This window comes from Chanos chanos, chromosome 1 (assembly GCF_902362185.1).
Source record: "Chanos chanos chromosome 1, fChaCha1.1, whole genome shotgun sequence".
Classification (NCBI taxonomy): Eukaryota; Metazoa; Chordata; class Actinopteri; order Gonorynchiformes; family Chanidae; genus Chanos; species Chanos chanos.
The window spans coordinates 42301075-42373163 of NC_044495.1; the positions used below are offsets into that span (position 1 = coordinate 42301075).

Genomic DNA, 72089 nt, shown 5'->3' on the forward strand with positions numbered 1-72089 from the left:
TCTGTGTAGATCGTTACCGCTTAAGAGTGAAAGAGTGTTCATCGGCCAGGTCATCTTTAGCAAGTGTGCACAGTGAGTATGATAATAAGAAGTGAAGAAAAGTAACCAGTTACAGTTGAGTTATTAAGGTGAAAATGAACGTTGGGTTTGTTTTGTTGTTTTGTTTTTGTTTGTTAGCATAAATCCACTACCGTGTTTTATTTGGGTTATCGATAAATAAATAAGTAATTAAATAGATCCTATTACCTATAAAAATACAGAAACTGCCTTTCTCCTTTCGACCACTGGGCTCAACCAGTAGACCCAGTAATCAGAATAAAGAACTTTAAACAAATATATGCATGTTGGTGTCCGGCTGTTCTGATTAAGAGGTGGAAAGGGTGTTGCGTGCTAGGGATCAAACCCCAGAGGACCATTTAGATTTTGTTATCTCTCTGTTAAAGGGTGCGGCTTTGGAAGAGGTGAGATTGAGGATGGGGGAAGAAACAAAGCATCCAAATGACCTCTTTGATTACTTGAGAGAGGCTTTCAGAGAAAAGCGCAGTACTGCCCAGTTACTACACTCATTCTATGGTCGTAGACAGGCTGAAGGTGAAGACTTTCGAGCTTACTTCCATGCACTGTCCCAGATACTGAGTTCAATCTTGAAACAGTCACCAGACACAATATCGAATGAGAAGGTAGCCATTCGAGGTTAGTTCATAGAGGGGGTTAGGGATGCAGCTCTTAGGAGGGAACTGCGTAAGTTTGTGAGAGAGAAGCCCCATTCCACTCTTATTGAGGTACGTGATGAAGCCATCACTTGGTCAGTAGAGGATCCGAGGCCCAGTGGATCAGTTGCAGCTAAAAATAGGAATGTTGTGTCGGAGACAGGAGAAGCACAGTGTTGTGCTATGTCCAGACCAGAGAAGCACAGTGTCACTTTAGAGTATGTACTCAAAGTTGTGGCCGCGCAGGGAAAGGCAATTAGTGAGCTTACTAAGGCCGTTAAAGATCGTACGTTGCACCAGACCCAGCCAGGAGGCACAGTGGCAACCAAACCTAGACCGCAACCTAGGTTTACAGATGAGGGTCAACCAATTTGCTTCAAGTGTAACAGTGTGGGTCACATTTCTAAGAACTGTGCCCAGAGGCGTAAAGCCCAAGCTAATGAGTCCTCGAACCACTCTGAGGTTCAGGGAAACTCAAACCCTCGGTCGCTGTGAGCCAGGCGATGCGAGGGCAGACAGATGGCTCCAACTCTGATAGTGGTCGCAGCAGAATGCTCGAGAGGGCAATAGGAAAATGTCCTGTCGTAGAACTTAAAATCGGAGGTGTCAGTGCTACTTGCTTACTTGATACGGGTAGTCAAGTCAGTACCATCACTCAGAGTTTCTTTAGGGAACATCTGTCAGGTGCAGATGACGATATGCTTTCTACCTCAGGTTGGCTCAAGATCACTGCCGCAAATGGCCTAGATATTCCATACCTCGGGTATCTTGAGCTGGAGGTTGAAACTATGGGTATGACTCTGCCTGAATGTGGTTTCCTGGTAGTGAAAGAGCCGCCAAGTACTATGAATCAACAATGCCTCATTGGTATGAATATCATTAGCAGATGCCCACAGTTGGTGCATGTGAAGTTTGATACCACCTTAGGGGGTGTACTTCAGTCAGACTGGAGAGAGGCATTCCAGCAAATGCAAAGTGCTACCCAGGTTGAGAGGCCAGCTGTGGCTAGAGTGGCTGGAAAGGACATGGTTCACATACCTGCTTCATCAGTTGCTAATGTCATGGCTAATGGTTTAAAAGGGGTCTCGACCACTGAGTCCCGCTGCATACAGTTAGAGCCCAGTAAGATGCCTTTACCAGGTGGTGTGATTGTGATTCCCTCTCTTGTGTCATCTCAGAGTCATCTGTTCCTAGTCCAGGTGGTGAACTTCTCAACACAGGTTGTCTGGCTGGGGCCCCGAACTAGACTGGGTAGTCTTTCTCCGGTTGAGTGTGTACAAGCCAGTGAGTCTTGTGAGATTAAGTTTCAGAGAATCTCGGCAAGCATTGAGGATAGGTCAAAGCAGATTTTGGGCAAGCTACGTTTAGGTGGCACACCTGAACAGCAAGCTCAGTTGAATGTCCTGTTATCCCGTTACGCTGGTGTGTTTGCTTTTGATGAGGATGACTTGGGATAGACAGATAAAGTCAAGCATGAGATTCACCTGGTAGATGATGCTCCTGTGAATCTGCCATATAGACGCCTTCCTCTGGCACAGTACAGGGAGGTTAGGGAGCACATCACGAGACTTCTGAAGAAAGGTGTGATTCAGGAAAGCACTAGTGCTTTTGCCTACCCAATCGTTTTAGTGAGGAAGACTGATGGTAGCTTAAGACTTTGTGTGGACTATAGGCGACTTAACGCCAAGAAAAAACGCGACGCTTTCCCTCTTCCCAGAATAGATGAGAGCTTTGACGCCCTTCAAGGAGCCAAGTTCTTTTCCACTATTGACTTGGCCTCAGGGTATCACCAGGTAGCAGTACATGAAAGGGACAGACACAAGACTGCCTTTACTACTCCTTTTGGTATTTATGAGTACTCCCGATTCCCATTTGGGCTCTGTAATGGGCCTTCAACCTTTCAGCGTCTAATGCAGACTACTATGAGTGACCTAGTGTTCCAGATTATGTTGGTTTACTTAGATGATATACTGGTATTCTCACAGACCTTTTCAGCACATTTACAGAGGCTCGAGATGGTTCTGAGACGGCTGAAAGAGACTGGATTGAAAGTGAGACTTGATAGGTGTCACTTCTTACAAGAGGTGGTCAGTTTCCTGGGTCATCAGGTCTCTGCCGAAGGAATTGGTACGGATCCAAAGAAAGTAGAGGCTGTTAAGACCTGGAAAGTTCCTTGCACAGTAAAGGAACTGCGCTCATTCCTTGGCTTTTGTAGCTATTATAGGAGATTTATTGAGGGGTTCTCAAGGATCGCTGGTCCACTTCACGATCTGGTGAACCTTTGTCTCCGTGATGGTAGTCCTGCAAAGGCAAATCGTGAATTTCAGTCATTGTGGTCAAATGAGTGCCAATCAGCATTCGAACTGCTGAAGGAGAAACTCACCTCTGCCCCTGTTCTGGGCTATGCTGATTTTTCTCAGCCTTTCATTGTTGAGACTGATGCGAGTAATGAGGGACTAGGCGCAATCCTATACCAACAGCAGGAGTGTGGAAAGAGGGTTATCGCATATGCTAGTAGACGGCTGCGTAATGCAGAGAGAAATGACAAAAATTACAGCAGCACGAAACTTGAGCTACTGGCGCTTAAATGGGCCATAGCCGAAAAGTTTCGGGGCTATCTGCTGGGATCTAACTTGGTGGTTCTCACAGACAATAATCCTCTTTGTCATCTGAAGACTGCTAAACTTGGTGCTGTTGAGCAGCGGTGGATAGGTCAGCTATCTGTCTTTAACTTTGATGTAAAGTACCGCCCCGGGCAATGTAACGTCGCCACTGATGCCCTCTCTAGACAGCCGTTTGCAGGGGAGCCTGCTAACCCTGAAGACGTGGAATTTGATGGCTGTGTAGCCATTTGCAGCCTCATATACAAAGGCACTTCACTTGATCCAAGACTAGTTACCGCAGGTTTGGAGCGATGTCAGGTCAGACAGATTCGTGCTGTAGGAGCAGGAGTAGTTGACAGGACAAATGAGCCACAAGGTAACACGCCGACACTTCCAGGTTACACTAAAACCGAACTCATAGTCTTTCAGGCTAATGACCCTACACTTAGTGCCTTCAGAAAGTTCTGGGACCAGAAGAGACTGCCTAGCGGCTGGGAGAGATGTAGTTTGCCTAAACCCATGCTGTCCTTGTTCAAACACTGGAAACATGTCCAGGAAAGGGATGGGCTGCTGTATCGTGTAGTTTCTGATCCCAGACATGGTGAGTGTCAACAGTTGCTCTTACCTGTTTCTCTGAAGGAACAAGTGCTGGAAAGTGTCCATGACAATATGGGCCATCAGGGTGTCGAACGCACACTTAATCTGTTGAGACAGAGATTTTTCTGGGTCAGAATGTACGAGGAAGTTGAACAGTGGGTTAAGAAGTGTGAGAGGTGTGTCTTGACTAAAATGCCTCAGCCGAGGATACATGCTCCAACGAAGTCCTTTCTCGCCTCTTGACCACTTGAGGTGGTAGCCGTAGATTTTACGGTTCTTGAGCCTGCGTCTGATGGGCGGGAGAATGTGCTTGTGGTGACTGATGTTTTTACAAAGTTTACACAGGCTTTTCCTACCAAGGACCAAAAGGCAGACACCACTGCGAAGGTCCTTCTAAAAGAGTGGTTCATGAAGTATGGTGTACCGGAAAGATTGCATTCTGACCAGGGAAGGAAGTTCGAGAGCGAGGTGATTTCAGAGTTCTGTAAGCTATATGGGGTCAAGAAAACACGCACCACACCTTACTGGCCCTAAGGGAATGCCCAGTGTGAACGTTTCAATAGAACATTGCATGATTTGTTACGTACACTGTCTACAGCAAAGAAGAAGCGGTGGCTGGAGCACCTTCCGGAGTTGCTGTATGCTTACAATGTCACCCCACATGCCATTACAGGTTATTCTCCCTACTACCTGCTGTTTGGTGTAAATCCACATCTTCCGGTGGATGCACTCCTTGGTCACGAGCCGGTATCTGAGAGAAGGCAAGATTGGTTGGCTGTTCACCAAGAGAGGTTGAGAGAGGCACATGACAGGGCCAGGGAATATGCAGAACGCAAGGCAGCTGAAAGAATTGCACTGCTGAATGACAGTGTATTGTATTGTCCCCCTATTGAGATAGGCCAGCATGTGTATTTGCGTCATAGACCACTAGGTAGGAACAAAATACAGTACGCCTGGAGTCCTGTGGTCTACAGAGTGGTGGATGTTGTGGGTACAACACACACTGTTGAGCCAGTTGAAGGTGGACCTGTAAAAAGGGTTCATAGGACGGAGGTGCGTCCTTGCATTAACTTGATGCCGGAAACGCAAACCCTGCAGCCCTGAGTTGGAAGCCATTCAATTTGCTGATGACTCTGTTTCTGAGCAGTTAGTTGATCCAGATGGTTTAGAGTCAGTGTTAGTGGAGGGAGTCACTTATCCTAGATTGGCAGCAGCTTTTGATGACCGTACAAATGGTGTCAAGTTAGTGGAGAGTGCTTCTACTAAAGGGCATTGGATCAGGAAGGTGCTGAAGACAGTTCACAACTGGGTTGTTCCGACTCAGTCAGTTCAGAGCCAGAGTTGGTGGGACCTGAATGTAGAGGTGATACTGGCTTACCAGCATCAGCTGGTACTCCACCCGTCCCAGCTGTTAGGAGAAGTCAGAGAGCGACTGCTGGTATCCACTCTAATCCTTACAGGGAGCCTAGATCAGTGGTTAATGCAGTGTCCATGGGTCTGAATTATGGTCGCAGGTCCTTCACCAGCTGAAGCACCGCATTCTCCAGAGAGGCTGTCAAGGAAGTTAGGAGGAGGTGTTAAGTCACCGAGGACGTTGTCCGTATGCACATATAGATGTTTGGAGATTGCGCTGGTCCAGGAGTTTGGGTATGTGTAATGAGTTTGCTTCTAATAGTGTTTAGCTGTGTTGTTTTAAACCGTTTCAGAAAAATGCGACGGGTTCTGTTATGTCGTTGTTCATAATGTCATACTGTTAATCTGTGTAGATCGTTACCGCTTAAGAGTGAAAGAGTGTTCATCGGCCAGGTCATCTTTAGCAAGTGTGCACAGTGAGTATGATAATAAGAAGTGAAGAAAAGTAACCAGTTACAGTTGAGTTATTAAGGTGAAAATGAACGTTGGGTTTGTTTTGTTGTTTTGTTTTTGTTTGTTAGCATAAATCCACTACCGTGTTTTATTTGGGTTATCGATAAATAAATAAGTAATTAAATAGATCCTATTACCTATAAAAATACAGAAACTGCCTTTCTCCTTTCGACCACTGGGCTCAACCAGTAGACCCAGTAATCAGAATAAAGAACTTTAAACAAATATATGCATGTTGGTGTCTGGCTGTTCTGATTAACACACCATAGCACATTAGTTAATGGCACTTTTAATTTAGCTATGCTAATATGAAAACTGCGTTACCATGGTAACGGAGGCATCGCCCTGTGTTGTGTTTCCACTCATGCGGGAGTTTACCAACCCCCGTACACGTCTATATGACAGAATGAATCCAAAACGGAAGCACAGAGACCACAGAGGTGAATCAATTTGCCCACAGAGAGCAATACAAAAGAAACGATTTCACAAAACGTATAATGTAACCATCGCTTACTTTTATTACGTTTTTGCTGCGGTGGTCACCTGATTAAGGTTAATTTACCTGACCAGTTTGTTGCTTTTCATTTTGTAGACACTTCAGCTCATGCACCACTGTCGGAACCAGCGACTGAATTGGATGTTAAGGCTAACCCCTTACCTTTGGCATTAGTAATTTTTTTATTTGTTTATTACAATTTACAATTTTACAATTTTGTTATTTGGCAGACGCTTTTAGCCAAAGTGACTTACAATCAGTGCATCAGTCGGATTTCTAATACCTCCTGAGCAGAGATCATAATAAAACTGAGCGTCTATTTGCCCCTTCGTATTGCGCCCCTGGAATACTTTGACAAACACAGATTCAGCATTTCAACTTCATAGACATCGTTTATGAACTGATCTATTTTGGCATGTTTGCGAGATCAAGACCACAGATTACCCCTGTAAGTCATGTGATGTGCCTCTGGACGATAGAATGTGTGCGTGTGTTTGTGTGAAACGTTCTCGTATTGGTGTTTTTTAAGCTCTTATGGCTGAACTAAGGCAAGTGGAGAGCAGAGCTACATAAATAAATGTTTTCACTTCCCTTCTTCTCTCAGAGACGCGGTGGTTTCTTGGATCACCTCATGAGGACCATCAACAGTTTTGTCTCTCCCGGAGGATGGCAGCCACGGGCACAGAGATATCTGCTGACCATGCAGGTAATAACTTTCACTATGTATGGTGACCTCCTGACCTCTTTCAGTCACCAAGCTATGTAGTGCTTATAGATCAATTAGTGCCAGGTTTCCCAAAGTGTGGTGTTGACTGCCCTTAGGGCATGCGGAAGAAAAAAAACTGCAATGGCAGAAATGAAAAATAATAACTTTTAAAAATCAAAAATAAGATACTAAGATGAAAAATAAAATCACAATTTCCTCTTTTTCTTAAAACAACATATCTGTTTCTGTATGGCACAAGTTTCCTCGCCATCCTCAAACATTCTCTTTGTTCCACGATATACATGACTTTTTGCAATTTGTTGAAACGTTGCAGGGATAAATGTCAATATAGCACATTTTGTTGCGTTCTCTCTTAATCGAATTTGTTAGCCTTCGAGTGTTCTAATGATTATAAATAACTAAAAATAATTAGTTTTTTAAACATTGTTGATCGGTTCCAAATGAATGCTGAGTGCGATGCAACTTCGTGCAAATATTTTAATGTCGCTGTAAATATTCACATGTATTCCCCCCTTTTGATAACACTATGTCTCAAAGCCTGCTCATGTTCCTCACCCTCACTCACTCTTTAAATGCTCCGACCGGTGCATAACTTTCCTGCAGTCTGTAAATGCATTTGAATGTTGATCTGTTTTCATTATATTGTTGATCTCCTCAACACTGTTATGGCTGTTCCAATTATTACTTCCGCCAAGGAGGTTATGTTTCCGGTGCCGTTTGTTGGTTTGTCAGCAGGATTACGGAAAAAGTACCGGGCCGATTCTCATGAAACTTGGTAGAAGGGTGTAGCGTGGGCCAAAGAAGAACCCATTAAATTTACGAACGGATCCGAGGTCTTATTTCCCACTTTCGTTAACATTGTGACATATGGCAAAAATGAACTGAACTTGTCGCGCATGCGCCGTCTTAATTACAGCGAATGGTGTGCCGCGACTGAACATACAACAAAACAAAACATAACAGCCACTTTAAACATCACTGTAGAAACAAATTCAGCAGGTTTCTTAGAAATAGGCCTAAATGTCTAAATTATCCTTACTCTTTTTTGAGTCAATATGACCAAAATAAGCTTATTCAGTAGTTATTGTGGGCGCGCGCATAATCGCTAGTCGTTTCGTGCAATGAATTAGCTTTCACAATCATACATTCTGATTTTTTTTGTTCTAGTAGTTTTGGAAATATATCCAGACATATGTAGTGATTGCGGTTGCAGATGTGAATATCATAGAAGAGTGGACTGTTGGCCTTGGCGGAGGTCTGTGCTCTCAGAGTGACCTTCAAGTTATCCATTCTTTTGCGCATGAACATTAAACTTCATACCTTTGTGCAGCTGAAAATGTCCTATGTAGTTGTTTTTTTTTGGGGGGGGGGGGGGCTCAACTTGGTCAGGATGTAGAAAGGGGTCAGGATGTAGAAGGGGGTGACCTAAAAAGTTCGGGAGCCGCTGTATTAATGGGTTAACATGGGTTCTGGGCCTGACCTCTGTGTCCCTGTGTTCTTGTGTGTTGTCAGGCGGAGATGCTGGCCTTCTTGGATGAGGTGTTCTCTTTGGAACTGAGTGTTTATGGACGTCCAGCCTCTCTGTCCACGGGCATCTTCAACTGTCTGGACCATCACATCCAGCAGTTTATGGACAGAGTGGACTCCCTGTGACACGACTTCAGTCAACCAGCCGTCCACCAGCTTTTTACCCTCTCTATTTCCATTTCACCTTGAAATTTACCTACATTAATATTGTAATTGTTAATGAACTTCTTGTGAAGTTTCTTTTTCTCCCTCTCTCTCTATCTGTCTCTCTCTGTATCTGCCTGTCTGTCTCTCTCTCTCCTCCAGTCTCTCTCTCTCTCTCTCTCTCTCTCTCTCTCTCTCTCTCTGTCTCTGTCTTTCTGTGCAGATGTCTCCTGTGCCCAGTATAAGTGTGATCCGGCTGAAGTCTCAGGCCACTTCATTATCTCCAGCAGGACCCATTTCCATCTCTGAGTGGAACCTGGAACATAAAGCTCATCGTCAGGACAGCGTCTCTCCGTCTCCTTCCTGGACTCCACACGTCTGAATTTCAGCATGACAGGACCATGGGATTATCTGGAGAAGTGAATTCTTACTTCTATAGCAGAGGGACTTAAAATGCAAGGATGCATCGGCACAAGGATGGACATTAAGGACTAAGATCATTTTGACTGGTTTATTTGGAGAAGTGAAACTCTACTTTTATAGCTGAAGTGAGGACATAAAATGCACAGTTGCCTGGAAACAAGGACGGACACCTGGATTAAGATCAATATGATCTGGTTGTCTTAAAAGTTTTGCAAAAAGCAACATTTTATCTGTAAGAGTTTAATTGTTAATTTATATTTCAGTATGAAACTCTTTTAATGTATTGCATTTTTCTTCAAATCTTCTGTATAGATTTATATAAAATTATTTTAAAAAATGTCAATAAACAGTTTTATTTTTTGCACAACACTGTCTTTGTTCTTTAAAAGGGCTTAATGTTTTATTATGGAGAACAAAGAGGACCAGTTGACTCTTTTACTTTATGCTCCATGTCAGAGTCAATAAATAGGAAGAGAAAAATGAGGGTATTTGAGCGAAATGTTCTCACTAGTGCACTCAAAATGAACAGGTCTATGGAAGTAATCTGTCTGAATACAAATGGTCATTTTCACCCAGAAGTGCTTTCATGATAAGAAACGGTTTGGTGCCAAACACACCTTTTTGCAAATCTGGATGATTTTCAGGGCCTGATAGGTTAGAGCTGTACTTTAGTGAAAGGAAACTAATGTCTGTGCAGTGTGTATAAGGGAAGAGTACAATTTCTCAACTGCTAGGAGTCTACAGCTGAGACCAGGCATGGAAGTTGCTGTGACTACCCTCTGGAATGGATGGATGGATAGTTGGATGGTTGAGTGGATGGATGGATGGACAGGACAATAGAAGAGGACAGATAGCACAGTTGCTTTGTGGGTTCTACATATGATGTTGGAGGTTAAGTGATAAAGAGAACTGCAGTAGTAGATTTATTTATGGATAACCGGTAAACAGAATGTCCTTTCATGTATTCATTTTATGGATGGATACATGAAAGGACAGAAAAAAGGGAGAGAGAGAAAGCTTTGGAGTGATACAATAGTAATTTCTAACTCTGTAGTAGTGATTGATTATAGTGTACCCTCTATGTACATTCACATTTCCATCAGCTAATTGCCTTCACGCAGTATCCACCCAATGCTTAAGGCATCAGGGCAGAGTTGGCTGAAGTTGGGGTATGTTAACATTCTGTGTAGTGTCATATAGTTTTACCTACAGCTTTACCTATTCACTGTTTAACCCACTGACACATATTGCAGCCCTCTTTTTGTATTTACTCATAACTTATACATTACTATCTTCATTTTTATGTTCACTCATATATAACTCCTTCAGGTATGTTTGGTCCTCTGGTCATGTATGAAGACTTGCTAGGTCTCACATTTTTTCTGTATTAGATTTACCATCTCAGCATCTTAGGCATTGTTATGTTATTAATGTGTGACTGAATGTATGTATGAGTGAATGTGTAGGCCTGTGTATTAATGCGTGGGATTTCTGTATGAATGAATGTGTGTTCATGTAAGTACAAATGCATGTGTGTTTGTATGACTGGATGTGTGTATGTGCACACATGTAAAAATGTTTAGAGCTATTTGTGCAAGTGAAAGTGAGTATGCAAGTAAAAATGTAGGCCACTAGGTATGAATGTGTGTGTGTATAAGTGAAAGTATGTGAATGTGTGTGTGTAAGGGAATCATAAGTATTTTCTTTGAGAGCACTCCATATATGATGTAATATGAGAATAAAAAGAAAATAACCTTCAGAACATATGCAATGTTTATTGAATACTGTACATTCAGCATTTTCATACATTCATATCTTAATTTGTGAATCAGTTCAATTGCTCAATATATATTAGAGGTGTAGGGCTTCAGCCTATGCATGGTTAGGTTTGTACCTCAGTTTCTGGGCCACATTTTAGTTTGTATTATGGTTTGGGTTGAAAGAAAATTGAACAAACTCAGAACCGAAGCTATTCTTTCTTTTTGACTTAAACAAAGCTCAGAGCTCTTCAAAAAGTGAGAGTGAAAGGAAACTAATCTATTGAAAGGTTGTTGTTGTTTTAGAAAACGAGGGGAAAGACAACTACACTTGAGCAATAGTTATTTCAAGGCTCTTATCCATGACAGTGAGTAAAAACCCAAACCTCAGTATCCTGTAGGGTTTTTCATCGAGAAAGACGGCAAGATATAAATGATGGCAAAACCTGACTTCTGCTGGGACGAAACACATGACAGCCACTCCGACGTTCCTCACGTGCAGCCACGTCAATATGAGAAAAACAAGTTCCTGCTTGCACAAGCCTAGAGATTAAATCTACTTTATGTGGTCTCCTATACTCTTATGTCACTTAAATTACTTATGGTCTGAGTAATGACATCATATGTTTTGTCATTATTTAAAATGGTTACTCAGTCAACGTCGTCATTAAACCTGTTGTAATCATCCACTCAGTTAAAGCATACGCACACAGAGCATGCCAAGTATGGTGCATATATTTTCTTATAATGAGATAGAACAAGAAAAGGCATACTGGCTAAATTATGATTAACATTATTCACAATGATCAAAGTACTAACAGTGTGCAATGTTCACATTTGAAAAAAGAAGAAAAAAATTACTTGAAAGATCTGGGGGAGGAAAAAAAATCCATGACTCGGTGCACATATACCATGAACCAAATCGAGGACTACAGAACCACAGTCTCCAGTCGCTTTCACTACAAACCCTTCACACCCCTAAATTATACATACATATTGCATACATTCAACGCTGATCCTGTGGTGAATTTCTGTTGTCAGAATTATTTAGGTGGCAGACCACTCTTAGCACAACACAGTGAAACTGACATGGTAGAGGCGTGGGGGTGTGTGTTGCACCGATATGAGTGTATCAGGCTCAGTGATGTTGCTAGGGTTTTTACACACATCAGTGTCACTGCTCTGAGAATGGTCTGTAACCCAAAAATATCTAGTTAACTGTGGTCCTGTGGTCAGAAACTGACCTCTGATGGACAGGGTGGAGGGTGGCTGACAAATTGTGCATTGAAACAGAGGGTTTACAGTCTGTAATTGTACACCTATATCTTGTATCTATTAGGTAGGTACATTTCATAAAGTGGCCAGTGAGTGTAGGTCCGAGGCAGTTATTTCTAATTAAGTGGACACTAAATTTTTAAAGCACAACCATGAAATGCGTAAACTAATTGAAATTACACTTGAATATAGATGGACTGACAGACCTAAAAAAAAAAGGCAATATAAGAAATGAAAATGAAAACTGTCACAGTAGAGGAAAAAAGAAGAAATTAAAAAAAAAATCAAAATTATAAACAAATTCATCAGCCAGTTATGATTAATTAAAATATTTTCCACTCAAAGCATTTCCATGAGTTAATTTTTATATAAATTTGGACAAAAATAAATCTCTGAAAATAAATGTTAAAAGTCTATTGAATGTAAGATCAAACAAGGGCTGGAATATTAAAGCCATGTATTAACACTGTATTAACACTGAACATTCATATTTCATATGAGGGAACTTGACGTCCATCTGCCCATCCTCATGTCATACTCCACTCTATCATCTTTATTCATATTTTACTGATGATGTCAGTCACACTGCTTTCTGTCACTCAGTCACCTCTGTCCTGTTGAAGTAAAAACACCAAAAAGTTGTGTTCGAAACACCAAAGTCAAGTAAACAGAACATTCAGAATTATTAACGGAAGTACAAAACTGTTATCTTGAATGTAAAGACACACATTCGCCCATTAAACTAGAAATGTTTATACACTGCGATACTACAATTCACTAGAATCTTTTAAGATTTGGACAAAAAGTACGGGAAAATGATTAAGTTTCCAATGTGCCTCTCTTTTTTTTTGAGAATCCCTCTCTCCACATCATCACATTCCACCTCCAATGGAGCAGGGAGAAATTAAAGTTTTTCATTTGTTATTCATAACATGTATAAATTTTCTTTTAATATCACTTTAAACTGTCCATAGTCTGGTATTTTATGAGAATAAAAATTCAAAGAGCCCATGTTTGTGTCTTAATTTTCATGATCATAAAAAGACAGAGACAACTGTTGGGTCACACTTACTAACCTAACTGCTTCTCTTGGTTTTTGTCCATAATCTCCACATCAGAATACTTGACTACTCCATTCATTGCAACACATCAAACATTAACAGTGTTCTAAAACTCAGTATCTTGTACTAGCTTCTCTAGACATGTAGAACATTAGAAGAGGTTACAAAAATACTTTGGTAAAACTCACCTGGGGCCTATAATACAAAGCAAGTTCAACATACCCAAGGCATCTTTTCGTTAGCTGCTTTGACAAACCCTAACAACCACAGTCACAAATAAGCAGTGTCACGACGATGGTTATGTATGAGGTGCCGTTTGTTGCACAAAATTTGTGCGTGTTTTTATTCGTTTTGATCTGTTATCTCGAACATAGCCTGCTCCGCTGCTACCATGGCGATGTACCTCGGTAAAAAGTCAACCACCATTGTGACGCTGGAAACCAAGGGCTGAACCTGAAGTTACCTTGCTAACTCCCCAATCCTGCTTTGTAGTACAGGCCCCTGGACTCCTCTGGTAGTTCCTTTATAACTGTCTCTGAAACAATAATCCACACCATCCTAACTAATAATCACATTTACATTAAATACAAGAATAACATGGTGGAGTTAGAATGTAACTTTACTCCGCTGACTTTATATTGGCAAATGTAATTTGAACTGACCAGAGAAAATATACTATGAAACCAATTTTTTAATAAATATAAAATTTCTGTGAGAAACTAATGTTGTGGATCTGGTCATCAGTGGATCGGTGTGGTGTCAGTGTCACTGACTGAAATGAGAATCAGACAAGTCATAACTCATTGCTCATCATTTCTCATCTCATCTCCTCATCTCTGACTGAAATGAGAATCAGACAAGTCATAACTCACCAATCAAATCACTTGGAACATGCCCTGAAGTGATGACATCATCATAGTCCTCCAATGACACCTCAGTACTGATTAGGTCTGACACAGTCACAAAAATAGATTAGCCAAATGTAGTAAGCATAATATATGAGTGTATTGCATTATGAGAATGCTGTGTGTAATATAGACATCCAGAATACTCACCCACAACATTCTCAGGATTTCTCCCTACAGTAATGACATCATCATAGTTCTCTGCTGGAATTTGCCACATTTTCCTCTACTTCAAAACACACACACACACACACACACACACACACACACACACATTCCATTATATTCACAACTGACATGAAAAAGTAGCTGAAACCTGAAATACAGGTGTGGATAAAACACACAGTCTAATGTGGAGTCCATAAGGCAGTAACATATAGAGTAAAATGGTATTTACTGACAGTTCATCAATCTCATGTGAAGGAGCAGCAATGGCACAGAACATGAACAAGACACAACTGCTTTTTTCACTGCTACAGAGCTAGAGATAACTCTCTGTCACTGATAAGAAAAGAAAAGAAAAGATGAATCTAAAGACTCACCTGTCACACTGTCTGGACTCTGTCCTCTACTGATGACATCATCATAGTTCTCTGGAGAGTCCAGTGTCACCATTTCCTCTGAAACACATAAAAGCAGAGAGACTTCAGAATAATCAACACCTTTACACAACATTTCCATACATACACAAAGCAGATGGGGACATGATGATCAACACACACACACACACGATGGGTTCTGATGCAAATGCCAGAACTTGGAAAAAGACCAGGGAGACGAAGTCAAGGACTTGAAGTTTATTTCAGCGTGTAACTTGCACAGGGAGCCACTTCAAGCGTATAATCAAGAAGTGACTGTCTGACAGTCAAAAAGGCATTGTATATATACCAGGCAGATAGTACAGTCAGCATAAATCAGTCAGTCATGATGTAAACAGAGATAAATAACTTCTAGACAAAATAATTACATTTACCCCTTTTCCACTGACGTGGTGGCCGCGCTTTTTCACTGAATAAATACTGGTGCCCGTGCCAAAAAGCTGGCACTGGCCTGGCACCACAGAATTGCTGGTCCTAAAAGTAGGAACCACTGACGTCAGGGGCTATGCAAATAAAAACCACGCGAGAACCAATCAGTTCAGTGTTTGATATGTGACATTCTCTAGACAGTCCTTCAGAGAGGAGGTGACCTGTTATAGGAGAACAGGACAATCATGACATATGAAAACATCAGAAAATACAAACATACTCTCTCTCTGTCATTTACTCTCTCTGGCATGCATTAAATTTTGCTGCAAAACAGTTCAAGTGTCATTCAAACATACTAAAGATGAAAAAGGACAGTGTACCTATGGAGGTTTGTGGTTGAGCAGATGGATCTGCGAAAATTTCAGAGAGTGCAGTTATTCATCAGTGTTGGAGCTGAACTGAGTGGATGTGATGTCCATACATAAATGCATTAGACAAGTTGAGAACGGCCACAGAAACCACTGGCCCACTCATACCTGTACAGGTGAGCCCAGCATCTTCCTCATGGGAGCAGTCAGTGTGGTTCTTCAGGGAGAGAGAGCAGTCCCACAGGTGGATCTCATTCCCTCTGCACTCCACCCTGCTCAACCACACAGCTCCCTCTCCACGACCAAAGGCGGCATTCCCATCAGCCCTCAGTGCCGGCCCACAGCCCAGCTGTCTGCACACCACCTGAGCATCTCTAATGTCCCAGAGATCATCACAGACTGAGCCCCAGTTACCGTTATGATAAATCTCCAGCCTCCCAGAGCACTGGTCCTCTCCTCCCTCCAGTCTGAGTGGTAGATGATCTACACAACAATGCATGACTTTAAGACTTTGTAAGACAGAACTCCCAAATGACTGCTGTACTAATGTAGTCATTGATGAATGTACTGAAATTATTTCAGAGTTAAATATTTTTACTTCACAGTTTATCATTTTATTTTATGATTAATCATTTCTGTTTAATTCATGTCAGTTGTCAGATTTTTGAAAATTCTGTGCAGGCTACATATTTTGAAAGGGAGTATGATTGAAATTAAAAAAAAAAGAAAAGTGAATGAACATAATGAAAAATAAATAGAGTAAATAACAGTATATTAATTTTTGGGGACCTAAAATATTCGTAAATCCAAAACAAAAATATGACAGAGATATCAGGCAGAAATACAGTGTGAATGAATGCACATGTTACTGAATGAAGGTCAGTTGTCCTGACCTGAACATGGTCTGTGGTTTGAGGGTGCTGAACATGTCTGATGACTTCGTGGGGTTCCCTTTTTTTCTGTTGTGAATACAGAGAAACATTGTTTTCATTTTACAAATCAGTAGCAGAGTTAATAATGAAATTTTCATGGTATTTGTATGGTCAGACAGTGATGTTGACTTTTACCTGAACAGGTAATTTGGGCCACTTCAAACACACTGCAGTCATTCTGACCCCAGGATGAAGATGGACAGTTCCGCAGAGTGACATCATCGACAGGTCACAGAGTCAAGCCAGTTCGGAGCTGAATCCAGTCTGGGTGTGGCTTGGGGACTGAGGCTGCCACTCTTTCCACAGTTCAGCTCTTGGCAGATTAAAGACACTGTGTCTGAGTCCATCTGGTTCATACAGACATTACCCCAGGTTCCATCGTAAAAAACCTCCAGGTTCCCAGAGCAGCCCTCAGTCAGTCTGATCTCTTTAAAGTCTGAGAATAAAGGAAGAAAGTAAATAATCATTTTTAGGTTTAAGTCACACTGTAATGTCATTTTTATTATTTATTATTTTATGTTTTAGAAAAGTGAACATGATGTAAATGTGACTTCCCTTGATTAATTTCCCATAATGTCAGTAGTCATGCTTGATCAGTCAATACTACAGAGTCTCATGTTGCTACATTTTGTTACAATAACTATTTTTTCTATCAAAATTAAGAAACAGTGTGACATTCTGAAAACTGGATAAGACTGATTTACATTTTCAGTAGGTTTTTAGAACACACGTGGCTCTAGGTCAGGACATACATGTAACTTCCTTCAGTTCATTTCCCTGCAGTGTTAAGAGTCATTCAACAACCTGTGGTTAGTGAATAATGAATGTTTCCTGAATACCTGAACACAACACTCCCACGTCCTCCTTCTGTCCACAGTCATGTCGTCCCCATCCCTCTGACAGACAGCTCCACAAGGACGTCTCATTCCCCATGCAATCCACCTCATCCAGCCTGTGTGTGTGTGTGTGTATGTGTGTGTGTGTGTGTGTGTGTGCATGCACATGCGTAAATATTTTGGCTCAAATTTGGGAAAGAATATGATGGGCTGTGTGTGTGAATGTATTTGCATTTACCAGTAAATGTGTAGACCTGTGTGTGTGTGACAATGAAAAACACAACAAACAAATAATCGAAGTTTCTAAAAAGCTGAGCTGCTGACAAACACTAAGGTAAAAGTTGTAATGAATCCAACCGTCAAAAAGTAGCTGGACAGTCAAGCAAATGATCAGCTTGTTTGAAAGGCCTTTCATCGTATCACAGTTCTTTTGTCCACTAGAGGGCAACAGAGCAACACAGTGAATTTACGTAGAACATGGACATACTGTGTATATATACAGAACCGGCCTGTCGAATAGGCGGTAAAGGCCAATGCTAGGGCGCCGTCCATTCATAGGTGCGCCCCAAATGAGGGAAGAAAAACAAAAAAAGAAAACCGCAGCCGTAACGAATAAGCAGCCTCTCCTGCCTGTGTGATCGGTCTACACCCGGCTTTAACTTCAAAAATATTCTATAATACGACATGCACCTATTTTAAATGACGAAACAAAACAATTCACAACAAAGACACATTTTCGTCTGTTGTATACCGGTATGTATATTTTCACCATATTTTTCATCATTGTTTTGCTTTGTTTATGCTCTGAATTTACTTGAAATTGTAATTGCCCGCCGGGTCGGCACCTATTGCACACCTGTCTGGCCAAGAGGGGGTCACCTCTCTCTTTTGGCGTCCGCCTTCGCGTAGCGCCCTAATGCGCTGCATGCATACCCCGTTTTAGTGCCTCTGAATGCGAATATATTCAGTATATCATGTAAAATAGACCAAATCCCTCTGGTGCCCAGGGAAGAAAAAAAGGAAGAGAAGAGGAGGAAAAACGGGGAAAAGGGAGAGGTTGTGTGATGAAAGAATAGTTTATCTATTGCACTGTAGTTACCGTTGGAGCAGAGTGTTACTAGCTTACTCTCGACAGTAGCAACGTTCGCTGATTTAATAAATAGCTAGAGTTAACGTCAATTACTCCCACCTAAAATTCATCAGAGAAAGTTGGAAAGACTGTTCGAGTGTTTGGGGATTAACCTTCAACATACTTTTGAGAAATACACCTTTTCTTTTAAGTGTGCTGCACGAACTATCTACTGTCTGCCTCAAGAAACTAGACATTTTTATTGACATCTTAGTCTAGGTCGCCAACGTTAGCCCTGCTTGTAATAGTCAATTAAATGCTTTTCTTTTTGCATCCCCTTTTGTAATGAATAGTTGCAACCCTTTGCATTTTCATTACTGATTAGTCTTATATGTATGGCAAACAGCATACATCATGCGAGAGAAGTGCTCACTGAATAGATGTTTAGTGCATGAATGCTAGGTGTCTCTTGCTGTTTGTGTTTAGAGTGTTATAGGCTATATTGTGGCTTAGCAGTTTCTTTGTGAGTTTATGAACATAATAATTGGTGTTGGAATTGGCTGTGATACAAGGGGCACCAGCTAAAATCTTGTCTAGGACATCAAACTGTTCAGGGCCAGCTCTGCCCATCCCTCCGTGCAGCATGGCTCTATAAGGTGCAGCATGTGAGCTACTAAACAGTGCAGCTGAGAGAGCTGCTCCCTCTGGCTTGTTCTAAAAAAAGGTTCTCAGTGACTATTACTGTGTCAGCTGGCACTTAAAGAGTCGTTTCTTATCCCCATCCACTTCCACGGTCTTTCACAAGTGCTTTTGTGAGTCAGTTTAGGCCAGTGTTTTATGTGTGTCAGCTATGTGTATGAGTCAGGTAAGACCAGTGTTGATACAGAAAAGATTGTGATATTTCATTGTATAACCATCCACACAAGACATTCATAGATTAAATTACATGTGGTGGTACTTGGTCAATCGTTAACTAAATAGTTCACAGTCAAACAAAATTTGCAAGGAGGATTTTAATAAAATGTGAATGTTGTTCATTCACTGCTGTCTGACATCATTGTATCCCCAAACTAGACAGAATTTTATTAGTAGTTAAGTTTCAGTTCTCTAAATGGAAACTGAAACCCAGGTAGGGTTTAAGTGTGAACACTAAGTCCATTCTACCACACCTCTGGGAACTGCCAGAGCGTACTGGACCCAGTAGCATAGGCCACAGAGGAGTCAGATGTTGGTGGTAAAAAATGAAGAAATACTGGCAGAAGTTTTGGTCAAAAATCAGGCAAATGTCTGGAAGACACAGACGGTAGTCAAAGTCCAAAATTCAGGTAACAGGATCAAATACACCCAATACCCACATCCAGGAAAACAAACAAACAAACAAAAAATCCCAAACACAACATACTGGAGTAAATGCCAGAGACTAGGCAATAAAAATTAGCAAAGGCAAGGGCAAGGGGTTAACTACACAACATTACCACAGCAGAGGTGCAGCTAATGACAGGCAACAGGTGTGTCCTCTGGTGCAGTGATTCTCAACTCCGGTTCTGGGGGCCCACTGTCCTACACGTCTTTGTTTTAACTCTTCATTATCAGATTTAATTGAGGGCTCCGCGATGGACTGGCGACCTGTCCAGGATGTCTCCCCGCCTTTTGCCCTATGAGCGCTGGGATAGGCTCCAGCACCCCCCACGACCCTAATAAGGATAAGCGGCTTAGATAATGAGTGAGTGAGTGAGTGAGTGAGTGAGTGAGTGAGAGTAAGGGCTTGATGATTCATTGATAAGTGGAATCAGGTGTTTCAGTCCTGAGTTAAAACAAAGATGTGCAGGGCAGTGGGCCCCCAGGACTGGAGTTGAGAATCACTGCTCGGTGCACCATGACGCCCTCTGGTGGCCAATAGAGGAATTCACTGAAGGACTCAGAAGTAGTAGTAGCAGAGATGGTAGTGGTATTATTAGCATTAATGTTATTATATAGTTTGCACTTTTTTCAGGATAATTTGAAGTTGTGTATTAGAAGCAGGTCTTCATGTCAGTCAAACTGTCCCTCTGTCTGATAACACAGTGTATCTGACACACTGAGAGAGTGGTACCAACAGGGTGAGTGTGTGTGTGTGTGTGTGTGTGTGTGTGTGTGTTTTCAGGGATTGGCACTGGAGATGTAAACACTGTATAAGGCAATACTGCTGATAGCATGATAGCATTTAACCCTCTCATATCCTCATGATTCAATGAAAACATGTAATAAAGACATTGTTTAAGCCAGTAAAATGACTCAGCCCCTTGTGGTTTTTAATGGTTTTGCAAGACCAAGTGACGTTTTATAAATTCCTTATGTGATGGAGCATGGCTCGAGAACTGTACCTTGGCATTGCATATGCACTTTAAAGACCATTTCACACAAAACATTTTCAACCTGACTGTGGCATTGACAGTGAGACAAAGTTTTTGACTTAATGTGGATTGCATGCGTGTGTGCGTGTGTATGTGTGTGTTTGTTTGTGTGTGTGAGGGCGTAGGCAGGGAATGACTCCACCGGAATTTTCTCACTGTTATGAAAAATGGTATTTATTTGATTCATTAGACCTGACTCTATAGAACATTTTGATTCACTATGTATGATTCATCATATGACGACATTTTTTGGACAGTGAGCAGTTTGTTAGTGCTGCCCTTTGGAAGTTGGAGAGCTGTATAAAACTCGTAAGTGCATCAAATAATTGTCCCGAGAGGAAAAAACATGTGTCCTACATGGGGTCCTGTATAAGCATGCAGAGACAGGTTAAATAGGACCACATGTTTGTGCAAAACGTGAACGTAAATTTCATGGAACTTTCCAGAAACTCTCTCAAAGCGAATGCAAGAGTGATTAGATCACTCACATTTAACCCAGTGTTTCATTGTGAAACAGATAACAAAGCTGCACTTTCACAGAGAAGAAAGAAATATGACTGTAATGTACTGCTTTTCATGACTGATATGATGACATGTATTCTGACAGTTGCTCAACACGCGTGAACACACCCCACTAGCTCCCGTATCTGGTGTCAGTGGCCATTCGAGGTAACAGGTGCCAGATAAGGTGTGTTTATCAACTGAACACAACGCTTTACAGTTTCACCCGTCTCTCCGTTTTTGTCCTTCCTCACCCCCCAGCCATGGAGAAGAACCCAGTATCCCCTGGTTTACCTCTGCTCCTCCTCTGCTTAACAGGTAAGAGAACAAATTTACTTGCTAACTCAATGCTTAGAGAAAATCGGATTTGAGGGGAAGTTTTCCTGTGGAAAATGGATGGCTTTATGGAGCCTTGCCACACCTTTGATTCTCAATGACTCTGTTATAAAACACACAAAGGCTTGAGCTGTATGCCATGGCTTTTCCTCAAAAGGAAATGGAGTTAGGATTGGACACTTTTTGATATATGTTTTACAAACACATAAAACAAAAACACAGATTTTGTTTCTCCCCTGATCGCTCTTTTCTGCTTGTTCCAGGGTCACTCAAGGGTGTGGACACAGACAACACGATACTACTCAATGACGGCCAAGCCTGTGAGTTACTAATGCCACAGAAATGGTCAAATCAAAGAGGATATGCCTTTAGAATATTCTAATTACAAGAATGTCCTAAATTTGTGTAAGTAGGACTAGCCTCTGTGGTTCAATCCTCTGTGGTTGGGAATAGAATGATTGGGAAAAGATTTCAGGACTGTACCTTTCCATGAACTGGTACTTATAACAAAACATCACACTCCCTTACTGGGATACCATCTCTCAGTTTAAGTATAAAATACAACTGAACGCAAATACACATCACAGCGACGACTATACAGACCATCACTATCTGAGAAATTCAACAAAAGGCTGACGGGCAAGAGTGATTCAGAACTGAGGGCTGTACTACAGAGGGAGGTAACTAGCTTATCCAGGTAACTTCTGGTTAATTTAACTCAGAGTAAGTAGTAAACCTCTAATAGAAGAACCCTATGCCTTCATTCTCCCAGCAAAACAAAGCCAAAGGGCTCTTCTGTTAGGAGGTAGCAAGGGAGATTTACTAATTACTCTGAGTTAACTTAACCAGAGGTTACCTGGATAAGCCAGTTACCTCGTCTCATAGAACAGCCCTCTGGTTGGCTGTCTATGTGTTAGTCACTATGATCGGTTACCATTTCTACAATCCCTTTTTACTGTGCAGTGTTCCACATCCCTGTATTCTTAAGTTTTTTTCACTCTATGTAATTACAGTGAAGCGTATGCACTGGTAAATACTACTGTCACATTAGTCTCTTACTATGTCAAAAAATAAACTGGCAATTATTTGTTTTAGAGACTGAACAGAAGAATGTACCAAACCAATGAAAGCTTATGGATGTGAGAACATAAACATAAGTTATCTGATAAATAAAAGCATTGTTATGACATGACTCATCACACTTAAGAGAATGAGAGACTTTGCACAGAACACAGGAAAAAATATACATGGAGGAATGACAGGTAAATAAACACGAGAACGGGTGACCATGATAATTAGATTACAACAAGAGAACGGGTGACCATGATAATTAGATCAGGAGGCTATTAGCTGATCACCAGGTAAAGAGGGCTCTGACTGACCAAACCAGAGTGAGATCAAGACCAAATTTCAGGACCCATCCTCTCACTTTGGTGCAACATCTCTTTAAAAAAAGTAGTTATGTTGTCACGCACAACTTTCTTTTTTAAATAAATTTAGGTAACCAAATCACATTTCTTGTAAGACTGATTGCTTCCCTCTGCAATAAGCTTCTCTGTAAGCAGTATTTTCAGAGTTGTTTTCCCGTCTTTTTTTTTTTCTCCTTACAGATGGGCCTTCGGATTTCACCATTATGGGCCCAGAATTTGTAACAGTTGGAGTACCCTGTACTTTTGTGTGCCTGGCAAACTGCTCCCCTCCCTGTAATTACAGTATTGGCTTGGACGGACAGAGCGGGGGTGGGAACGAGCTGGCATTTACCATCACCCAGTGGACAAACTCCCAAACTGTGACCTGCACCGCTCAAAATGACGTCACTGGGCAAATGTCCAAGACCAGCAAGACTGTGCGCGTTTTAGGTACACTGTTATCACGGTGACGCAACAGCGGGACTAGGAGCTAGATCGATTTTTTTTCTTTTCTTTTCTTTTGTTAACTTGAAATACGTTAATAATGAAGCTCATATCAGGGTATAAATTTGAAAAATGTTTGTGACACATTGATAATCTCCGTTAAAAAAAAAGGTACCATGGAATTGTTCAAAATACGTGGATGTTATTCTGCAAAAGCCAATTCATACATGTATTATTTTCTTCACAGTGGGTCCTGCCAATGTTACCATCAGTGGCCCTCCGGACCTTACGCCCGAGAAAGCCCAAAACTTTCAGTGCACGGCCAGCTGTAAGCCTTCCTGCACGTACACCTGGAAGTTTGACGGCGAGCCAATCCCCGGAAGTGGAAATGAAGTGTCTTTTGTGCCTCCGGCCATGGCCACCACAGGAGTCCTGGTCTGTAATGCGACTAACAGTGTGTCCGGTCTGTCAGCCATGGCTGTCAAAGTCTTAAAACAGACGTGTAAGTGTCACGAGAACTCTCCCCTCATCAGACACACAACTGGACTCACAGGATGACAAGCAAGAGAAGCTACATTTCATTTTTAAATTTCAAACTTTCTGTACTATGTAATGTCCATATTTTCAGTCCACTAAAGGTACCTTCAGTGGAACTAACTGATCCTCTGCACAAACATTCATATATAACAAAGGTTCATTCCTGCTGTTTATTCCTAAATAAAGACATAAATATAATAAATAATTTAAATCTCTTAAAATAATATAATAAATAATTTAAATAATTTAAATCTCTGAATAAGGCATGTAGTGTACACACTTAGAGTACACTTGGTATATTTTTTCTCAGCACATTCTTTATCACTCCTTAAGTTTAAATAACTAAATTCTCTTGCTCATTCAATGTAAACTTTCTGCCGCCCTCATATTCTAAAGGAAGGAAGTACATCCTGTAAAATTTTTTAATGACTGTTGGATCTGAGACTACTGTCTTCCAATTATGTAACAAATTTGATTTGTTTGTTTATTTTCAGATGGTCCACTAGGAGTCCACATTTCCGGTCCGGGATCTGTTCGGGTCGATTCAAAAACTCAGTTCCACTGTTCAGCCATCTGTTCGCCCTCCTGTAGCTTCAGCTGGACCATAGACGGGCATGTGGAGAACGGCAGTGACCTTGACATTACCATGTTAAAACCAGATACATCCAAAGTCATTTCCTGCCAGGCCAAGAACACCTTCTCCAATGAAACCGCTGACGTGTCCAGAACCATACAAGTGGGATCTGGTAAAGCTATGATTTACAACAAAATTACTATTTATAATCGCTTCTTTAAATATTTTAAACCACAATTAAAACTGAAAACAAAGAGTATGTCATTTTTACAGTTATTTGTCCTAACAAGTAATTCTGCAGCTGATGGAAAGTTAAGGATGTGATATTTGCAGCTTTGATTAATTTGCACATAATTTGAATATAGCAGGATGTGCACTGTCACTCTTTTGTGGAAACCTTGGAGAAACCTTGCCAGAAATCATGCTAGGTTTTTGTTTTTCTGGGTTTTTTTTTAATATGCTAATATTAGCACAAAAACTGCAGAACTGTGCTTGCTAATTGTTTCTTTAAATTTTATACAAACGCCACAGTAACTACACAACATTAGCATCAAACATTGGAAACAAGTAAACAGCAACATCTGTAGTCAAACAACACATTTTAGTTAAAACCAGAAACTTAAGATTCCTGTTGCAAAGGGGGAGCTCGCGAGACAGTCCAGAATGAATGGAGGCCTACGGAGCTGTACCCCCAAAAATGTAACTTTCATGGGATGAATTTAATTATGTTTTTAATATAAAGGGTCGAGACAATAGATATAGTTCCATTTTTCCATTTTTTTACAGTTTTCAATTGTAGTAAAATACCTTTCTGTAAGTCTTTGTGACATCACACAACACGAGCGACTTTGCAGCATTAGGACATTAGTATTTTTCATTTCAATTCTGATACATAATCGATACTATATTTGCAAAAACTAGATTAAAATTTGGGCTTTTTTGCCAAGAAGTAGGTGTAAATAATTATTTTGGTCGTTCAGCCCCATTCACTCCCATTCATTAAGGACTCTCTCGCGAGCGCCCTCTAGGTGAACTGCCGCCAATTTTGGTACAGTGGCATTAATAGGAAGTGGACAGGCTCTATGTAGATGGGCTCTGACGCCGGCTAGCAAAGCGCATGGAATAGGAATCCTGGGTTACTTCCTGTCGTACCCATGTCCCCACAGCCCACTCCCATGTAGTAATAATTTTGTCCTCAAATCTGATAAAGATCGACCCTATCCAAATATCCAACATATACACATACATACTAAACAGAAGACATAAACTGATTTTGCTGTTTTCCAAACAATTTTAAGAAAAAGGTGCTTGTATACAAACGTTGATCTCATGTTCAAAACTGATTGCATAATCGAAAAATGACTTATTTTGCGTTCCAAAACAAGCTAAACATGCTCATTATGCTGGCAGTGCTTTTTTCAGAAAACTTTCCTCTTTATGACGAATTGTGCCATAAACTGTGCTAGCACAATCTGTCAGAGCCTACCTTGGAGCAGCTTATTTATGTCTTAATCAAATATGTATTCACTGACAACAGGCATCAGTCAATAAACTCATGTGTCCTGTCTGTTGCTAGGAGGTGGGGGATCACTGTCCACCAGAGCTGATCAGGCACCAGTGCTCCTGCTCGTTTCCATGGCGATATCTTCTATCCTTGCACTACTACAGTCTTAACACCAGAGGGCACTGCTGCTCACTGTAGAATGGTGAGTTGTGCTAATTAATCAACATCCTTAATAACTGCATAAATGAATAAGCTGGTACAAGCCAAATTACAAGTGAATAAAAAATTGAACATGACAGTTGTAATACATCAGCAAGAGCGAAGGACACATTACACTTTATCAAAACATTTTGCAAAATTACAGTACACACTATTAAAAATACACAGTTATGATGACAAGAAAAAAAAGACATGGGATATGTATGAACTTTGAGATAAGCGATAAGAGACACTTCTGTGTATATGCGTGTGAAGGGCTTTGAATGCTACTCTGTGTATGAGATTTGATCCATATTTGTTTATGATTTGTGCACAGTCTTGTTTAACTAATAGCATTATAGCGTTGTATTGTATCTGTGTTTCATTTATCAGTAAAATTTTACACACTGAACTTTTGAAACTGTGTGTGTGTGTTGTCACAATAGGGTTACTTTTAACAGCTCATAAAATGCCTTTGTGCTTATCCATAGACTTGTATTGTTCTCTCATAAGCCCGGGAATGTGCTCTGTTTGTCTTTCAGATTTGTGATACTGAAGAAAATAATGAGATTGATGAAAGGGACCACCATAATCTGTGCAAAGATATTCTTCATCAGTTTCAATGAAGTCTTATCAACCCTTCTGAGATGTGTTTGTACTGATATATATGTATGTATGTATGTATGTATGTATGTATGTGTGTATATATATATATATATATATATATATATATATATATATATATATATATATATATATATATATAATGTAAACATGAATCATTGTGTATAGAACACCAGTATCGTCCTCACTTCTGAAGAGCACAGTCATCAAACTTTCAGTGAGTTCAGTGAAACTTATAAGGAGTGTCGTGAAGGCATTTCTATACGTTATGAGTATGATGTTCCAGAATGCTATGTCCACATTAAACCATAAAAATGTGTGATTTTGTATGATTCCTGTTGATGTAAAAACAAAAAATTCATCTGCAGTTTAATTTGAAGAAATAAAGATGTTCTGCCCTCTGAAAACGACGAAGCACTTACAATGGTGAAAGTCTTTGTGATTAATGGATAGAAATACCCAGAACTGCCTAAAATTTGAAAGTGTAAGGAACACCTGTGAGAGCATATGAAGCGTGTGATTGTGGTGCCACATCTTCACAGTGTTGTCAGAAAAAAACAAAAAGAACAGTAGAGATTGTTTTCACACAAACCTCTTGAAAACACAAAACTCTTGAAACTGGAGTAATAGACAGTTACTAGTCCCAAACTTTAAGCCAAAATCATAAAATAAACACAAAAGAAAAAAAAGATAATCCCAGATTTATGTGTCCATATCTGGCTTATAATAGACAAAGCCCATTTTCCCAGGGCAATGACAAAACAAATCCTAACTTCTGTCATCTTTTTCTTCCCCACTAAATGTCCCACTTGGAAGCATATCGGTAAAATTTCCTTCAAGAAATTGTGAAGTCATTGCTGAATTCTTATAGAACACGTAATTTATTTTACCTCAGATATTATTCTACACCAATGCCAATTTCCACAGTCTCCTTCTCTGTTTTCAGGACAAACCAAATCAGACCAGCGCATACTTATTTTTTCTTAAGGAAGCAAAATTATCAGTAATACACAATGACCAACCATGACAAAATAATGACCTAATATCTAACAAATAGCGCTCAAATGCCACATGTCAAGGACATGTCCGCACGCCTCCTAAGAACACATTGAGACGCTCCCATACACACTCTCTCGGTCTGATAACCAATATAAAGGCCATGGGCACACAAAAGTGAAGGCACGTTCGCTGTGTGTGTCCACAGCCCTGATAAGATTGTTGGCCACTTTACAAGAGGGTACCTATAAAAGAAGAGGTCGGAGAATCACATCAAACCAGAGATTCAACCAGCTCCTAGCAACATCATGACTCCTCTAACCAACATCCTGTTTCTGCTCCTCATTAGCCTTGCAGGTAACGATCAGGCATCTCCTTTAGTGTTTAATTCTCTGCCCCTTTTTGTCTGGTGTTTTTTTCTCTCGGATTTGTTTGCGCTGCACTAGGTCACTCTATAGTCTACATTCTGGTGAAATTTACACTCATTGACTTGCTTTTCTTTATTATAATAGAGTCGTTGGACAAAGACATGGAGCAGATCAACACAGTGGATGTCAGCCAGCCATGTAAGTCAATCCACACTGTCCTTCTGCTTGAAGTCACTTTGATCATTCATACACACTTAAAAAGACCTTGTTTCTTGGTTCTTTGAGATTCTGGAAGGATATTAAGTTTTCCTCAGATTTATAAGGGACTCAGATTGTTCCTCAGCCTTAAATAGAATAGACACATACTTATTATGTGGTTTTTTAGCCAAATTTGGTGGTCAAAACATGGTTTTAAGATTGCATTTGTTCTAAGGTTTGCTTCTTGTTCTGCCTGCAGCTCAGTTTATATCCTTTTGTTTGCCTTCAGAAAACCAAGCAAAACATTTCTTGATATTTAGATCACCAATTTTTTTAGGGCCAGTTAATCAGATTAAAGAAAGAAAAGATTACCAGATTAAAGAAAGAAAAGATTAAAATGGATTGCTTAAATTACATCAAAATGTAAATGTAATTTTAGGCATGGGCTAATAAAACAGACTCCTTTGTTTTAAATGCCATCACTGGGGTCCATAGAGGCTCTGTATTCCATTACAGGCATGGCTATATACAGTAAATGCACCACAGGTCTGTTTTCAGATGGACCACTGGGGGTGGTGATCTCTGGGAGGGCCGTGGTCACTGTAGGCATCCCATATGCTTTCCTGTGCAGTGCTGACTGCTCTCCTACATGTACCTACACCTGGACCAGGGAGGGCCAGGTCAGTCAAGGTCCTGAGCTGAGCATTTTCCTGAAGAACCGTGTCTCTTTGTTGGTCCTTACGTGTGAGGCCAGGAACCCCGACACCGGAGTCACTGCCACCGCTACCAGAACTTTAAAAGTGGCAGGTTGTTACTAGTATTCTAACTGTCATAAGCTGTTTGTCATCTATATCATGTATTCTTGCTTGGCTTGTGTAAAGTTACCAGTATAGCAGCTCACCATCCATTTACCTGCAACAAAAAGCAGTGCTTTCACTGCTGATTTAAACTATGTCCGTACGTTTTTTCACACAAATTATGAATATGATACGTAAAGCATTTTGACACATTTCTGTATTCTCTCTGCCATGGTGTTGGCGTGGATACCAGTGAGCATCAGTATAATATTTAAATTCTGATGTGAAATTTCAGTGGGACCCAGAGATGTTCAGATCAAAGGTCCAGGAATGTTGTCTCCTGGGGTCACGTCCATGTTTGTGTGCTCTGCTGAATGTTACCCAGCCTGCACCTACAGCTGGACCATCAACTCTGTCAGTCAGAGCAATATGAACAGTGAGATCCAGGTAACACCGACCTACGCTGATTCAGAGAGTCTGGTGTGTGAAGCTCGAAACCCACTGTCTGGACTTTTTGCCGCAGCTTTTGTTAAAGTGTGGGTGGCACGTAAGTGAAATAAAAAATGTTTTTACCAACCGCAAAAATACAAGTCAGTCACAGGCTCTGTTATCTATAAAAACAAAACAAAACAAAACCTTGACTAGTACCGAGAGGTGTTTATGAGGAGTTTTTGGTTGTATCAGTGGTCAAGTTCTTTTTTCTGGTTGTGGTTTCCATAAAAAAAAAAATGAAAAGAAAATCACTCAGAAAATAAGATTAGAGCCCTGCTGCTAAGTACAGCTATAGAAATGTGTCCAGTGACGCTAACATAAGCTGCTTCAAGGCTATGTATGGTATCTATAGATCATGTGTAATAACAACATTATTACATGTCAATATCATATGTATTACAAGTTAATTCCTACACATGTATACATTACATGCATTATTATCATGTAATGTATTATTATATAATACATTGATGTAAGACATCAGTGAGCAGTGCAACAGCTCAAAGCTAAGCGTCATTTGTGGCATCAACTCTTCCAGGTGGACCTGTGCAAACTGAGATCACAGGACCCAGTACCGTGACAGCTGGGTCACAGTACACCTTTCTGTGCATTGCCTACTGCACCCCTTCCTGCAGCTTCACCTGGTTCTTCAATGGAAAGAATTACACTGGAGACCAGGTGTCTTTACCCATCCTCTCGGACGGAACACAAATGCAGAGCAGAAAACTGGTCATCACCATAGAGGAATATAAGACCTCAGAACAGCTGCAATGCAAAATAGCAAATACACTGTCTGGCAACACTGATATCATTACCAAGACACTAACTGTCCTCGGTAAGTCTACTGATAATCTCCCTAAGTGGCCATAGATATGGTATATATGTCTGTTGCATTGGTGAGCGATAAGCCAACAGCTGCTGTCGATGTTGAAGTGAGGTTTTTCAATAGGTAGGCTTATGTGGGTGGAGAAGTAAAGCCTACCTACTGAAAACCTATAGTCACCTTCCCCCAAAGGCTGAACAGACTAATTATTAATATTGTCTGATATTGTTTTTATGTTTCCCGACAAACAGTATCTCTGGGTGGCATGTCACTGATGTGGTCATAATACAAAGGAATCTGTATAAGTTTATCACAAAGCCCTGCATGTAGAGCAAAAAAACATACACAGCAAATATGAACTGATACATACAAATTACATGCCTCTCCTCCCATCAAGTTCAGTCCACACTGTACATAACAGAAAAAAGGGAAATCAGTATTCATGTTCCAGCTTTTCACATTACACTTTAAATATTGTATGCTTAGATTTTTATTAGATTCAAGAATGTTTTGAATTTTGGCTGATAAATGAGCTTGTGTAGGAGTGGCGCATTTAAGAGTGAGGCATTTGTTATAGATTAAGGATAGCAATAATGAATAATATTCAACCTCATCAGATCTTCAGGTGATGCAGTATCAAAACCATGCAGAAAAAAGTGAGTTTATTTTGTATATAATCTCTGTGATGTTGGTATTGCCTCTAGACCTCCAAAACTTTTCCTTTTTTTTCTGTTTTTTCCCTCTGTTTGTCTTCCGTCTCCTGCTCTCAGACCCAATAGCTGTGAAACCAGCTACTCAGGCATCTCCCATTGCCAACCAAACCTTTTCACTACAGTGTGTGGGAGCAAAAAGTCTGGCTCACATAGAGTGGACTAAGAACAATCAGCTAATAGTCCCCAACGGCAGAGTTCAGCTGTCCAACAGCAACACCACCCTGACCTTTGACCCACTCCTTCAGTCTGATACAGGCGACTATCAGTGTGTCGTCTCTGAGGGAGGGGTCGTCATCCCAGGAATCAGCTATCAAATGAATGTTGAATGTGAGTTACAAATGGACTGTCACTTTTGGAGAGGATCGTATAAAGATCATTAATGCAGTGATGAACTAACCCTACAAATTCCAAGCAAACCAACAGAAAAGACTAAGTGTTGTCATTGGACAAACAACAAACACTAAAAAGTTAATATAAAACACGTTAGCATTAATTGCAGGACTCGTTAGGGGTCTTCAGACAGTGTAACAATGAGGCACCTGGTCAGTTACTGCACTCAACATTAATCAAACAAGGCTTTATTTTTCATTCCACATATTATAATCACTGTGTTAATGTACTAATATGTCAAAATGAGTGTTAATTATTTCACTGTTTGGTGACTAGATGGCCCGTTGGAAGTTGTCATCACAGAACAAGGCCAAGGTGCCGTGAAAAACAAAACACTTCTGCAACCAGACTCACAGGCAAATTTCCACTGTACAGCCAACTGTTACCCACCATGCAGCTACACATGGACCCTCAACAATCAGACAAAGGACCTGAATGCTAATTTCTCTCTCAGTCCAGTCACAGTTGAGGATGGGGGGACGCTGACATGTCTAGCTTACAACACTGTAACAAAGGAAAAAGCCTCAGCTGAAACCATGTTAGAGATAATTGGTGAGTTCTCTTCCCAAAGTGGACATGTGCAGTGGGTAGATTCATCCCTGACAGGTTTGAAAATACAGAGCGAGGTTAGAGATCATATGGACCATCTGAAATCTATAACAAAGATAAGGACCATTAGTTTCTTTTTATTAGTAAGCAGCAGAGAATGTACTTACAGAAATATTCACCCCTCTTTGGAGGGATCAAGAACAGGAAGCAAGCAGAAACAATGCCTACAATGATCTATAATGAAGGAACGAACTAACCCTACAAATTTCAAACACAACCACAGGGAAAAAAACAAGCATTTTTTTTCGCAGAGAGAATGAACAGCGAGAGGAATCTTTGTAGAAACAGATTTCTATCTGTATATGAAAGTACTTGTGTACTGTCTGTCATTACCTTTGTCAAGGTTGAAGTGTGTATTTTTAATGGTCATAAACACAGTCACTGTTGGAGGTCATTTTAAAACATGAAAACTGTTATGTTCTCTCAGAAGGACCATCTAATGTGACCATTTCTGGGCCCAGTGCCTTGGAGGTGGGAGTCAAAGCCAGTCTTCTGTGCTCTTCCAGTTGTTCACCTTCCTGTAACTACACATGGAACATCGGTGGGCAAATGATGTTTGGCAGCAGAGTAGAGATATTAGTAAACCGGTTCGTGTCACTGGAATCTATTGTATGCACGGCCAGTAATACAGTAACGGGAAGGATGGTCTCCGTGAGTGAAACACTCATTGTTTTAGGTATAGTAACACTTCTTCATTAACATGCTCTTAACTCCGATTTTTTCCCCAGCAGCATGGCTAATGAGATGGTGACTTTTATCTCAGCATGACCTTCTCCCCTGGTCTGCTTTCACTTCCGCTATCTGAGACAATTTTACTCAGTGATTTAATTCTATCGCACAAATTCTCTTAATGCAACTTGTAGGTCCAAACTTTCCATCAGCAGCAATGTTCTTAACAGTGTACCTTGGAATGCTACTGGTTTAGGTCTCCCAAATGCTCTGTTCTGCAGTGGGATTGACAAAGTAAACAGGAGAAGTGATTCACAATAGCTTGCAATGTGCTAGAGATTATTTTTAAAAAATGACAATTCCATCTATCCAGGTCCTAACTTGCCAGATGCTAATGTGTACCTGAGCTGTAAAGCCATGTTATCATCTCTGTAGCTGTATCTATCAACTGTTACTATGAAACTAATGCTAGGCTATCATACACTGTCCTGTTTTTCTCCATAGACCCTGACTGGTGTGCATGTTAAGAGAATTCTCCATACCTCCAACTTGACCAGAGCAGCACTTTCCAACTTTGTCTCCATGGTGTACACATCTTTACTTTTTTTAATGCTTTATATGTGAGGAGGTCAATCCTGCACCCTTTCTTTTGGTAAAAAGTGTATATATGCCAAATAATCTTGTTTAAGTTCTGACGGTAAAAAACATTTTTTTTTAAATTGAAATGAACATTAGTGAGACATGTAAAATCTGGAGCTTGTCTCCTTGGTAATAAAATGATTTAATGACCACATCTCACTCTATGATCACTGCTTCTGCTGTCACGGTCATATTTACAGAGTAGAAATCCCTCAGCCCAAAGACTCCATTCCATAGGGTGGCACTGATATTCACATAATGTTCTTTAATGTTTGACTAAACATGATTGCTCAAACTAACATCTGTTTTTTTCACAAGAGATAAATTACTGGAAGGAATCATGAACAACCATGAATGACAATAGCTGTCATTCAGATTTGGAACAAAGCTTCATTTCACAAAGATTATTTCTGCTTGGATCTAAGTTGGGACAGTATGTTCATTCCCGCTATCGCTTTTCTCATATAAACAATTTTTTCAGGGTGCTAAAAAGTACCTAAAAGATTCCTCGGGAGCATAAAGTTTAGTAATGAAAGACTGATGGAAATTTTTTATTGGCAACATTGCTAAAACGCATCAAACTAGTATTCAGGTGAGTAAAAGCTTTCACATCACATTCACTCGTCCGTCATGAAGGTAGAGTTCTATTAAAGGCACCACAAGAAGCGTAAAAACAAAAACTTTCATTTTTGTTTGTCTCCTTTCACAACAAAACATTTCAAATGTCTGTTAACTCCAAAAACAAAACAACAGGAAACAAAATATGTTGGTGGCCCATTTCAAAATTCAAGCCTTCTACATGAAAAAATCTGTGAGAAGGGAAATGCTGTTTATTAAGACTGAGAGTCTGAGCTCCTCTCTTTTGTGTTTTATCTCAGACAGGAACACAGCGGCAGTCTCTGTCAGTAGGTGAACACCATTAGATGCTCTGAGGACTTTATTATGCTTTGCTTTTGTGTATTGTGTGAGTCGCTCCCATCCACACACAGAGATGTCATACTCCATATTTCTTCTGTAGGACTCCAACAGAATTGTCCTCCAGACCGGCGTGGCGGACACACTCAAACAACTCATGTAACACTAAAAGGAAAAAACAAAACAAAACTTAAGAAACTTCAACACAATGGGCCGAATCATATCACCCTGAAAAACAGTATTAGGACCCTGTCTGTGTATACGGTCAGTGACAGTGTAGAAATCCATGTAGCCTGAGGCAGACTATGAAGATGTTCTACCTTTTTTCTCAGCAGAAGACATGAACATGACGGCCATGTCAAACCTCTTCACACTTGCCAAGTTCCTCAGGATCTCCAGGATAAGTGAGGGATCCTCATGTCTGAAGAACAGTGGGTTTAAAATTAATCCAAAATATAATGCTCAAATATTTACATTACTCCACAGAACTGTTCAGACACCTCCCTATCCAAAGTTACGATGCGTAAACAGAGGATTTAGCTTAAAAAAAGAAAACAAAACAAAGTAACCTGGCCATAGGCCTAAATGGTTGTTTGACTGCTTTTCACCTCAACCTCAGGAACAGAGGTGATGGTATAGCCCATTCTTTCAACATATTACTCAGTGAATAGTGCAGAGAAACTGTGTCATGAAATGTTGGATTGTGCTCGGTGGAAAAACGTACTTGATGTAAAAGCTCTGAAATATCCTCAGAATGTGATTGAGAATGTCAGGTTCCAGAGAGTTCTGGAAAATCTTTGGATATGCTTCAGGTGTGATTTGCTGTGGGACAAACAAAGACATGATTGGTCTCACTGAATCAAAGGGAATTACATATGGAAGTGATGAATAATGAGTATTTTCAGCTCTCCCAGCCACACCCATTCCCTTCAGGTGTATAAAAACAAGCATACGGCCATACAGTCTCCATAGACAAACATTAACAGTAGGATGGGCAGTGCTAAAGAGCTCAATGGCTTTTATGGTGATACTGTCATATGATGACACTAGGGGTGTGTGATATGTATCGTCTACGATAATATCTTAATTGTTGTTTTAACAATGTGCAAGTTGACATTATTGAGTATGTCATTCACTTTGCAAAAACCAATCAAAAACACGCCTTGAGAGTCCACGCATTCACCAGTAAATCCTGTAGGCCACTTTGAAATGGTTTACTCATACTTGCACTGTTTGATCTCAGTAATACACACACTGGAGATTTCAATGTTTTTGTGTCATTTTTAGTTGAATGCTTCAGTTTTAAGTAAATAAATAAGACATGCTTTCCTTAAATATGTGGTTTCCATTAATACCATTAGTAAGTAACAGTTAATATCCTATTAACAGGAGCGAGCTAGTACAATGTAAGACTTTTACAAACACATTTTGAAGGATGCAAAATATCGTCTACTCATTATCGTTATCGACAAAGTCCTCGAAAATATCGAGATATAATTTTTTGCCAATATCGCACACCCCTAGATGACACTTTAGCAAAAAGTCAGTTCGCCAAATTTCTGCCCTGCTAGAGCTGCCCCGGTCAGCTGTTACTGTGAAGTGGAAACATCAAGAGGCAACAACAGTTCAGGGGCAAACTGGTAGGCCACACAGACTCACAGAACAGGACCAAGCTGAACCACATTTTAATCATTCAAGTTATGCATTCTCCATGTTTTCCTAGACAACAGTAATCTGTACTCCATGAAAGAGAAAAACCTGTGTTCTTGTTTTCCTAATGCAAAACATATGTATCTGCTCTCATGTGAAAATTCAAATATGTTTGGTGAAAAATAAAAGCAATGATGACACCTCCACATCCGCTTTAACTGAGGGAGCGTTTGGAAGAGCTCTAACCTTTAAATATTTATAGGTCAGTTCAGACCGATTTCCCAGCTTCCTCAGGTCTGCCTCCAGCTGAAAGCTGTTTGTGGGGACTGGTGGGACCACCTCTGGCTCTGTAGAATTGGAGGAGGTCAGAACTCGCTCTGGTTGACCTTTCATCTTTTCCTCTTTATGTGTCTCCTTCTGAGTCTGTGTGAAATCTCCATCAGGGCCTCTGAGATGATGATGAAATGAAGAAAAGAGAAATGAAAACAAGGAAAGCTAAGGTTCAGAACGGAGAGAAGACGATCAACAAAAAAGGGAATTACAGAAATGAATAAAAGTACTGGATCACATTCTGGCTGACATGGGAAAATGTGAGATTGTCTAGTTTAGGTCATACTTGTCCTCTCTCATCTCATTCTGCCCTTGCAAAGCTGTTTAAATAAAATCATTTTTTTAAACTAAAATAATAGCTAATTACGTTGCTGAGGTTTCTGAGGGTGTGTCCGAAATCTCTTCGATTTTCTGGATCTTGGCGCTCGGGGAGGTTCCGAGGGGAGACGTTTCGGCGTGAGTGCAGACGTCTCCAGATGAGGTCGCTGCAGACGGAGGCATGTCTGTGACTCTGGACTTCACCGGCCCGTCTGACAACGCCACCTCTCCTCCCACCTCCTCAATTTCCACCCTTCTGAGTGGCTTCTGCACAATAACCAGACAAACATCTGCTCAGCGTGGTTTCAGTCAGCTGTGTTTGTTTTAAATCTCCTCTCATCAGAAGAGTGTTAATCAGAGGAAATGGGCTTTGACTCACAGTTGATCTGAGGTGAGGTGGCTTATCGACCGGCTGAACCGTCCTTCTGTGGACACACTCCTCTGGAGACAACAGTCCACGTGCAGTCATTTCCTTAAGGACAGACCACATAAAACTGTGAGCCCAGTCTACCATCAGCCTGAACAGAAAAGCTCCTAGTGCTGTACATGATTCAGACTAGGGCTGAACGATTTGGGGAAAATATCTCATTGTGAATTTTCGGACTAATATTGCGATTTCAATTTGATTTGTGAGATAATTTTTTTAAAGTCAAGCTTCAGTTCAATATTCAATGTGTAATACAATTTACAATTTTTACAATTTTGGTATTTGGCAGACGCTTTTAGCCAAAGCGACTTACAATAAGCGATTTAAATAGATTTTTAATAGATTTTAACAGATTTAAAACATGTGATGGAGCATTACCACATGAGATACCATCACAATATTAACTGCTGTATATTATAATGCAAAGATGATAACAATAGAACATGATAGGGACCCCGACAGGATGAACAGGACCCCGCTTATTATACGGTTACTTGCCAAAACGATAAAAGAAACTTTACACAATGTTTCATTTTAATCATTTTATCACCGTTTCATGGCTTCCACTGAGAAAAATAGTCCCTCTAGCAAACAGAACTTTTAAGTTGCGAGTGTTGCACAGCAACATGTTAGGCTACCTGTAGACTTGCCAACTTGTTGCAGATAGGCTGTTTATTGCTACTACGATAAGTGAATGGACTACTTACAGAATGATATAAAGATGTGAATCAGAAGCACAAAACCCACTGCCAATGGCAGTGATCATTCACTTTTTTTCAGCTGTCATTATGAAGAAATATCGGACCTCCGAACACTGGGATGGCCCATTCAATTCAACGGAACTTTCTGCAGCATTCTGAGGAACCGTAAGTCAGATGCGCTCCATAATGTGTATCCTAAATCGCAACCTTTGTGATTTGCTAATCGCATTAATTCAAATCACTTAACGATTAATCGATTAACGACAAATCACTTAACGATTAAACGATTAATCGTTCAGGCCTAATTCAGGCAAACACAAAAACCTCAGACCAAGCATAAAAATCACACAGACCTATTGGCAGACACAGAAGAGATTCATTTACCTGTCTTTAAGTGAAGAAGCAGACACATTTTAAAGTGAAAACTCAAAATGAAAGATCTAAGAAATCTGCTCAGCATGAGAAAACCTCATATTATTCTGTTATATAATGATCGTGTGTTGAGGGTAATGATAATTCTGACATTGATTCCAGCAGCACTAGAGTACATAAGAGTACCACAGCACAGTGCTAGGCAAATTAATCTGAATGTGCCAGCCAATTAATACTGCACGATCATGTCAAATAGCCAATCACAGAACAAAAAACCTCAATTATGTGAAGTATGGAATAAGGGTCATAAACATCTTGTTTCAGTGTCAGTATTTAAATGTTGACCAGCGGAAAAAGTCAAGATTCCCATGGTTTAAAGTGACATCACCCCACTGATCAGGTACTCCAGAGATGACAACTCTTTACCATTTACTACACTCACCATTACCACTTTCTCCAGCTCAGCCATTTACCACACTCACCATTACCGCTTTCTTCAGCTCAGCCATTTACCACATTCACCATTACCACTTTCTCCAGCTCAGCCATTTACCACACTCACCATTACCGCTTTCTTCAGCTCAGCCATTTACCACATTCACCATTACCGCTTTCTCCAGCTCAGCCATTTACCACACTCACCATTACCGCTTTCTCCAGCTCAGCCATTTACCACACTCACCATTACCACTTTCTCCAGTTCAGCCGTTTACCACACTCACCATTACCACTTTCTCCAGCTCAGCCATTTACCACACTCACCATTACCACTTTCTCCAGTTCAGCCGTTTACCACACTCACCATTACCACTTTCTCCAGTTCAGCCATTTACTACACTCACCATTACCGCTTTCTCCAGTTCAGCCATTTACTACACTCACCATTACCACTTTCTCCAGCTCAGCCATTTACCACACTCACCATTACCACTTTCTCCAGCTCAGCCATTTACCACACTCACCATTACCACTTTCTCCAGCTCAGCCATTTACCACACTCACCATTACCACTTTCTTCAGTTCAGCCAGCGCCTGCTTGTTTCCCGGCTCAAGCTTCAGGACTTGCTCAAAATCTAAAGCGAAAATAGAGAGTGGAGTTTAACCATATTGTTATATGTGCACAGGAGATATAGAAAATTCTAACAGAAACATGAAACATTACGAAGGACACTCTCACAGCGGTTTTCAATTATTCTTCTGACTTACTGAAGTATCAGGACATTGAGGAATACTGTCAAAAAGGCAATAAAATAGTAGCTTTTTTAGGTGTGTTCTGTGGCTGTGTCATTTTCTCAAGTATAGGAACCATTAGTAACCTCAGGCCTGAGTGTGCGTGGAGAAATGCTAGAACTCTTGAAATGCTCTAGAAATGTCAGAATGCCAGATGGTCTTTCTTGACATATGCAGCTAAATTCATGACACAGACCATAAAACAGCCCATCTGTATGTTAATCAGGTTATTCTACTATTATGAACTACTGAAAGCACCTTGTTATTTCATAATATCATAAATGTGAGGATGCAGAGGGAAAGGTGGCGTCTTTACCTCCCATGATTTACTTCTTTATTTTATTAATTTCTTAGTAGTAAATTAATTTCTTAGAGTAAATGAACTGGATCCCCAAATTTTAACATTGGGTTTTAATGATCGGTCTTAAAGATGATTCATTCACAGATTCATCAGAAACTGTCCACTTCTTAATAACCAGTATTAACCAGCTAGTCTGAATCATGATTTAATGGTATTTTTTGTCCGGCCTGGATTGCTTGCTCTGATACACCACTCACCCTCCTTGGCGTCTGTGTATTTGCCCAGGGCAGTCCTGGCTGTGCCACGCCTAGCGAAGGCTTTGGAGTAGGTCCCATCCAGAGCAATGGCCCTGCAACAGTCTTCCTCAGCCTCAGCGTACCTGCCGAAATTTAACATTGTTGACTCTGAACCTTTGTGTTTTCGTGGACTTTAACGAGTGTCTGAGTGCGTCTGTCATGAAACCACTGTCATTCAGAATATGCTGATTAACTGCCTCAAAGCTTCTCAGATCTTCATCCAATTAGATGCACAGAAACCCTCCAGGATCAGGCATAGCAAAACTTTAATAAATCTTTGCAGTGATCATACCAGCAGTAACTCAATTCCATTTTCAAATGTTTTTCCATATGATGAATATTTACCTTTGAAGTTTTAAGTATGCCATTGCTCGATTTTCAAATGTTTTTCCACATGATGAATATTTACCTTTGAAGTTTTAAGTATGCCACTGCTCGATTTTCAAATGTTTTTCCACATGATGAATATTTACCTTTGAAGTTTTAAGTATGCCATTGCTCGATTTTCAAATGTTTTTCCACATGATGAATATTTACCATTGAAGTTTTAAGTATGCCATTGCTCGATTTTCAAATGTTTTTCCACATGATGAATATTTACCTTTGAAGTTTTAAGTATGCCATTGCTCGATTTTCAAATGTTTTTCCATATGATGAATATTTACCTTTGAAGTTTTAAGTATGCCATTGCTCGATTTGCGGGAAGAAGGACGTTTGTCACATCTGCTTCCATTCCTGTGGTATAGCACTGTACAGCCGCCTCGTACTTTCCCTCTTTAAAGTACGCATTGCCCTGAAAGAGTCCCGTCCACACAGTTACAGCTACAGACATGACACAATGACACATCTCTCACTGTGACCTTAAATTTCACAGGATGTTTTTTAAAGGAGGCTTTAAAGGAAACTGCCCAGAAAAATCTAGAATATAATCAAGTCTCACTTTACAGGCACTTCTTCTTCTGGTATCATGAGGAAGTAAACGTGCAGAGATCAGAGATGAATGAATGGTTAAATTCAATCCCTCCAGGATTTTGCGATGTCGCAGTCACAACAATTAACGCAAATTCAACAAGTCCCTGTGAATTCTGCGCGCCCTTGCAATTTCGTCCAATGATCGCAACCTCTCTGCAAATTTGACCAATCATTGTAGTTTTCTGTGAATTTAACCAACCATCGCAGTGCCTTGCGTAAAACGCTGAGCCATACGTCACCAAACTCACTTGTTTTATGTTGTGAAAATGCAGACAGGTGCGACACAAATGTCTCACATTTACCAACAAAAATAACTGCTAAAGATACGGTGACCAGACGCCCCAGTTTGTCAGGGATTGTCCCAATTTCAAGCTGGGTGTCCCGAATCCCAACAAATATCTGTAAAACACTAAAATGTCCCGGTTTTCAACATTCACTATCAAATTGTCCCGGTTTTCACCACAATTAAAATAAAAATTGTAATACTATACTTGTTTTCAGTGCTTACATACATTTACGTTTATCATGTTCTGTCCCACTCCTTATTACCTAACCCAATCAAAAAACTCAAACAACAATGTACCACGTGTCTGAATTCAACAGTGATTCGTCTGCATGTGTGTCAGTCCGTGAAATCCTGGAGGATTTCTTTGTTTACAAAGCCATGATAAACAACAGGGGGGCAGAGGCTAAACCAGGACACAGATTCTGATGTAGGAAGACAACACACTGAGCACATCAGAGACATGAAAACAGCCAGTACAATGATTCTGGGCACAACTAGGTGCATAAATAAGCCAAAGCAATGCTTCTCTGTAACAGAATAGGACAAATAGTACAGAATAGTCTTTGTCATGATCAATAAATGTGATTTAAACCACTGGGGCCAGCAGAGAGATATACCAACCCTATCCTTCTGCACAACTGCCTCTTGTCTTTTCTGCTGCTCCTCCATTCGTCTTTGCTCAGCAGGGTCAACCACAGGCATCTGTGGCTGAACCAATTCTGCTTTCTCATCTCCCTTTGGCTGGGACGCTAAGGCCTGTGGTGGAACAGAGAGGCTGGGTTTACAAACACCAACACGTACCTGTGTAGTCTCACAGTCAAACCTCAAACCAGCCCACAGTGACCACATCTCACCTCTTTTATCTTCTTCACTTCAGTCTGCGCTTCAGTGTTTTCTGGATCCAACTTCAGAACCATCTCATAATCTTGTAAGTCAAAGCATAGAAAAATTTAACAAATAAAAACAAACAAAATAAAAAATGACACATTAGTGTATCCTGGTGATATACTGTTACAGTGGATACAAAATGTGTTTAAATTACAAGCATTGTTTGCAATTATGCTACTTTTCCATGTGTCAAAATTCTTTGTATGTTTAAGTGACAGTGTGAATATTGACATATACACAACAGTTCACGTACTGATAACCAAAAAAAGATCCACACATATAATATTACATGAGTCCACACTGATCTTCTCTCATTCACTGCATATATCAATGCATGTTGTCCACTGACTCACCCTCTAATGCTCCTTGACAGTTTTTAAGGGCAAAACGGGCAGCTCCTCTGCGGGCATAAGCCTTGGCATATTTACCGTCCAGAGCTATGGCCAAGTTACAGTCCGATTCTGCCACCGCGTACCTTTAACGGAGAGAGAGGGGAAATGGAATAAAATCAGTCTTCTGACCCTTACTATTTCATGCTGTTTCAAAATATCACTCAACCTTAATTACCTTTAGCTCCTTGTCATCAAAGGATTTTTACTGTGTCGTTGAAGTCATTTGAGCATTTCAATTCAAAATATATGCATTTTGTCCTAAAGTTTATTTAAAGGACTACCATGTTTCGATATTTTTTTTTACTTTTCCTCCATTTATGTGGCCTAACTAAGCATGCCACCACAAGTGAGATGTTTTACTGAACTGAATGTTTCAAACAAAATAAAGATGCTCACTTTTTGAGTCTGAAGAAGCAGGTTGCCCGGTTGGTGGGCAGAATGGGATTGTAAGGGTCTGCACTCATTCCTCTGGTATAGCATTCAACAGCGTTATCATACCTCCCCTCTTTAAAGAACTGGTTGCCCTGTAACACAGCATATACGTTTACCTCTCAACACATGTTACTGCATAGGATCCGTGATTTTCTTTCGGGTTTGTTCAATACAACATGTGTCACTCAAATTGTCACACACTTTTTCCTTCTCGGCGAGGGCTAGGTCTTTGTCGACCACGATGCCTGCTTCCTCTGAATCAGAGTCGTTTGACTCAGGGCTCTCCTCTTTGTCCATTGACTCAAGGGCCTTGTCCTGTATTAAAAAATATGAATTTAGATATTAAAGAAAACTTATGCCTGTGATTACCCAGAGTGTAAGGAGCTATTATAGATGGAGAATTGCAGTACCACATCAAATTTGTCCCAAGCCCGGTAATCATAAGCTTTTATCCTTGATGGCTTCTTGGCTTCGTCCTGTCCATTCTTGTCAGTGACTCTGCTTTTAACTTTCCTCTTCTTCTTCTTAAAGTCCTTATTTCTCACTGGTGGAATATTTGTCTGCAACACAAAGCGAAGGAAACACATTTATCACACGGCTTCTTCCAGACGTTTCCGCTTGATAACCAAGTCAATTACAGTTGAAACCTAACATAGCCTACTTGGGGATCAGGTACGCTCCCGCTTCTAAGTTGTTCGTCTTTCTTCTTGATGTCGTCTTCCCAGCTGTCAAGTTCTTTCCTGTACGCATGCAGATCCTCTGCATTCTGACGCATTTGCAGCTGTAGTTCAACGGCTTTGTTTCCCCCGGACATTTGTGTCTAATGGAAGATTCTAGAAGGACGAAGAGATGTGTTAATAAATGGCAAAATGTAGCAAGACCAGCTAAGGTAATGGAAGGCCAGCAACCATATTCAGACATATTGTTCAGATATGCTCTAGCGGATACCATTCAAGTTTGTGACACGAAGTCGGCAGATACAAGTTGGCTACTTTTTAAAAGCATGTTCACTGAGTCACTGTAAATTTCCTGCAGGTTGAAAACAGACAGTCTCTTTTTAGCAGAGCTTTACACACGGAGACATCTCCAAATAACTATGCACACGCTCTTGTGTGACAAGGCAACAAGACGAAACCGACATGGACATTTGGTCAAAAAACCGTCCTTAACGCTTTCTGTCATTCCGTGAGCTAGCAGGCTAACTAATGGCCTCATTAGTTTGTAACTGACTTCTGAAGTGTATAAGAGTAGTGGTCAGAGATCTAGGACAGAGGTCTCGCTTCTAACTATTCTCAGATACCTGTTTCTCTCCTCCAGAATGAATTACGACCACTCTAAGAACACTTAAAATATACTTACAGCTCATTCGTTCAGGGTGCATGTGTTACTGTTTGGGTTCGCCGCTATGACATCCACGTACCAGCAGTCTTTGCGTGGAGCAACGTACGGAGAGTGAAAAGTGCCAAACTACGTTACTTGGACACGTTCAGGAGGTACAGTGCAGACTGTGAACGTTTAAGAACAAAATGTCAAACACTAGCTGTTTTCAATTACAGTGCTGTTAGAGTTATATCTGAGTACGCGAATTGCTGGTTTTTATAAGAAGTAAACCGTTGTGACACTGAATAGGTTTCTCTCTGCTCTACATCGTTTGCGCGAACGCCGCCTGTTCCACACAAACCTTTAACCTTCTACCTCGGACGTATCACGTGATCGTCAATCTCTAGTATGACCTCGCCTTCAACTCAGAGTAGCACATAAACTTGAAGCCGTTTGTGCCGTTGTTTTGTAATACGTGAATGTATTAGTATAATTCATGGATCAAAGTAAACAACAAGAGGAGGACTATGGCTATAATTTATTTCCGGAAAGAAAGACAGGAAAATACAAAAAGGGGTCGATAGCAGAAAGCCTGTTCACTTTCAACCACAAGTGTCAGGTCATGCTCCATTTGGCTATTGAGACAAGTAAGGTGCAGCTTGTGTACCAAAATCGACAAATAATGTTAAAGAAATTGTCACGAATGAGTAATCCCTGAGTATGCCTCACTTTGATAGTTCACAAACTAGGGGTAAAATATATGGCAATACAGCATGCGTTTCACTTATGAAATTAGTGAGATATTGCATATCAGACAGCGTTAGAACGAATGATTATGTAGTTTATGTTCGCCACTCGGGAGTATGAACGATTCTTATGTATCAGATAAAATACCTAAGATAGTTAGGAACTAGCTGAAAATTAAATATGCACTTCGTTTGAACTGTATAAACACTTTTCTTGGTCTTTAACCCTTCTTCTCCGCAAGGTCCGTATGCAAAACTTCTCCTTGGAGCAATGAAAAATTCTGGATGGTATGTGTAACTCAGTGCACGACGAGTTTTATAACGATAAACATTAGGTCAGTGAATGTTATCGCTCATGTTTGCTCTACTACGTCTTCCCAGCGCATTGCACAAAGACCGACATTTTTCCTGTGAAGACTGTGATGGCACTGTTAGTGGTGGATTCGACGCAACAACGTCTCAAGTAAATGGCACATCAAAATTTCGTAAATATTTTGCATGTAATGTGATGTCTTTTCTTTTCCTTACACCCATGGCAACACATAATATCTCAAATGTTTTCATGCTAGCAGTCCCAGAGAAGATCTAGTTTGTCAGACAGTGTTATTGTCTCCTTTTATTGGAATGAATTGACATTCAACATCAAACCGTTTCAGAGATACACATGCAGTCTGTTTTGTGTCGATTTGTTTATAGATTGTTTTGTGTCAGAACAACATTCACCAGCAGTCCCATATGAACAGAGTGGTCACACATGAACTCATTCATGCCTTTGACCACTGCCGGGCCCATGTCGACTGGTTCAACAACTTCAGGCACTTGGCCTGTTCTGAGGTATGGTCATGTTGGGCTGTCCATCAAGAACTAAACACTTGTGTGTCAAAACAGAGTAACATTTAAAGTGGGGAAGGTTGGTTGACGAACCCGTTTTTGTTGTGATTCCGTGTGATTGCTTTTGTAGTAGTGCTGAGATAAACATGTCTAAAAAAAACTTGGAGAGAATAATGAACCAAGCTGGTTTGGCTCGAGCAGTTTGCAGAGCTATTTAAAAGCACAACTGCACCATACAAAACGTGATGAAACCCATGGTTTTTTTGTGACTATTGGTAGGTTAGTGTGCATTTTATATATATATCAGAATCAGATTTATTGGCCAAGTATGTTAACACACACAAGGAATTTGGTTCCAGCCGATGGTGTCTCTCTAGTACTATAGGCATATACAGACAATGACATGTTATTTAAGACCAGAGTACACAATATACAAGCAATATACAGACAATATGAGACATCAATATACATAAAGTGGGTGTGGAAGTGCAAACAACAGTAATACGCATTAAGTAACAGAATGTACATGATCAATGGTAATGTGCATATGTATGAGGGTAGTGCAATGAAACAAAACAAAACAAGACAAGACAAAAGAAGTAATGTGCATCACATATGGGAATGGGAATGGAAGTATGATTATTGTACAGTAGGTAATTGTAGATTTGAGCAAGGTGTAATAACTGTCTGTAGAACAGGAGTAGTGATGTGTAGCAGGTGATACTGCTGGTCAGTTGTTCATGAGGGTGATGGCTGGGGGGAAGAAACTGCTCCTGTGTCTGGTAGTCTTGGTGCACAGGGTTCTGTAGCGCCTACCAGAGGGGAGAGGTTGAAAGAGGTCATGTCCCAGGTGAGAGCAATCTGTACTGATTTTCCCTGCCCGTTTCCTGGTTCTTGAAGAGTACAAGTCCTGGAGGGTGGGCAGGGGAGCACCCATGATTCTTTCTGCTGTCATCACTGTTCACTGCAGTCTGCTTCTATCCCGTTTTGTGGCTGCACCAAACCAGACCGTGATGTGCACAGGACAGATTCAGTGACTGCAGTGTAGAACTGCCTCAGTAGCTCCTGTGGCAGACCAAAGTTCCTCAATTGCCGCAGAAAGTACATCCTCTGCTGGGCCTTTTTGAGGATGGAGTTGATGTTGGTCTCCCACTTCAGGTCTTGGGAAATGGTAGTACCCAGAAACCTGAAGGTCTCCACGGTTGACACTGGGCTGTTGGATATTGTGAGGGGCAGCAGTGCTGAGGGGTGTCTCCTAAAGTCCACTATCATCTCCACAGTCTTGAGGGTGTTCAACTCCAAGTTGTTCTGGCTGCACCAGAGCAGTAGCCATTCAACCTCCCGCTGATATGCAGACTCGTCACCATCTTGGATGAGTCCAATGACTGTAGTGTCGTCTTCAAACTTCAGGAGTTTAACAACCGGGTCCTTGGAGGTGCAGTTGTTGGTGTAGAGGGAGAAGAGCAGTGGGGAGAGGACACATCCCTGGGGAGCACCAGTGTTAACTGTCTGAGTGCCAGAGGTGACTTCCCCCAGCTTCACTTGCTGTTTCCTGCCTGTCAGGAAGCTGGTGATCCACTGACAGATGGCAGGGGATACATTGAGCTGGGAGAGTTTGGAGGAAAGGACTTCTAGGATGATGGTGTTGAATGCCGAGCTGAAGTCCACAAACAGGATCCTTGCATATGTCCCTGGGAGGTCAAGATGTTGCAGGATGTAGTGCAGTCCCATGTTGACTGCGTCATCTACTGACTGCATTCCTGGTCTTCTGTCTCAGGAAAAGCCGGCTCACATCCTCCTCACATATCTTGAGTGCAGCCTGAGAATCAGGGAGTGAGGGTAGGGGGGTTGCCAGAGGGGGCTATTGTCGTTGAGTTGGAGTGTGTGGGGGGGTGTGAATATGTCCCTCTCAAACCTGCAGTAGAAGGCATTCAGGTTGTTGGCCAGGTCTTTGTTTGCCTCAGCAGGGGGAAATGGTCTTCTGTAGTTTGTGATGTCTTGCTGGCCTCTCCACACTGATGCAGGGTCATTGGCTGAAAACCTGTTTTTCAGCTTTTCAGTGTAGCTTCTTTTAGCCACTCTGATCTCTTTTGTCAGTAGGATGAATGAGGAAAACTCGCGCGGAGAATAAAAAGGCTTGCAGTTTAGGAACAATGTCTCCAAGTTCGGGCTGCAGTATTTGCTTAGCACTGTGACATCTTTGCACCAGTTTTCATTGATGTAGAAGCAAATTCCGCCGCCTTTCGTTTTGCCTGATGGCTCCATTACGCGATCCGCTCGGTGTAGATGGAAGCCCGGCAGTTGTAATCTGCTGTCGGGGATGGATTCGCCGAGCCAGGTTTCAGTGAAACAGAGGGCAGCAGAACGTGCAAACTCCTTGTTTGTCCCATTGAGGAGAAGCAGCTCGTCCATGTTGTTGGGCAAGGAATGGAGATTTGCCAGGTGAATCGATGGGAGCGCAGTTCGAAATCCCCGCTGTCAGAGCTTCACATCCGCACCGGCGCGTTTTCCCCGTCTGCGTCTTTTCCCTGTCCCCCACAGAGCCGCTGTTCCTCCGACTAGTTTCTCCCAAAAACCTTCTGTGTTTGTGAGAACTGGCAAAAAACTATCTGGAGTGGACTGCCTTATGCTCTAGAGAGCGCTGTACCGAGGCTGCCACCCTCGGCACCATCATGCTCAAATCCATATATATATATATATATATATATATATATGTATGTATGTAGGGTTTAATCTGCTTTAGCATGGAAAGAGTGACAAACCACAGAGTTCACACCACCTTTTTCCTGTCAATATTCATCTTTCGAATCAGTCTGGTCTAGTCAGTCTGGTCTAATCAGTCTTTTATCTCTGATCTGTTCTGTGCCTTTAAGATCCGTGCAGCCAACCTCAGTGGAGACTGCTCATTCAGCAACGAACTATCCAGATTCAACTTTGGGATAAAACAGCATCACCAGGTAATGTGTATTTGCGCAAACTTAGTAACTCAAATGTGCAATAGGCTGTAAAGCTTAACGCAGTCCACCCTGTATTACTGTTCAACTCCAGCTCAGCACACCTGAATCAGGTAAACAGGGTGTACGGTGTTAGTAGAGTGATGAGAGAAAGTAAACAGGGTGTAGAGCAAGGGTGTCAAAATCCTGTCCTGAATGGCCATGGTCCTGCTGTTTTTCTTGTCAACCAACTAAATACAATCTTTGATTGGCTGAAGAACGTGCACACCTGTTTTCAAGGTGAAAATCAACAGTTAACTAAGCAGGACTGTGTCCCTCCAGGACTGGATTTTGACACGTGGTGTAGAGTGTTAGTACAGTGACCTGCAGAGCTGGTGAGGGAATGTAAACAGGGTGTAGAGTATTAGTACAGTGACCTGCAGAGCTGGTGAGGGAATGTAAACAGGGTGTAGAGTGTTAGTACAGTGACCTGCAGAGCTGGTGAGGGAATGTAAACAGGGTGTAGAGTGTTAGTACAGTGACCTGCAGAGCTGGTGAGGGAATGTAAACAGGGTGTAGAGTATTAGTACAGTGACCTGCAGAGCTGGTGAGGGAATGTAAACAGGGTGTAGAGTGTTAGTACAGTGACCTGCAGAGCTGGTGAGGGAATTTAAACAGGGTGTAGAGTATTAGTACAGTGACCTGCAGAGCTGGTGAGGGAATTTAAACAGGGTGTAGAGTGTTAGTACAGTGACCTGCAGAGCTGGTGAGGGAATGTAAACAGGGTGTAGAGTGTTAGTACAGTGACCTGCAGAGCTGGTGAGGGAATGTAAACAGGGTGCAGAGTGTTAGTACAGTGACCTGCAGAGCTGGTGAGGGAATGTAACAAATAAATCGAAATGGCTCAGTGTATTCTGGTGGACTGGACTAAGAACCATCACTCTACTCTCCTTATTCGAGCAGCGTGTGAACGACAAGACATGTCAGAATGAGATTTGAGTAGACTCAGAATAGTGCAGGACATTTGCTTATGTAATTTAACACTAAGAAACTGTCATATAATGCCTAAGACAAAACCTTAGTTCACGACAAGCCAGCGTTAAGCACCAAAGCCATTGTTCCAGTGTGTGGCTATATTCGGAATCTATCTACTTCACAGTTCAGACAGTGTCTGTCTCTATGTGTTCCTTACAGTTCAGACAGTATCTGTCTCTATTTGTTCCTTACAGTTCAGACAGTGTATGTCTCTATGTGTTCCTTACAGTTCAGACAGTGTATGTCTCTATGTGTTCCTTACAGTTCAGACAGTGTATGTCTCTTCTTCTATTCTGTAATAGGGCAGAGTATTTTGCATTAAAGAATCTGTTCTTTAATAGTGATACTCAAACATTCCCTCTCTGTTCCTTCTCACACAGGAGTGTGTCAGGGGTCGGGCGCTACGCTCCATTTTAGCAGTGAGGAAGATAAGCAGAGAAGAGGCGGAGAAGGTGGTGGACGAAGTCTTCGACAGCTGCTTCAACGACCACGCGCCGTTTGGCCGAATTCCACACAGCAAGAAAGATGCAAAGTTTGCCTACAGAGATTTTGAGAACAGAGATCGATATTCTGCAAACCTGTAAATTTTCTGTGAAACACATGGCTTAGTCTAAGGGTGCTAATGTAAGGAAGGAAACGGTGTCCGTACTGTACCTTACCGAGGCTTTCTGCGGCTTCCAGCTGTCCGGCGGGATCAAGGAGAGGTGGCTGATAATTCTTTCCTTAAAGAAAACACAAAGCTGTCTGTATGTCCCTCGCTCTCGTTGTCACACACTGAATTAATGTCATGATGGTACAAAAAATAATTAGTTGTAATTTTTTTGGGCACTGATGTTGCAAAGTGGGCTATTGTCTAGACATTTCAGGAATAATTTATTCAAGGCCACTGAAATGATACATGGTGTTGTAGCTGTTTTATAGAACTGATATTATGACTGATGATTTTTGTTCATGTATTGTCAGCTTGTCCTTCCTGCTCATTCAGTGTGAGACGTTCCAAGCCCGTTCATTTAATGTCATAACAAAAAAAAATGTGGAGTCACGTTTTACACGACCAGTGGTGGTTGCCACTCTGTGTGTGGATCCGTGTGTCCATGGTCAAGATTTAAAGCTCTTTGACTGTTTTCTAGAGAACTGGTATCAGTTGTATTCCCAATGTCAGCTTGTGTGGCAATAAAAATAGATTCTTAAGCATGTGTGACTCCTGTTTTTCTGTTGTTGTTGTTGTTTGTTTTGGGGTTTTGTTTTGTTTTTTAAACCTGTATTACTTTTGCATAGACTTGACTGAGCTACTCATTCAGTGACCTTTTTGTATTTTATCTATAAAACAAAACAAAAGACACTTGAGCTGAACTGCTGAGTCAGTGTGCAGCAAACACAACTGGTCATATAGTGTCACTCGACTGAGATGAGTGACAGGTGGAAAAAACTGCATGGTTAGACGTTTGATTTTATGATAGCCACATTGTGGGTGGGTACCTTGAAAGAGGAATCAGTCTGAGAAAAAATTTAAAAGAGAAACTGGGGCACTGACTCATGCTCTTAAAAAAAAGAGAAAAAAACCTGAGTACATGCAGGTAGTGCCTGTTTTAAACTGCAGATATTTTAAACTGTTTTGAAGACTTCACATTCAAGTGCTCAATATGAAAATTTGTCCTGCTGAGCTCCACAAGAAATTAAGCTTATCATTTTTTTCTTTCATATTTGCCCTCACCCTTCTGTCTTTAATAATAAGGAAAGCTCTCCTTCCCCGTTATTATGGTCCATCCGTGAATATGAATGGGGAAACTGAGCCTCTTCAGCAATTTCAGTTTGTTTCTTAAGTTTGCTTAAAAGTTGTTTACATAAAACACTTCGAGAGGATCCTTGATCAGACAGATGGCAAGATTATTGCGATGGCTTTGAATCATTTACAGTGAGAACATCTGGGCTATGTAATTACATTATAGTTTCTGGTACAATTTTGTATTCAAAAGCAAGACACAAATACAACAGATGTTGAAATATCTTTTTATTTTAGGAAACTGATACAGGATTAAGGACTAATGTGTAGCCCCCATTCTCTTTACAGTATTCCCCAGTACTTTTCTATACTCTTCTATCATTATTATTTCCTATAAGACACAGGAGGTCACTGATGATGTAAGTTTCAATAGATACAAACACAAACAATAAGTAACTGTATGTATTCATAGTGTTATGATGGTAACAACAATTGGGTACTCTGAAATTTAATTTTGCTGCTAAGAAGAAGCTAAATAGTTCAGTTGTCATCCAGTAATACTGAAGATGAAAAACGACAATGTACCTGTGGAGGTTTGTGGTTGAGCAGACAAATCTGTAAAAATTTCAGAGAGTGCAGTTATTCATCAGTGTTGGAGCTGAACTGAGTGGATGTGATGTCCATACATAAATGCATTAGACAAGTTGAGAACGGCCACAGAAACCACTGGCCCACTCATACCTGTACAGGTGAGCCCAGCATCTTCCTCATGGGAGCAGTCAGTGTGGTTCTTCAGGGAGAGAGAGCAGTCCCACAGGTGGATCTCATTCCCTCTGCACTCCACCCTGCTCAACCACACAGTAGCATTCCCATCCGCCCTCAGTGCCGGCCCACAGCCCAGCTGTCTGCACACTCCCATGTCCTCCTTGTGTCCACAGTCATGTGGTCCCCATCCCTCTGACCTACAGCTCCACAGGGACGTCTCAGAGCCTCTCCACACTGGAGCTGTCTGCACACAACCTGGGCGTCCTTAATATCCCAGAAGTCATCACACACTGTTCCCCATGAGCCTTCATGGAAAACCTCCAGACGCCCTGCACAGTCACTCCCAGAACCCGCCAGTCTGAGGGACCTGTGACCTGTGTTCAGAAATAAGGGTATAGAGACATACTGGAAAAATATGGATTCAAGATAAATTCTTTTGAATTGAAACAAAAATTAATTTCCCAGTAGTAGTGATCAAAGTTTTTCTGCATGTCAGAGGTCAAAGTGCAGGTCATACAACACTCACCAGAGCAGATGACTGACAGCTGTTGGCTGGGGCTGCAGGTTGTAGTTTGTGGAAAGCTGCAGTTCCCCAGATGAGCTTCAGTCCCAGAGCATTGGAAACCAGACAGACACTCATCACTGGCCCCTGGGCTGGACGGAGAGGAACCGTAGAACTTTACCACAGAGCCACAGCCCAGCTGTCTGCAGACCACAGAGGCTTCAGTGACACTCCAGGAGTCCAGGAGAACTCTCCTCCGCACTTCATGGAGGTAAACTTCCACCTCTCCTTCACACTCCCTCTCTCCAGCCAGCCGCGCTCGTCCATAATGAACAGACATAAAGCAACCTGAAGAGGAGAGTTGAGCTTTACCAAAATCATCCTCTGTAGGAGCATTTTGTTTGTTTATAAATGTTTCAAAACTTTAGTCACTTGCACTACATCCTGCAGCTATCAGAGCTGAAGTGCTAGACTGAACATGACTCATATAAACTCACCAGAGCAGATGACTCCAGCATCCTGCCTATGAGAGCATGCAGCTCGACTCCATGAAGAGATGACACATGCTGAGAGGCGTGTCTCGTTCCCCTGGCAATCAAACATATCAGACCATATTTGGCCACTCCCCTCCCCAAACCAGTCACCACCCACTACAGCTACAGCACTCCCACAGTTCAGCTGTCCACAAAGGACACTGGAGGCTCTGATATTCCATGATGCATCACACACTGTGCTCCACTCACAGGTACTACAGCTCCGCTCGACCAGAGCAGGAGTCAGAGCTGCTCACTAGTCTGAAGTCTTTGAGCTGTGAACAATAGAAAAAAGGTTAATGTTAAATACATGAAGACAAACAGGACTATGGAACAGTACATAAAATTAAAAATAAAAAAGTTGTAATAAGGGATTATCAAGATACAACATGTAGGTTATTTAAGAGGAGAGGTCATATAAAGCAACTTATCAAGAACATATAAGTCCCACATTGTTGTCATGGGAACAGTTTGGTCTATGTGAAGGTGATGTCAGACAGAGGAAAATCTGAGATTCATTGCCTCTACACTGAATCTCCTCTGACCACACCTGACCCTCCCCTTTGCCAAAAGCAGCTGCTCCCAGCACCTCTACAGGAACCCCACAGCCCAGCTCTCGACACACAACCTCTGCATCCTGCAGGTCAAAGTCAGCATCACACACCGTGCCCCAGGTCTTCCCACGAAGCATCTCTACTCTCCCAGAACACAGATTAAAACCATGTGCTAGTCTGGGCATTTTATGACCTGTGGATATAATTCATTTGAGAGGATTTCAGTAAATGTATTTAGAAGAAATGATGTTCCTGTATCAATAGTGGGTTATGTTTAACAGTTAAAGATAAAATTAATTAACTAAAAAATGAAAATGCCATATCAAAATGACTGTATTACAGAGCAGAGATTCTCAGCAGGGACTGATTTTTTAATCATCATTTCATCACCAGTTCAGTCTCACAACAACTGACAGAAGACACTGAAAAATCATTTACTTTTTTTTTTTACTTTTACTTTTTCTACTGAGAGAAGATATCACACAGAGAAAGACAGAAAGATTGAGGCATTGCTTTGAAATCACCAGGGACAATGCCCAGAAAATGCCATGGAAATGCTTCTAAATTAATAATCAAATAATAATCAAATATGTTAGACTAGAGCATCAACTATCAACTACACTGTATTCTCTCCCTCAGTTTTAATTAAAAATTGTAAACTCTGTTGAACAAAATGGCAGCAACACTCTCAGCCAAAATACATTTATATACATATTAATATAACCATATATTTATATTTTATAGACATATTGTGACGAATGTGACAGAAGACCCAAATGCAGAGCTCTGATACTTTAATACAACCGTTCAACGAATCCAAATCAGAATGCTTAGGAGTAGTCAAGAAACACAAGCCAGGGTCAAAAATCCAATGGAGAGTTAACAGGAACAAGTACAAACAAATCCAAACACGAATGACAATGAGCAGGGTCAAAAGGCAGGCAAAGGGTCAAGCACAGGAGCAGACTATCAGACACAATCAGCAAAAGTACAACAGCGTTCAGTAGAGCAAGCTCAATACCTCACAAGGAGGTGCTTGCTACTGCAGCCCTTAAATCCCCCAGTGGTGATTAGGTGGACTTGCTGCAGGTGTGTCAAAACTCAGGAGACTCAGAGCGTGGGCGTGGCTGAACAGCGGATTGGCTGGGAGCAGGTCTGACAGTTTCCCCCCCTCCACAGGCGGCACCTGACGCCCCAGACCGCCTTCTGGGTGGGCGACCACGAGGCCGAGGAGCTGGCCGATCAGGGTGGGTGCGGTGGAAGTCCTCAATTAGCGAAGGGTCAAGGATGTCACGCGCTGGGACCCATGACTGCTCCTCAGGGCCATATCCTTCCCAATCCACTAGGTACTGTAGCTGTCCTCCACGGCGTCTGGAGTCCAGGAGTGCATGAACTGAGTAGGCTGGCTCGCCACCAACATCAAGAGGAGGGGGAGGATGGGTAGAACCTGCAGGTGGATTCATGGGGCTGAAGAAAACGGGCTTCAGTAAAGAAACATGAAAGGTTGGAGTGATTCGGTATCTGGGGGGTAGCTGTAGACGATACGTCACAGGATTAATACGTTTAATAATCTTAAAAGGACCTATGTACTTGGGACTAAGCTTTTTTGAGGGGAGACGGAGCTTAATGTCCCGTGTTGACAGCCACACCCGTTGACCAGGATGGAAGATGGGAGTGGGGCGACGGTGGCGATCTGCAAACCTTTTCTGACTTCTGATTGCTCTCTGGAGTTGTACATGAGCCGTCTCCCACACCTGACCACTCCTACGAAACCACTCGTCAATGGCGGGAATCTCACTGGATTCTGCTTCCCATGGAAACAATGGTGGTTGGTAGCCTAGAACACACTGGAAAGGGGTTAATCTTAGAGAGGTATGAACAAGGGAGTTTTGGGCATATTCAGCCCATGAGAGATACCGACTCCAATCTGCTTGATTATTGGAGCAGTATTGACGCAGGAAACGCCCAATCTCCTGGTTAAGCCGTTCTGTCTGGCCATTAGATTGGGGGTGGTAACCTGAGGATAGGCTGACGCTGACCCCTAGGCGTTCGCAGAAGGCCTTCCAAACCCGAGAGGTGAACTGGGGTCCTCTGTCTGAGACGATGTCCTCTGGAATCCCATAAAACCTGAAGACTTGATTGAATACATACTCAGCCAACTCCATGGCCGTAGGAAGGCCTGACAGTGGGATTAGTCGACACATTTTGGAAAAACGATCCACAATGACTAAAATGGTGGTATAACTGCTTGACGGTGGTAAGTCGGTAATGAAATCCATGGCTATGTGTGACCAAGGTCTAGCTGGAATGGGCAAAGGTTCCAACATACCTGAGGGTAAGGCGCGTGAACTTTTGGACTGGGCACAAACTGGACAGGAGAGAACGAAGTCTTTGACGTCATCGGTAAGTGAGGGCCACCAGAACCTCCGGGAGATCAGTTCTTTTGTTCGTGTTATTCCAGGGTGACCAGAGCTGAGAGAAGTGTGTACCCACTGCAGGAGTTGAGGACGGATGGTGGCTGGGACATAGGTCTTGTCAGGTGGTGAATCTGGTGGTCCTGGGTCTGTGCGAATAGCATCTTGTATGGCGTCCATTATCTCCCACCTGACTGGTGCCACCACTGAGGACGATGGTATGATGGTGTCTGGAACTGAAGACCTGTTTGGAGCTTCAAACTGTCTGGAAAGGGCATCTGCCTTGATATTTTTTGTACCCGGACGGTACGTGACAGTGAAATTGAAACGAGTAAAAAACAGGGCCCACCTGGCTTGTCTTGGGTTAAGTCTTCTTGCTTCTCGAATGTATTCAAGGTTCCTGTGATCTGTTAGCACAACGAATGGGTGAATAGCTCCCTCTAGCCAATGTCTCCATTCTTCCAGAGCTAGTTTGATGGCCAGTAACTCCCTGTTCCCTATATCGTAGTTTCTCTCTGCTGAAGACAGTTTGTAGGAGTAAAAAGCACAGGGATACAACTTAGAAGGAGTACCATGGCGTTGTGATAAAACTGCACCCACCCCTACCTCAGATGCATCCACTTCCACTACGAATGGTAGAGCTGGGTCAGGTTGCTTCACTACAGGTGCAGTGGTGAATAACTCCTTCAGATGCTGAAAAGTAGTACGGGTCGAATCATTCCAGTGGAGTGTCTTTGTCGCCTTTCGAATCATTGCTGTGAGAGGTGCAGCTTCTGAGCTAAAGTTCCGTATAAAGCGTCGGTAGAAGTTTGCAAAGCCCATGAACCTCTGTAACTCCTTTACTGTCCTTGGTTCTGGCCAATTGCGAACAGCCGAAACCTTGCTGTCATCCATTCGAACTCCGTCAGGACCCAGCACATATCCTAGGAACGGAATGGTAACTTGATGGAACTCACATTTCTCAGCTTTTGCAAACAAGTGATGTTCTCGGAGCCGTTGAAGCACCTGCTGGACATGCTGAATGTGTTGAGAGAGACTGGAAGAGTAGATAAGGAGGTCATCAATATATACTATCAAGAATTGGTTAATCATATCATGGAAGATCTCATTCATGAAAGACTGGAATACTGCCGGAGCATTGGCTAGGCCATATGGCATTACTAGGTACTCATAGTGCCCTCTAGTGGTGATGAAGGCTGTTTTCCATTCATCTCCTTCACGTATGCGGATGAGATTATATGCACTTCTGAGGTCTAATTTGGTGAATACATTGGCTTTTCGGACTTGCTCTAGGGCTGCAGGGATCAATGGGAGTGGGTAACGGAACTTTACCGTAAGATTGTTCAAGCCTCGGTAGTCAATGCAGGGACGAAGTCCTCCATCCTTCTTTTCTACAAAGAAAAAACTAGATGCTGCAGGGGATGTAGAAGGGCGAATTATTCCCTGTTTCAAAGCCTCATCAATGTACTGATCAAGAGCTTCTGATTCAGGAATGGAAAGTGGATAAATTTTACCTCGTGGTGGTGATGACCCAGGCAATAGGTCAATGGCACAGTCCAATGAACGGTGTGGAGGAAGAGTGGCCGCCCCCTTCTTGCTGAACACATCCAAGAACTCTTGGTATTCGGTGGGGACCTTCTCCGGCTTGACTGTATTAGGACTCTCGATTGAAGTTGAACGACACGGAAGTGCTAGGCAGGAGGAAAGGCAATGCGAACTCCAGGACTGAAGTTCTCCCTGACTCCAAGAAATGACCGGATCATGTAAGCACAGCCATGGATGACCAAGTACCAGGGGATCTTTGGGGGATGTGATAACTAACAACTGCAAGTGCTCATGATGCAGTGCGCCGACTTGTAACTGTAGAGGGGAGGTTTGCTGGGTCACTGTTCCTTTCCCTAAAGGTTGACCATCCAGTGAATTGATGTACAGGGGTGGATTAATGGACCGTAATGACACCTTTAGTTTTCGGGCCAGTTCTTCGTCGATAAAGTTGCCTGCAGCACCAGAGTCCACTAGCGCTGTGAGGGATAATGATTTAGATCCACAGGAAATCAGGACAGGTACAGAAAACTGTTTGGCAGAAACATTTAGGAGGGCGGATACTCTTACCCGGGTGTTAGGCAGGAAGTCCCGTCTAGGGGGGCGCACTGGGCATTCTCTCCTTTGATGACCAGCTTCCCCACAGTAATAGCATAACCTGAATTGGTATCGCCGTTGGCGTTCTTCATTGGTCAGTGGAGCTCGGCCCAGCTGCATTGGCTCAGGCTCAGTGCTAGTGGAGGAAACAGAAGGCCGTGGTGGTATCACAGGGTTAACTGCAGGTAGGGAGTGAGTTACTGGAAGGGTTGGCTGTAATCCCTGGCGATCACGCAAGAGGTTATCAATGGAAATGGACATTTGGATATACTGATCAAGGCTTGATGTATCTCCCCGGCAGGCGAGCTCTGTCTGAAGATTAGCATTCAGTCCCCGACGATATACGGTGAGAAGTGCTGGTTCACTCCATCCACTCCCTGCTGCTAGGGTTCTGAATTCGAGGGCATAGGCAGCCGCAGAACGATTCCTCTGACGTAGTTCACATAGTTGATTACCTATATCACGCCCTGAGGCAGGGTGATCAAACACTTGCCTAAACAATGTTAGGAAGTCATTTTCTGAATTTAAAACAGTGCTATTTTGGTGCCATAGTGCAGTTGCCCAATCTAGTGCCCTTCCAGTTAGTAATGAAATTGCAAAGTGAATTTTATCCGATTCAGACAAGAACATATGGGGGTTGTGATTGATGTACATGGAACATTGCATGAGGAAGCCCTTGCACTTATCTGGATTGCCGTCATATCTTTCGGGAATGGCGATGATTGCTGGAGAACTTGGACCTCTACTTGAACTGGGCGCTGACTCAGGGTGAGCAGAAGCCGTCGAGGGTTCTGGTATAGTTGGGCGCTGTGCAGGAGAGTGCAACAGCTGCACCAACTCTTCTAACCTCTTCTCTTGTTGACTCAGAAGCTCCCGAAGCTCTGCTGGATCCATTTGAGGTGAGGTATTCTGTGACGAATGTGACAGAAGACCCAAATGCAGAGCTCTGATACTTTAATACAACCGTTCAACGAATCCAAATCAGAATGCTTAGGAGTAGTCAAGAAACACAAGCCAGGGTCAAAAATCCAATGGAGAGTTAACAGGAACAAGTACAAACAAATCCAAACACAAATGACAATGAGCAGGGTCAAAAGGCAGGCAAAGGGTCAAGCACAGGAGCAGACTATCAGACACAATCAGCAAAAGTACAACAGCGTTCAGTAGAGCAAGCTCAATACCTCACAAGGAGGTGCTTGCTACTGCAGCCCTTAAATCCCCCAGTGGTGATTAGGTGGATTTGCTGCAGGTGTGTCAAAACTCAGGAGACTCAGAGCGTGGGCGTGGCTGAACAGCGGATTGGCTGGGAGCAGGTCTGACACATATTCATGTATTATACACATGTTCATATACCAATATGTTCACATATTATGTACATATTCATGTATGATATACATTTTCATAGACCTGTATATCTATATATTACAACATACTCATATACACATCTATGCATATATTATACACCTATACAAATATTTTATACACATATTTTAGCATATTCAGTTACCTATACATTATATACATATATTATAAAACTATTATGTATCATATATCCCATCAAATATTATACATATTCATATACCCATATATTCATTAACACAACTGTCAATCAATCACACACAGCTTCACTACTCTAACACTGATTCTCTCTCTCTGTCTGCCACACACACACACACAGATCAGGAAAGAGATCAAATCCCTTATCCATATCTCAAAAATGTATCATTTAAATACTGATTCAGCAGAACTGTGACAAGAAAAAAAGGCTCTGTTATACTCATTAGGTGAGATATATTGCTGTGAGAAAACTTGCAAAGCTGTCTAATTTATTTATGGACATTTAAAACCCATGATTGATTAAGAAGGAATGTCTTTAATAACTGAGCATTGCATTAGTTTTTGTATTTTCATATTAAGATTTTCTCCAGGCCACCTGAGCAGATGACTCCAGCATCCTCATGGTGACCACAGTTACTGTTACCCCATCCTCTTGATCCACAGTTCTTCAGTGTAGACTCTGACCCAGTGCGGGCCACATCATCCATCCAGATTGGTCTTGATCCTGGTCCAAAATGAGCTTCACTCAGTGCCCTTACAGCTTCCCCACAGCCCAGTTCTCTTCACACCAGTGCAGCATCAGTCATATCCCACTTATCACTACACACTGTCCCCCACTGTCCTTCATGAAGAACCTCCACTGTCCAAGCACAGTGATGACCACCATTCACCAGCCTCACACTACCTGCAAAAGTCTTAGAGCTATTTGATATATAATTTTATTTCTTGCACTAACAGTGTTACCTGTCTGTTTAAACGCACCTCTTCTTTCAAATGACTGTTACATTCATATCTGTAATAACTTAGTGACCCTTTGACCTTTTGACCATAAATCTGTACCTATCAGCTGTGATGACCTGAACCATGGAGGACAGAAAAATCACCCACAAGCAGCTCTCCATCTCTCTCTGTCTTGAACCACACTCTGTTTGAACAACTTGACACAGAGCACAGCCTTCTCCTCTGCTCTCTCAGACTGACTGACATAACTGTGTTCTCTCAGCCCCCCTAGAGTGAGAGAGAGAGAGCCTGCTCCACACCCGCCAATCACACTCTCTATTGACTTATTAGAAACATTAAAGGAAATCATCACTCAACTACAGAGATAGTCCACAACTGTCAACTGTGCCACCTGCAGAGTAAAGAGATGCACTGCTCACCAACTGTCAACATCAAAGACTTTGTGCAATGTTGTAGAGGGGAGTAAAATCAGAATAGGACCAAACAGGGCAAAGACATTCTGCAACTATTTTTTTTGTTGTTGTTGTTGGGTTTTTTTTAATTTAAGTGTAACTGCAGTATGATATGATTTATAAATCTTTGTTATTGTGGAGTAACTTTATTTGTCAACATATGAACATGAGAATAGAACAACAACATACAACGCAAACTTTTATTTCCCGTTGCACTGCACCTTTCACCCAAAAATGTGCTTCAAAGAGCAATTGCTTTACAGCAATGAATTACACATAGGAGAGTGTGGAGGAAGGAGAAACACAAATAAATGCATATTGACATGTGCACATACTAAAATAGAAAAGGCGACGCAGACATTACGTCACTGGATCTGAAATGCGACTTTGACAAGTTTTGATTTTAAATCGGATGAGGAAACTTGAACAGCGGTAAATGTTCCTCTGGCATGTTGCGGGGATGCGCTCTACAGTTTTGCATCACAAAAACTGTTTAAAGGATTATCTGCGAAGAGCAGGAGAGACAAGGTCTTGACGCTCTTCAGCGGGACTTATAGGATAGAACATTTGACTTCAACGATCAGGAGCTAACTCAAGTTTGTGTTTAGAACATCAGTAAAATATCTTAAAATCCGAGGCTATCAAAGAGAGTTACAGACCGGAGGATCGACGACTCGGCAACTTGAGTTGAAGACCGACAGCATCACAAGATCACATTTTCCCTCGCTGGGGCTTACTTGAGCAGTTATGAGTTTGAAACTGTCTCCACCTGTTGGTTATTCATCGTAAACACACCCAAACTGCATGTCTTTCGGCTGTGGCAGGAAACCGGAGCTCTCGGAAGAAAACCCACACAGTACATGCAAACTCCACATGGAAAGGACCTTGGGCACCCAGCCGGGGATCGGAGTTCTCATGAGTGTAACTACTTACGCGTGGTCATTTTAAAAACACAATCTGCTATTATAAGTGATGTGTTTATCTTCAAGGCTTTAGGCAACAATGAGATACAGCAGGCAGGCAGGCAGGCGCACACACACTCACACACACAAGCACCGCAATGCAAAGTTGTCACTGCAAAGACAGGGGTGTTAAATGATATAACTCTTTATATTCAAGTGTGTCAGAGATAACAATCAATATATGTTATTCCAGACTATGAGCATATTCAAAAATTGTATATTTATATCCCTTGCAATCAATATGCTGCAAATGTGTCATTTCACATACAGTAAATTTGAATCCCACAGTAATCTGACAGATGTATGTCAGATCACTGTTACCATGGTTACCCTGGTAATCTCCTGATTGGTGGTTTGCAGGGATCAGAAGCACTCCTTACACTTTCACATTCATTACTGCCTGGGTCTGTAACAGGAATCATGTGTCTATCTGTGCAGGTGTCTCCAAAGCTTGGTCCCAAGGAACCTGCATGTGTCTACTACATGTACTGTAGATGCTTTAATTAAGTGACCATATGAATCAGATAAGCAAGAGCTTAAAAACACTCAGAGTGATGGGGTTCCTACAGAAAGGGGCTGATGAAACCCAACCAGTGCCCAATAAACAGAGTATGTTTAAGTGGTGAGAACCTCATATTCAAACACAAAACAGCTAAAAACATCACACTCTGTAAATCAAATTGGGCTGAAGAATGCTGATAAACCCAGTTGCATTGTGATAAGGAACAAACAGTTGACTTTAAAAGCATAATAAATAAACAGTTGCTCAGGCTGATAGTTTGGAATGTTCTGGAAAATAGACCTAGGAAAATAACTGGCCATAAAAACCAAGAATATTTCAGTAGAATTTACATTATGTCACAAACAGCTGGGCAATTATTGTACTTGGTTGAAAATATATGTTTTAACAGCTTTTTTGATAAGTGCCTACATCTCAAATCTATTTGTTAAAAATACTTCATAAACATCAAATATAAATATACTAAATTTTAGAATTTGACATATGGCTGGAACAATGGTTAATCACGAAAACAAATGTCTCTCTATCCAACAGCTAGCAGCCAATGTACTGTACATCTCTAAGAGTTATAGACTAGCTGTTAGTACAGTTTAGTTAGAACATAGAAAGCAGTGAAAAAAACTGAACCTAAAGAAGAAAAATGTCTCCAAAAAGGATCTGACAAAGGTGCACAGACTTCCCTTACGAATGATAGTAGAAAAAAATGATGCATTTAGCATACTGTAAATCCAGGCCAAGTACAGATTGTTTTATATTCAGTACATACTACATTCCGATCAAATTGACATTATGCTGTCAACAACCATATCAGTGAAATAAGAGGCTTCAAAGCTTGTATAAACAAGTGGTTCACAGTAATCACCACTGTTTCATTCACAGCAGTAAAAACTGCATCCGACACACTGTCCTTAATCACCAAACAAAGGCTGGAGACCAGCAGGACAAGCAGTCCTTTGGATTTGGACACAAGAGGAAAAAACACTAGGGTAAGGTAAACAAACGTCTCTAATCAGAGCAGGGCTTGTGTCCAAGCAGCGGGGTGCGTTCGTGCAGCCCTGGACAGTGCAGAGGAGAGGAATAAGCACGTCATGTCGGTCTAGTCAGTCCAGGCTGAAGCATGTGTGGTCCAGCAGCAGGCAGCAGGGCTGGGAACGGGTCAGTACGGGTCCAGTCTGATCCGTCTATGCAGGCAACAAGTGAAAACCATCCCACAGATCTGTAACACATACACACAAACACACATACACGTGCACACACACACACACACACACACACACACACACACACACAAAGGGAAAAGACTCAGCAACTTAAAGATGGCATTTTTCTTGTGAGGGAGTGTGGGCGGAGCTAGACAGAGTAAACGTGTGGAGCGTGGGTGGGGTCACACAGAGTAAAGGTGTGGAGTGTGGGTGGGGTCACACAGAGTAAACATGTGGAGTGTTGGCTGGGCCAAGCATGCAGGGCAAGGGCAAGGTTAAACAACATGTAGAAGGAGAGGTTTAGAACATGAGCAGAGCCTTTATATGAACAGGAGCATCCATAAGTCTCTTTTTAGTTGGGTTTTTTTTTGCTCAAATCTGTAATTTTATATCAGTTTCTCCACTTACAGTACAGCCATATCAGTCCGTGTGAGTGGGGCTTACATATGCTTCTTTTTGTACATATGCTTAGAGAAACACACCCACACACACACACACACACACACACACACACACACACACACACACACACACACACCAGGACACAGTGAGTGAGTAAACTGCTTCCATATTTGTCATCCGTTTGTGCAAAGCATGTCATGTACAATTCTGTACACTAGGAGGCACTGTTACATAAGTCCCAATCAAATGCCACAAGACATGCCTCCCTGTCTAACCAGTCAACCAATTACTGTTTCTGTGACACTATGTAGTCACTACACAGAGCTGAAATTTTTGACGGCTGAACATAATATCTGTAGCCTACAGTTCCTGGACCTGTGTGTACACTCATGTAAATCAGTTTAGATGTGAAAAACACTTCAGTGTGAAACCAGGCTTTACCTGTGTAGACATTCTCTTGGTAACAATCATTGCAATCCTAAATACTCCAATTCCAAGTTTGGAGCAAACTTTAAATTTTTTTCCCTGACTGTGAAGAGGTTGTTTGTTATGAGTTGTGCCAACTGTACCCCATTTCATTTCAGTATCGACAGACCGACAGGATCTCCTAGGACTACATCCCAGTATTGAAAACTCTTTTCATAAACGGCTCTGCCTGAGCAAGTGGGATGTGGGTAGCTGCTATATTTACACTAGAGTGCTATGTGTGTGTGTGTGTCTGTGTGTGTGTGTGTGTGAGTGCCCATGTATGTTTATGTGTAGGGGTTGTGCATGTGTGTGTGTGTGTATGTGTGCGTGTGCGTGTGTGAGGTATGGGTGTTTGAATATGGGTATGTGTGTATGAGGTAAGCTGAAAACCAGAATAGTTTTAAAGACATCATTCATATTGTCATTCATTAGGCAAGTTTTCATATCTGAAAAGCACCAGTCCCTTGCTAAAGTGTCTAATCCTTCAATACAATTTCACCGCTTGCATGGAGGAAAAATGAAGCTGTGTAATGTCATATGCAACTAATAACACAACCCTAAAATTCAACAGTATATTTCCCATAAGCTGCCTATGTAGGAAAGATATGCGTGAACATGTACGTTTGAATAAAAAGAAGCACATTGGTTAAGTGAGTCCTGAGGGAGCAAGCATTTCTCTAAACATAACAAATTTTCATTAAACCAGAAACAAACAAGAAAAACAAAGACAGTGCAAATCAGAGAATAAACTGGAGGATTCCATATCCCAGACCATCCACAAACTCAAACCTCCTGTATCTCAAAGACCATCCACAACCTCAAACCTCCTGTATCTCAAAGACCATCTGCAACCTCAAACCTCCTGTATCTCAAAGACCATCCACAAACTCAAACCTCCTGTATCTCAAAGACCATCCACAACCTCAAACCTCCTGTATCTCAAAGACCATCTGCAACCTCAAACCTCCTATATCTCAAAGACCATCCACAAACTCAAACCTCCTATATATCAAAGACCATCCACAAAACTCAAACCTCCTGTATCTCAAAGACCATCCACAACCTCAAACCTTCTGTATCTCAAAGACCATCCACAACCTCAAACCTCCTATATCTCAAAGACCATCCACAAACTCAAACCTCCTGTATCTCAAAGACCATCCACAACCTCAAACCTCCTGTATCTCAGAGACCATCCACAACCTCAAACCTCCTGTATCTCAAAGCCATTGTCAACACAAGGCCAAAGACACACAACACCACCACGCATCACGGAGCAAAAGAGATGTGGAGTAAACAACGCATAAATTGAGTGAAAATAAAGAAGAGGGACAATAAAATGAGAGGAAACCAACAGTTTGAAAACTTTTGTCCTCTGTGACAAAAGCTTGACTTACTCTGAAACAGTTTTCTTAACTGAAAGCTGTGTAAGTGTTCTGTTCTAAATGTTCTTGTTTTGTACAGAGTAGGTATAATCGTTTTGGTACTGAGTTTGGGTTTTACTGGGAAGGGTGAGTGTTCTTCTGTTTAAGCCATGCAGCATCTGTGCATATGTAATCACATCCTTGACACAGTGCGACCAGCAATACAATCATTAGCATGTAGATATTAGCCACATTAAACAGCCAAAATTGGGGGAATGTGTAGAAAACATGCACAACACCACACAAACCAGTCTCTCTCTCTCTTACACACACACACACACACACACACACAACCTCCCAACCTTGTCCCCTCTCTAGCTGTTCAGTCAGGAACCAAACAGTGTCAGTCAGCCAATCACACGTCATAGAAGTCTTCTTCCTCTTCTTTATAAAGCAGATAGATAAAGCAGGCAGTCAGCACTGCTCCGGCTAGCTACACACACAGGAGACACACACATACACACATAAAACAATACATAATAGACAGATATGAGAACCGGGGGGGGGGGGGGGGGGGGGGGGGCAAAGAGAGAGAGATATAGAGAGAGACACAGAAACAGACAAAAAAGAGAGAGAGAGAGAGAGAGAGAGCACATATACAAAAAGTGTGACAGACATGATGACAGGCATATCTCTGTTTCACTAATTCAGATCAAACTATGATTATATTCTACAGATAAGAGGAAAAAACAGAGACACACACACAGACATCAAAGGGTTGCACAAAGATAGACAGGAGAGAACTGAGTCCACAGAACATACAAACAAATGAATACGTCACGGTGCGTGCTGAAAAAGAACGCTGAACAAATCCATAACCAAACTTTCTGGGGTGTTTTTTTGAAGTTTTGAAGCCTGATTTCTCCTTAGCTACATGTACTAACAGCCTCCAGTTTTATTAAGCAGAACAGTGACAGTTCATTTGTGAACATATTTCTCTTCCCTTCTCTCTAGGGAGCAGCTTATAGATTTCGTTTCTGTAAAATTATTTCGCTCATTTGACACAAGTTTTCTATTGATCTACTTACAGCTGTCCAAGGCCACTGTTACCATGGCGACATAATCACATGACTAACTGAAACTCTGGACTCCAGGAGAGAAATGTTCACACGTTCCAGCAGTCATCCAATGTCAGACCACAAACCAAGGCTGTTCTGTATCCTTTATGTTCTCTGTTAAGACCAGAGAACTCCAAATAGGTGTGAACAGGTTTCAAACCAAGTGTGAACATGTGAAACATCTGGGGTTGGGAATCAGTGAATCTGAGTTGCACTGTGGAAGTTTTAGAACTGGTGCAAAGGATGAATATTTTGTCCAGTGTGTCAGACTTGGATTTTAGATTTGACTTGGACAGAAATATGAGGTAATGAGTGTGTTCTCAATACTGTGGCTGAGGTAATATTTACACTCTTTTCTGTACGAGAAAAGTTTGATCTGTTTAGTGTAGCTGTCAAATGCTGTAGTCTGTTCTGTTCTCAATATAAAAAGTTTAAAAAAAAAAGTTGAAAAATGAGTGCTTCTTGGAACCTCAGCTTGACCAAAACATCAAAACATCAAAACAAACAAACAAATAAATAAATGATAAAACACTCACACATTACGTGATATCATAGCACACCTGCGTCTATGAAAAGCTGTGAAGGTTTGGGCAGGAGAAGTGTTTCAGTAAAGTCTATTTATGGCGAACAGATCAATGGGGCTGCATTAAAAACACATACAAGATCTGAAAACCTCCCCCACAGCACAGAGACAAGAATAGGTTTCCATTTCAGGTTGAGTCACAGTCTCGACCTGAGGGCCTGACTCCTTCTGGGTAGCACTTAAAGTAAGTGACTAAATAACATTTTTTTAATTTCTGATGTCATGTTCATGATGTACTAAGATTAGCCCAGGTTCATATAACACATCAATACATTAACAGCTCATAACACATTAACGCCCAGTATTCAGTGTGAGCTACTTTGTACAGGACATGGGTATAATTTCAATGCAGTGGGGAAAAAAAATGCAACGTGCTGATTGGTTGAAAGTAGCACAGTGGCACTTACCTGTAAACAGGCCACACCTATCCCCACAGCTCCAATGATTAGCAAATGATCGGCCAGGAAACGCTCCAGCTTGGTGATGCAGCCACCCTGTCGGAGACAAAGATGGCATGAACGTTTTTGGAGAAATGGCTATCTGGGAGTAGTGGCCATGGGAGGAGATGGTGTAATCATGGCAGCTTCTACCAAACTGACTTAAACCCCCAATCAAACTTAACTTTTCAACATAAGCACGACTTGAGCTCTCAGCTCAGACTGAACGAATGCTTAACCAAAGGCAAGAGTCTTTCTTTTTCTTTTGAGCGTACACTTCAACGGTGTTGACTTCCTTCCTACTTTCACAGGGTAACCACCTGGAGAGTTTTACTCATCTGCTTTCTCAAGTTTGTTTCTTAAGTAAGATTTCTCCTGCGTCTATGTTCTTCGAATCCGACAGTTGGTTCAGTGCCTTGAAAAAAAGAGGAAAAATCATTTCTGCCTAAAGAAATGAAGAAAGCCACCCCCTCCTTCTCTCTCTCTGTGTGTCAGATAACCATTGCCTCAGATCTTTTATTGACTCACAGGAATCCAAGGCTATCAAACCCAAACAGGGCCTCAGAAACCCAGAGCCGAACACCATCTGTGCTCCTCATCTGAGCTGAACAGCGTCTATTCAACAGTCAACACAACAAGAAAGCCACTAAAAGTCCACCAGATGTGTTCAGTCCTTCAAGGATGCACTCAAGATCAGCCAGTCACAGACCATCTAAGAACCTCCGGCTGTCCTGTCCAACTGCAGGTCCCCAAGAAACCATCCTCTCAGAAAATCTGTGCTTAGAATTCACTAAGAATATTCCAAAGATGTAACGCTAAAATATTCAACTAAATCATCTGCAAATTATTCTGTCAGATCAAATGTTAAATAAATAGAAATGTATTTTAATGGATTCTGATGATACATGAGAGCTAGAGAAAACACTTTGTGTAGCTGTGAAATAGTTGAAAAAATGGCAAACTTCAAGAGGCTGTTTTTGTGAACATCTACTGGCAAAATTGACAACAATTTGGGGACGTTCCTGAAACCTATTAAACAATGTCAGGAATGACATGACGTACTTAACCCAGCCAGTAGACATGACATACTTAACCCCACCAGTAGACATGACATACTTAACCCCACCAGAGGACATGACATACTTAACCCAGTCAGAAGACATGACGTACTTAACCCAGCCAGTAGACATGACGTACTTAACCCAGCCAGTAGACATGACATACTTAACCCCACCAGTAGACATGACATACTTAACCCCACCAGAGGACATGACATACTTAACCCAGTCAGAAGACATGACGTACTTAACCCAGCCAGTAGACATGACGTACTTAACCCAGCCAGTAGACATGACATACTTAACCCCACCAGTAGACATGACATACTTAACCCCACCAGAGGACATGACGTACTTAACCCAGTCAGAGGACATGACATACTTAACCCAGCCAGTAGACATGACATACTTAACCCAGCCAGTAGACATGACGTACTTAACCCAGCCAGTAGACATGACATACTTAACCCCACCAGTAGACATGACATACTTAACCCAGCCAGTAGACATGACATACTTAACCCCACCAGAGGACATGACATACTTAACCCAGTCAGAAGACATGACGTACTTAAACCAGCCAGTAGACATGACATACTTAACCCCACCAGAGGACATGACATACTTAACCCAGCCAGTAGACATGACATACTTAACCCAGCCAGTAGACATGACATACTTAACCCCACCAGAGGACATGACATATTTAACCCCACCAGAGGACATGACGTACTTAACCCAGCCAGTAGACATGACATACTTAACCCCACCAGAGGACATGACATACTTAACCCAGTCAGAAGACATGACGTACTTAACCCCGCCAGAAGCATGACATACTTAACCCAGCCAGTAGGCATGACGTACTTAACCCAGCCAGTAGACATGACATACTTAACCCCACCAGAGGACATGACGTACTTAACCCAGCCAGTAGACATGACATACTTAACCCCACCAGAGGACATGACATACTTAACCCAGCCAGAGGACATGAAATACTTAACCCAGCCAGTAGACATGACATACTTAACCCAGTCAGAAGACATGACGTACTTAACGCAGTCAGAAGACATGACGTACTTAACCCAGCCAGAGGACATGTGTTATAGCCATTTTCGTTTTTTACATATTGAATTAAGATATGAATAATTATTGAAAATTGTGACTGGATAGTTTTGGATGTATATTTCTGTTTTATGTACCAAACGTCGTGTTTGATGCCACGTGAGAGGGCAAAATCTATATGACGTAGAGCACAGTTGAATTTTGGGTTTAGCCGATGGAAAAGGGGAGCTTGGTTAAAACACACTATTTTGACCACGTTTCTCCTCACCAATTCATGTTATAACCAGTTTTGCGTTAAGTATGACTATAAGGATTAATTTACAATCACTTTTCATTCAATCTTTTTGCTGTAAACGAACAAAATAAATGATATATCAACGATACCCAAGGCGAGCGAGAAGTGTGCGTTAATCCAGCCAGGCTTGTACGTTTTTCCATGGCATGGAACGAATGGACGACACATAAAAGTCAAATAGTATCTGGATTATGGGGTCTGGAGGCTTGAACTATCGAGAAAAAGGGGGGCTTTAAGTTTGGAAGACAATCCGTGGTGAACCGTGAGTAATATCTGAATGACTGAAAACTGGGCCGCTGTGCTCAAGAGAAGTTTGGACCGCCGCGCCCATTGACTGAATGGATGAAGTTTGAATCTTTTTAAATGTTGATTACACACTGAAAAGAATAAAAGAGCAAAGATGCAGGAACAAGAATTGGATGATGAGACAGTGGTTGGGAAGGAAAAGAAATTGTTTAAATTAATCGCATCACGTAGAGGAAAGCTGGGTGTCCTCACGCGAAAGCGTAATGAAATAAATGCTCTTATAGAGGCTGGTGACACAAGAGAAGAAGTACAACAACAAGTTATTGTTTTTATTCAGTACTTGGATGAGTTTATGGGATTACAAGTGGCTGTTCAATCTTTATTGTCTGATGAGGAAAAGGAGCACGATCATAATGACTGGTATGAACCAAAACTAACACAATTTAAAGAGTTTCTTAATGGTGTTGAGTTTTGGCTTAAAGCTGATCAAGTGGGTAGTGAACTTGTGGAAGTGGCTGACGGTTTGCAAGGTGCTGCTGTTGTTGAATCCGTTTCGTCACATGACAGCGTTTCACAGGCCTCAGAAAAGGTTCCAAGTAAAGTCTCCAGTTGGGGCAGCAAAGCGTCTAGCGCTCTGTCCGAAGCTCGAGTACAACGCGCCATACTTGTGGTGCAGTCAGGATCACTGGACGAACAGCTTGCATTAGACATGGAAGAAGTGCGAATAAAAGCAAAGAAGGAAAAACTGAAACTTCAGACTAAAATAGCTGAAGCCGAAGCTAAAATAAAAGTCCTCACCGAGTCCCAGTTTTTACACACGGAAATGAGTAATTTCGCAACTTCGTCTAGAACGTCAACCGAATATATTATCCCAACGACAACAAAAAAGGTTCAAACAAGGCAAAGAATATACGCTGACCAAAATGGTTCAAATAAACCCAATCCCACACCATCTCAGGTTAAGTCAGAGACTCAAAGCCCATTCTCAATTCAAACTAAAATACGTACCCAAAGCGCAATCGAAAAGGAAACTCAAAAAGATATCCCTCGTTCGCACAATAACGATGCTCTCGCTGATGTTATAAGAAAACAAAATGAAATTGCAGAACTGCTATTAAAGCAAAACGCATTGT

At 41.6% G+C, this 72089-nt stretch overlaps 3 protein-coding genes across 6 annotated transcripts in view; 1 reads left to right on the forward strand and 2 right to left on the reverse strand.

Annotated features, from left to right (window-relative positions):
* Nucleotides 1-34033: 34033 nt before the first annotated feature.
* rpap3 (RNA polymerase II associated protein 3) lies at nucleotides 34034-44405 on the reverse strand. Its single transcript, XM_030784244.1, has 17 exons — nucleotides 44348-44405; nucleotides 43650-43821; nucleotides 43399-43548; nucleotides 43190-43303; nucleotides 42953-43080; nucleotides 42518-42639; nucleotides 42131-42201; nucleotides 41898-42032; nucleotides 40684-40811; nucleotides 39980-40101; nucleotides 39194-39264; nucleotides 37071-37163; nucleotides 36896-36958; nucleotides 36290-36454; nucleotides 35118-35215; nucleotides 34714-34814; nucleotides 34034-34558 (listed from the first exon to the last, which is right to left on the reverse strand). Exons 2-17 carry the CDS (start codon nucleotides 43800-43802, stop codon nucleotides 34473-34475), a joined length of 1800 nt encoding a protein of 599 aa, XP_030640104.1. The 5' UTR covers nucleotides 43803-43821; nucleotides 44348-44405; the 3' UTR covers nucleotides 34034-34472.
* A 347-nt stretch (nucleotides 44406-44752) lies between these two features.
* atp23 (ATP23 metallopeptidase and ATP synthase assembly factor homolog) lies at nucleotides 44753-51034 on the forward strand. Its single transcript, XM_030784687.1, has 6 exons — nucleotides 44753-44955; nucleotides 45297-45342; nucleotides 45436-45517; nucleotides 45751-45888; nucleotides 48759-48842; nucleotides 50234-51034. Exons 1-6 carry the CDS (start codon nucleotides 44805-44807, stop codon nucleotides 50435-50437), a joined length of 705 nt encoding a protein of 234 aa, XP_030640547.1. The 5' UTR covers nucleotides 44753-44804; the 3' UTR covers nucleotides 50438-51034.
* An 11234-nt stretch (nucleotides 51035-62268) lies between these two features.
* The window catches only part of tspan11 (tetraspanin 11), a 25083-nt gene continuing 15262 nt past the window's right edge, over nucleotides 62269-72089 (reverse strand). Inside the window, exons 7-9 of one of the 4 annotated variants that reach the window (XR_004025575.1) lie at nucleotides 68260-68346; nucleotides 66514-66644; nucleotides 62269-63931 (exon numbers count right to left, since the gene is read on the reverse strand). Coding sequence is in view for 3 of the 4 variants with exons in the window: in XM_030784643.1 (XP_030640503.1) it covers nucleotides 68158-68346 (189 nt within the window). In the remaining variant the exon portion in view is untranslated. Of the gene's footprint in view, nucleotides 63932-65462; nucleotides 66645-68108; nucleotides 68347-72089 lie in introns of those variants that run through there. The other 3 variants (XM_030784664.1, XM_030784651.1, XM_030784643.1) reach the window with 3 other exon arrangements.

Bases quoted from the DNA above. Each gene is read 5' to 3' on its own strand.
- rpap3 (XM_030784244.1), bottom strand. From the start codon at position 43,802: ATGTCCGGGGGAAACAAAGCCGTTGAACTACAGCTGCAAATGCGTCAG. The intron at 42,640-42,952 runs GTGAGCATCTTT...TCTCCGTTAAAG, and splicing joins TGCTTCTTCAGACTCAAAAA to GTACGCGGTGGCAGAATCGG. The intron at 42,033-42,130 runs GTGAGATGTGGT...GTTCCACCACAG, and splicing joins AAGTGAAGAAGATAAAAGAG to GCCTTAGCGTCCCAGCCAAA.
- atp23 (XM_030784687.1), top strand. From the start codon at position 44,805: ATGGATCAAAGTAAACAACAAGAGGAGGACTATGGCTATAATTTATTT. The intron at 44,956-45,296 runs GTAAGGTGCAGC...CTTCTCCGCAAG, and splicing joins CCATTTGGCTATTGAGACAA to GTCCGTATGCAAAACTTCTC. The intron at 45,889-48,758 runs GTATGGTCATGT...TGTGCCTTTAAG, and splicing joins GGCACTTGGCCTGTTCTGAG to ATCCGTGCAGCCAACCTCAG.